General features: G+C 42.3%; 1 protein-coding gene and 1 pseudogene across 7 annotated transcripts; both read left to right on the top strand.

The window, feature by feature from the left end:
* Positions 1–12,293: 12,293 nt before the first annotated feature.
* Positions 12,294–15,396, top strand: LOC133904836 (MADS-box transcription factor 20-like). 7 transcript variants are annotated; one of them, XM_062346425.1, is made up of 8 exons: positions 12,294–12,543; positions 13,708–13,789; positions 13,895–13,956; positions 14,145–14,244; positions 14,577–14,618; positions 14,720–14,761; positions 14,848–14,939; positions 15,032–15,396. In XM_062346425.1, the coding sequence occupies exons 1-8, from the start codon at positions 12,353–12,355 to the stop codon at positions 15,126–15,128; spliced, it is 708 nt and encodes a 235-aa protein (XP_062202409.1). In that variant the 5' UTR covers positions 12,294–12,352; the 3' UTR covers positions 15,129–15,396. The 7 variants fall into 7 exon arrangements, with proteins under 7 accessions (XP_062202409.1, XP_062202406.1, XP_062202408.1 ...); XM_062346422.1 differs by having other exon boundaries at positions 13,708–13,804; XM_062346424.1 differs by having other exon boundaries at positions 12,295–12,543; positions 13,892–13,956.
* A 14,692-nt stretch (positions 15,397–30,088) lies between these two features.
* On the top strand, positions 30,089–45,093 carry LOC133904538 (MADS-box transcription factor 20-like; annotated as a pseudogene).
* Positions 45,094–72,089: the final 26,996 nt, after the last annotated feature.

Raw genomic sequence — 72,089 nt, 5'->3', positions numbered from 1 at the left:
TCAGTCGGTGGAGGCTTTTTTGGTATTGGACTCAAACTGTTTGGAGATTGACAATAAAAGGACGTTGTCGATAGGTTAACAGGAGAGGGGATCAAACAATAGATGAGGGGGGGGGGGTAGGGTTTCGAGAAACTTTTTGGGATTCTTTGAGAGGCATATTTGTGAACTTATCTATGCAATGAAGACAAATTTTTGTAATATGGTGAGCTGGTAATTCCGTTCCACCTTCGTGCTTTTCGTTTTTTGTGTTTGGTGTTGATTTTCTGTGGATCTTTTGATGTTCGCAATTTGTATTGGTTTGATCGATCCAAAACCATCCTATAGCATTAAGGTAAGTTTTGAAAAAATTGGTTGATTAAATTTTCATGATTCTTATATAATCGCAAATTTCGTGTTTAATCTACTTTTATCACCATATATGACAGTCTGCTTGCAAGATTCATATCTTGTGATCCAGATATTTGAATTGACTTGATTCTTATTGAAACGGTTTCATATCATTTTCTAGTTTCTATAGTTAAAATTTGAGGGCAATCAGATTGTTGGATCTTTCTGTACATCATCTTTAATGATGTAATAGCAGTATGTCATGAACTGATTTCGAGATTAAATTGAATATTTTGTTATGGTGAATTAAAATTTGAATTTCGTTCCATAATTGTTCACCCTCTTTTGATTTCATATTTTGCACATAATCGATCTTACAAGTGGTTCACCCTCTTTTAATAGTGTTGATTTTCAGTTCTGGATGGCGAAGATAGAGACTTACATTCAAGCATAAGACTTTACAATTTGGGAGAAGATCTTCAAACCTTTTGAGGTTCCAGAGAATAATGCAATGACGACACAAAAAATGGTAACCGTTGAGACAAACAACAAGGTGAGAAACCTGATCATCTAAGGTTTGTGAAGGAGTGATTTTGACCAAGTTATACATCTCAAGTCATTGTACGAGGTATGGAAAGCACTTTGTGATTACCATAGGATTTATCTATTATAAAAGAGGTACACCAAGATTCATACAAGAAAGATTATATGAAATTTGAGATGAAGCATGGTGAGTCTCTTGATGATTTCTTTGCTCACTTTAATAAAATTCTTAGCAATTTATATGCTGTTAATGTTACATATACGGATGCTAAAAATGCACAAGAATTACTTGGAGATCTGGACATGTCGGTATGGGAGATGAAAGTTACATCTATTATATAATCTACTATCGTGAGTAAACTTATAGATGTTCTTTATTCTAAATTGAAAACTCATGATTTAGATGTTTTTTGCTAGAAAGAATCCTAATAAATCAATTGCTTTGATTTCTCAACGTAACATGTCTGATTTTGAGTCTTCTTCATCAAGCTTTGTTTTATCATTTTTGTCTTCACTAACTGATGATCGACTTGAGGAAATTTATGATGGAGATTTAGCGCTACCCTCTACTCATATTAATAAAGCTTTGCAGAATGAGAATGAGGAAGAGAAGAAGTGAAGGTCCTAAAATATGCTATAAGTGTGGTGAGCTTAACCATATTCATCCCAATTGTCCTAAGCATGCAGGTATAGCATCAAGTGATGAGAAGGAGAAAATGAAGCATCCTTTCAATGACAAGAAGAAGAAAAAGAGCTTTCTAAATTGGAAGGTTGTGCATTGAGTTCTTTTGGCACTTGAGCCAGTCAATTTGAGCATGATACTAACTTGAAGAGCAATAAACATGACACAACATCCAAGGGTAAAACAATACATGATTTGACGGGATTGTGTCTCATGGCAAGCAACAAGGAAAGCTTCACCGAGGATGAATTTGATAGTGACAGTAGCATGGTACTACCTACTTATGATGATTTATCTAATGTTGTTGTTTGTATTGGTCCACTCTTAGAGAAACATAACAAGAAAATTAAGAAATATGATGCTTTGATTGAATCTCTTAAATCTAATATTGCAAGACTTAAAGCTTTGATTCCTGATGATAATGCTTGCAAATCATGTAATTTAATTTATTTTGAGCTTAGTTCTCTTAGGGATCTTCATATTTCAACTGTTAAGAAACTTAAAGATGAAATTAAGAAGAATGAGAAACTTGTGTTGAATAGCAAACAAACTAAAGATACTAGTTGTTCAACTTCTCAGTTGTTTGATTCATCTTCTTGTTCTAATTACTCAATTATTGAATTAATGTTGCATGATGCTAATGCTAAAGTTTTTCAAATAGCTAATGTCATGGATACTTATGAGTTTCTTTCATGCTCTAATTGTCGTAATCATAAGAAATTCATGAATATTGCTTGTGACAAGTGCCCAACTCTTTCTAAACAAATTCATGAATATTGCTTGTGACAAGTGCCCAACTTTAAAATGTTTTTCTAAGGGAAGGAAATATCTAAACTTGATTTTAGATTCATCTAAGGTAAGAACATAGAAAGAAGGTTTAGGTTTTGATCCTTATGCTGATTCTAAGGCAAGTGCACCTAATGTTGTTAGAGCCCTTGGTAGTGGCAAATTTGAAATGCTTGGTGAACCTAAAAAGGTTGTCTTTAAATTATTTTTATCTTCTATAATGAATACAAATGTTGCTTCTTCTCGTAAATATAAACATCATCTTCACTTGCACTCATTGTAGTAGAGATGACCATCTAGTAGATTTTTGTTTTAGCCTACCGAAACAGCAAAGAAAACAAAAGTTTCATGCTAGGTCTAATTTGGGAAACGCATGTTTTTATCCTCTGGGAGGCCTAAAACTGTATTACTCCCTGTGTCCCTAAATCCATCATACGCACACACATCAATTTCTGAAATGCCGTTCACTCACCCGCTGTCCAGCGTACTCCAAAATCATTGTCAGGGACTAACCCTCGATATTTGGTAGGCCAGGTAGGGAGGCGTGTTTTCCTCATTTCATCAAGTTTGAAAAATCTTGATCAGGTTACACATGGCCAAATCCACGGCAACCGCTGAGTCTCATTCTGAGGGCCCCGGTCGCTGTGAGGTATTCGTCATATGGTACCACCTGGATGAACCCGGTGTGCTTTAGGCATGGGACATCGAGACGGAGTCCCGGATCTCCAAAACCCAACGTGTAGTCTGCATGGCGGACAATGTAGCAGGGGGCGCTGGAGGCCCTCACGTCCCAAGTGCCGGTGGCGAACCCCCGGCTATACACCCAGAGGAAAACCAATCCGGCGTCGGACAGGAAGGTTCTTTGAGACAACCCCGGCATCCCCGTCGCCATCTTGAGGAGCCCCTGCACAGGGCACACTCTACGGTGGGTCATCACCTAGGCCATCGCACCGCATAAGCGACGAGGTCTCCCCCCTCGTGACTTATCGCTACTTCGCACCCAGTTTCTCGACTATGCGACCATGATGCCAGCGCAGAACCTATAGACTCTACGAATGCTCCTTAGCCACCCATCAATACTTATACCAGAGGGCTAGCCTATGGCACCGTCACTGCGTGATCTCACCCTCCTGGTCGAGATCGCTCAACATCAGACCGCATAAACATGCACCGCGCCCATCGCAGAGGCCGGTGAGGGTCGCGGTTGCCAAGGATCACGATAGGGACCACGGTGGAATATGTCCTGTGCTCCCTCAACTAGAGGGGATACTCATGGACCACCACCACGTCGGGATAGCCAATCCTTCGACATGCGCGACTCTCTGTGCCAACGTGACCTCCATGGCATGATCCAAAGCCAGGTGGCCACTAGAGAGTAGGAGGACCAGGCTAGTGGGAGCAGGAAGGGGGCAAGCCAACCTACCACACGCCTTCCCCCTGCAGGGAGGCATTGGACGGCTCCACCCTGTCGTTGGGACCCCGAGACTGTCGTCTCTCCCCCAAGGCCCTTGTTGCCGCCCAAAAACGAGTGGTAACGGAACAAAGTGCAATGCCCTATCTACTTTGTTACGGGAGATGTGCTGGCTGAATAAGTTCCGGCCATTCCTAGCCGAGAAGTATGATGACTTGACCAACCTGAAGGAGTTCCTGCAAATATACACCACCATGGTGCAAGCTGCGAGAGGCCATGGAAGGTCATGGCCAACTACTTCACTATCACCTTCACTCCTAGGAGGACCTATGCGACCAGTTTGTCACCAACTTTCAGGGGACCTACGCCCAACTAGGGGTCGAGGATGACCTATATCAAGTCTGAAAGTGACAAGGAGAGTCACTGCGAGACTTCATACGGCGTTTCACCGAACGCCGAAACACCATTCCAAGGATAACGGGAGAGTCTATGATCATAGCGTTCAAGTGGGGTCTCAAAGACTAGAAAATGATCGAAAAGCTGGCCACCTGGGTAATCTGAAGCACAACCAAGCTCTTCGAGCTCGCAAACAAGTGCGCGTAGGCCACCGAGGCCTAAGAGAAGTAGATCGACTCCAGGGCGTGACCTACTTCCGTTCGGCCCGCCTCTTCCAAAGGGGTCAGCCGAAAGGACAAGAAGAGCAAGTGCAAGGCCGAACCTCCTGAGGTCTTGGCGATCGAGCAAACTTGCCTAACACTACGGCACTTTGAGAAGAAAGATGGGAAAAAGGGTTAGGGCTACTGCCCGATCTACCGTACAGACGTCCATGACCTGATCGAGTGCAAGGTCGCTCGAGGCATCATCGACTTGGAGCTCGGGGAGTGCAAGCACAAGCATGACAAGGACGATGAGGACGGGGTCGCCCCCCTCCAGTTGACACTACAATACCAGCAGGCTGATCACAAGGTCCACCACATCTTTGGAGGTGCCATGACATATTACTCTGATAGGGAATATAAGTCGATGGTTTGGGAGGTGTGGCCGACCGCATCAGACCTAATCCCGCGCCTAAAGTGGTTGGAGGTCCCGCTCACTTTCAGTCAGGCCGATCACCCCGCATGCGTTAGACGCCCTGGTCGCTACCCCATCGTGGTCGAACCCACGGTGCAGAACATCCGGCTGGGCCACGTACTCATCGATGAGGGGAGCTTGATCAACCTCCTCTTTGCTGATGCACTAGATGCCTTGCAGATTCTGATGAGCTCATTAAGGCCGTCTCCACCCTTCTCCGAGATCACCCCGGGCTCCTTGGCTAAGCCGCTAGGGAAAATCAAGTTGTCTATCACCTTCAGCTCGCTAGATAACTTCAGAACTGAAAGGGTCCTGTTCAATGTGGCCAACTTCAGGACCGCGTATAACGCCACCCTCGGACGACCAGTGATGGCCCAGTTCATGACCATTGTGCACTACGCATACCAAGCGATCAAAATCCCTGTGCCAACAGGGGCTATCACCATTGTTAGCAATGCCAAAATGGCTCTGCACTACGATAAGAGGAGTCTCAACATGGTCGAGCTAACTCTTGGATCATAGTCCGTGATCGCTAAATTCAGCGGGCGACCGGTAAAGGTCCATGTCATCGCCATCCTAGATAATCAACTCAAGGCAATGAGTCTGGATGACACCAACCCGACCAAGTCAGTCCAGATAGGGGCCGCACTGGACCCCAAATAGGAACTCACGCTCATCACCTTCCTTAGGGTGAACGCAGACGTCTTTTCATGGAGTCCGTCTAATATGCCCGGAGTACCTAGGGATGTGATCGAGCACAAGTTGTCTGTGCAACTAGATACGCGACCAGTAAAGCAAAAAGCGCATTGATTCATAGCCAAGTAGAAGGAAGCACTTCGTAAGGATATCGATAAGCTCCTGGAAGTAGGCTTCATCCGAGAGGTGCAGTACCCAGAATGGATGGTTAACCTAGTCATGGTCCAGAAGCACAATAGCAGGTGGAGAATGTCCGTCGACTTTACCAACCTTAACAAGATGTGCCCAAAAGACCTTTGCCCTCTTCCTTGAATCGACTAGCTAGTTGACTCAACGACCAACAGCGATCTGTTATGTTTCTTATATGTTCGATCAGGGTACCATCAGATTAGTATTTTTAGGGAAGATGAGGAAAAGACTATTTTTGTTACACCCTTTGGGTCTTTTGTTATGTAAAAATGCCTTTTGGCTTAAAAAGCGTCGGTGCCACTTACTGGTGGTGTATTCAACTCATTCTCCGACCACAGCTCAAAAGAAACATCGAGGTATACGTGGAAGATGTGGTCGTCAAAAGCAGGACTAAGATAGACTTGGTCGCAGACCTTCAAGAAACGTTCGACAATCTCCAGAAGTACCGCATGAAGCTGAACTCAAAGAAGTGTACGTTCAGGGTTTTGTCAGGGAAGTTGCTCAGATTCCTTATGTCTCATTGAGTGATAGAGGTGAACCCTGACAAGATTAGGGCCTTCAACTAGATGAGATCCCCGACCATGTTAAAGGAGGTTCAAAGACTAACAGGATGCATTGCTACTTTGAGCAGGTTCATCTCAAGGTTAGGAGAGAAGGGATTGCTGCTCTTCAAACTCCTGAAGAAAAATGACCACTTCTAGTGGACGCCAGAGACAGAGACGACATTCCAATAGCTCAAAAGGTACCTCTCCTCCCCTCCCGTACTGACCGTGCCTCGACCCGATGAGGAGCTTTTGTTCTATGTTGCCTCAACACCACAGGTCGCAAGCACGGTCTTGGTTGTCAAGCGGGGAGGTCTCCAGCGACCAGTGTATTACATCAGTGAGGTCCTGCACAACGTGAAGGCTTGGTACCCACATGCTCTGACACTGCTATACGCCATCCTAATAGCCTCTTGCAAGCTCAGACACTACTTTCAGGCTCATAGAATCAAGGTGATTTACTCGTTCCCAATTAGAGAAATTCTCCAAAATAGAGATGCGATATGAAGAACAGAAAAGTGGGTAGTAGAGCTCGGGGGATTCAATCTCCAGTTCATCCCTCGAACGTCTATCAAGTCCCAGGCTTTGGCCGATTTTGTAGCCAAGTGGTTGTCCTTCGAGCTTGAGCAGGTGCAGCGACTAGAGGTAGACGAACACTGGACCATGCACTTCGACAGATCATTCACACTAAAGGGAGCTAGGGATAGAGTGTTCTAACCTCACCTACCGGCGACATCCTCAGGTATGTAGTTCAATTATATTTTCTAGCCAGTAATAACACTACTGAATATGAGGGTCTCTTGTCCGGACTGCGCAGCCTCCACACTTGGGATTAAACGACTATTGGCAATAGGGGACTCGCTACTAGTCGTGAACTAGGTGCAAAAGGAGTTTCAGTGCTCTAACCTGACAATAGCGGCATACCTTGCCAAAGTGAGAAGACTAGAGCGACGCTTCGTCAGTTTTGAGGTCAATCATGTCCCTCGCAAGGACAACTTCCTAGCCGATAGGCTGGCCAGTCTAGCTTCTTCTTGTGAACGTGTTCTGGTTGGAGTCTTTGAAGAAAGACTCTCATGACGATCCACCATGGTCTTAGGCCAAGGTGAAGGGGATTCTCCGCTTAGAAACAGAGCACCTGAGGCAATACTTTTGGAGGCAATGCCTCCTTCGGTGTCGTCAACCTCGGGCGGTCATCATATGGTTGCCCTGCTCGATTCGAGTACAACCTAGATATATTAGATCTTGGACTACCTTTAGAATCGAGCAGTCCTTGATGATGATGCGTCAGCAGAAAAAGGTCTCACAGTAAGCCCAAAGATACTCCCTGGTAGAGGGACGCCTCTACCGTCGAGGGAGCAACGACCTTTTACTGAAATGCATCACTCAGGAATTGGGGAGCACAGTGCTCTCTGATATCCACGGAGGCATATGTGATAGCTACGCTTTATACCACACCCTGATTGGAAAAGCGTTTCGACAATGATTCCAATGGCCCACTGCCCTCTAAGATGCCTACGAGCTGTTGAAACGGTGCGAGTCGTATCAGTACCACAGCCGAAACACCAACCTATCAACCTAGGCACTACAAGCCATACTATTCTCTTGGCCTTTCGCTGTCTGGGGGCTCGATATCGTGGGACCATTCCCTAATGCCTCTGGTAGTTTTGAGTTCCTATTTGTGGCAATCGACAAATTGACTAAGTGGATCGAGGTCGAGCCCGCCAGGAAAATCACTGCCACAACAGCGATTAAGTTCATACGAGGGCTAGTAGTGCGGTTTGAAAGTCCAAACCACATAATCACAAAAAAACGGAACTCATTTCACCAGTAGTGCTTTCCGAGACTACTGTGAAGAGATCAAAACCAAGGTTTGCTATGCGTCTGTGGCTCACCCCCAAAGCAACAGACTTGTCAAAAGGGTGAATGGGATGATACCGCAAGGGATCAAAACTCGGGTCTTCGACTGACTTAAAATCTATTCAAGACGCTGGATGGACGAACTCCCCACAATACTCTGGTCGTTGCGAACGACCCCTAGCTGGGTCACAGCCAAAACCCCTTTCTTCCTAGTTTTTGACGCCGAAGCAATGCTCCCTTCTGAAATCGCGCTTCAGTCGCCCCGAGTCAACAATTACTCGAATAACGACCAGGTGGCACGACAGGAGGATGACATAAACCTGATCAAAGAGTTCCGCGATCGTGCTCTAATTCGAGCTGTCCGTTATCAGCAGAGCCTCAGACGCTACCACGATCGAAAGGTGTGGAAGTGAACACTGGTCGTAGGCAACCTTATCCTTAGGAAAATCTAGAATATGGCCGGTCGAAATAAACTCTCCCCAAATGGGAGGGACCCTACAAAGTGGCCACCATCATCTGACCTGGCGTGGTCAAGCATGCCATGGAGGACTGCCGTGAATTACATAACTCCTGGAACATCGCCTTGTTGTGCAGGTTCTATGTGCAGGGTCGCTCGAAGACAGGCTTGTCTTTCTATTTTGTAGGACCTTCCGGACGAGTGTGGATACAGCTTATAAGTTCTTAAATTTCAAAAAAAAAAAAAACCTAGACTCTCTGTTTTGTAGGACTTCACAACCAAACCACAGGCTCTCAACATATTGATTCTCCGACCACAGCACGCGACCACGCTCGATGGCCACTATGGAACTTAGTGACCAAGACGCCAAACGACCAGGAGACCAGAGACAATGACCACAAGGCCATAAGTCCTCGCTAGGGCCAAGTGCTACTCGCCCCCAACGGACTTTTCGAGCCGTGTCTTGTTCCGCGCACCAAGAACCTGACTACCGTGCAGAATAGAACAAGAACCGATGTTTAACCCCGACACTTTTTCATTCATGGAAGTATTAGGTTACAGGCCAACTAGTTACATCCGATCAAACTAAATATCCTATTACATGCCAGCCCTATCCTCCCTGACACAAGCGGCTAGCGCAAAGTTGACAGAAAGGGTTCGCCGAACTCTAACCTCTGTTTGCCCTTGAATGAGTCAAGAACCTCTTATACTCCTCCTTGGAGTGGCAGCTAACCACTACAGGGATCAGACGATGACCGGCATAAGGTCCAGGGAAGGTGGCTGACGCAAAGACCCTACTGGGGCTGCTGATCGGCGTCGACGCACCCTGCAGACCTCCCTTCCACTTCATCTCTAACTCTTCCTCTTCATCGGTCTCCTTCTCCAGAAGGTCCCAGTCGACCTCCTCCACATCATCGGAGTTATCGATGACCTCGGTCGAGGGATCAGCCTGGGCGGGAGATCAAGATGGACCAGTAGGGGGCGACCTTCTTTGGAAGGGCATGAGCTTGATAGTCGTCGGCTTCAACCTCACAAGCATATCCGCGACAACCGCTGCATCTGGAAGCACCACGGCGAGCGGATCTAGAGCCGGAGGTGACTCTGCCCCTGTCAAGCCATCCGAGATCACCAACCTCTCCGGTGATGAAGGAGGGGAGTATGCCATGGCCTCAGGGCCTGCAGACACTATGGAGTAGAACACGGGATGAGATGGATGTGAATGGACTCTGGGCAATAAAGGCTTGAGAGTGAGAAGGAAGGCTACGGGGTGGTTCGAAAGGCCATCAAGAACTCCTCTTTTAAACCATAGAGACACCCTAACCAGCACATATGTTAAAATAGTTATAGTTTTTTTACAACATATGTTAAAATAGTTATAGTTTTTTAAATTTTACTCATATTTTATTACTAACCCCAATACCAAGGCCTTGATATTTTCTAATGCTAGGTAGGTTTTTGTAATAGGGGATGGAGATATGGATGATTTTTCATACCCGTGTGATGGCCTTCAAGAGGCTTGTTGGACACGATAGCATCTTCACCAACCTTGTGAGTTAATTCTATTCACTCATGCTTTTTTATATTCATATATTTCTATTTATGGTATGAGTGAGATGCTCCTTCATATCTCATTTGTATATCCACGTATATTTCGATCATGTTATATGTCGTATCATGGCTTTTCAAATTTAGGATGTGCTTATCATGATTTATACTTGTGCTTAAAAAGAACATACAATGATATATCGAACACATATCCCCTTGTTTCCATTGATTTGATTGATTATTCTGTTGAGAAGGAGCAATTTTTGAAAATTTCTTTCTTTTGCTTAGATGGAAGATTTTTCTTTCGCTTAACTATTTTGAAAAGTAAGTTTATGAGATGATTGGTTTAAAGGGGAGTTCTTGAATTTTGTAAAACAAGAAATTGAAACAATAAAAAGGGTAATGCGCATAATATTTATACATATATCACATTTGAAGCCATGTTAATGCTTCAAGGTTTCTGCATCTTCATATATATGCATGTGTTGTGTAGTTTTTATCATGACTTTTTAATTGAAATGAAAAACTATATTAAATCTTGTCATGGTTGAACTTTCGTGACTGCTTTGATCTTTTCTAAAAGTGTTAAATATGGAATATTAAAGTTATGTGCTACATGTTGAGTAATAGTTGATAGGTATAAGATTAAGGAAATATGTATTATCACACTTCTTTTTTACAAAACTGATTATCATTGTATTTTGATATGAACTTGAAAGAAATTGTGTATAACTGAAACCATTGATTTTAAGCTTTTGATTGTCCTTTTGACTTAGGCTTGGCTTGGTCGGAAAGTAAGGCTGATGGTGCATATAATTTTTTACAAATAAAATTTATCTATTATGCTTTCAAGCAATCAATCAATCAGTTTTTCAAGCACAATAAAATTATAAAGTTTTAATATTTTCTGAGTTTGAAGTAATTGAGATTAAGAGACCATACATTATAAATAAATTATTAATTATACTTGATGAGTTATGCTTACACTATATTTTTGCACATGTAGACAGTTGGTTCAATTATTTGATAGCGTGGCTTGAGTATTTGTTACATATGTGGATGATTTATGATCTCATTATGAAAAAATGATAAAAACAAAAACAACAAAAAAATTATTCTCTCTTTTGTATTCTTAATTAATACATTGTCAAAGGGTGGATATTTGGTATTTTTGTTTTCTTCTTTTTGGTCAAAGGAAGAGATTTTTTTTCTTTTCTTCTTTTTATTTTTCTTCGGGTGGAGAATTTTTATTTTGAAGAAAAATGGAGAAAATTCTTGATCTTTTGATTTATATTTTGGTTTTTCACTTTGCTTTTTGATTTTCGGAAAAAAAATCTAGAAAGGTGTTACCAATATTCATATGACGTGTTGCTAATGTTTTCATCAAAGGAAAGAATATGAGATCATGTGTCTGTACACCATTTTTAGTTATGTGATAACAGTCTATCTTAAATTGATTTTGAGATCAAATTGAATATTTTGTTATGATAGATTAAAATTTGAATTTAGCTTTCGTAATCATTCAAACCCCCCTCCGATTACATATTTTACGTGTAATCGATCCTATATTCCTACGAAGAGTTTCGAAACTGTCTGTATAAATATTTTTACAGTACTTAACACTTTTCACTTACCATACGAGCAATTCATTTGCACTTTTGACTTACCTAGAAAAAGAAGCTAAACTTGACATCTACGAGCTCCCTATCTTAACACCCCGGCCGCAACATACGTACACTTGATAATCTTTTAGCATTCGCGGCGAATTTGATCCACCAACAAGTACAAATTTGGAACAGAACCTTTGCCATCCATCCATCCATCCCACATACCGTGAACTTTTGGCCAGACCGGAAAAAGAAAGGAGCCCGTCCCTTAAACATCTGCTGACAGATTCTCTATCCGACGTGGATACCGCACCGCCACGCATTCATGAATGTGAACCGCTGCATCTGCTCCCCAGCCACACAATCGGCCTGGGAGGGAGGAATCTGCCTGTTCCTCTGCCTGCCCCGCGGGCCCCGCCACCCGTCTACCTCGTTGGCGCCGCCCCGTACGCGCGGTAGGGAGCCGCGGCCAACCAGGCGTCGACAGCGCCCCGCACACAGGGCGCGTACTCCACCGCGCACAGGGCGCGTACTCCACAGCCAGGCCACCACTACTATAAATTGCAAGGGTAGCCAGCTTCCTTGCCCGTCCGTCGATTTCGCCAGCCTCGCTCGGCTGCCGGAGGCGTACGGCGAAGGATGGGGAGGGGGCGGGGGAGGGTGGAGGTTCGGCGGATCGAGAACAGCGTGAGCCGGCAGGTAACGTTCTCGAAGCGGCGGCGCGGCCTGGCGAAGAAGGCGCACGAGCTCGCCGTGCTCTGCGATGCCGACGTCGCGCTGCTCATCTTCTCCGAAAAGGGCAGGCTCCACGACTACGCCACCAACGACAGGTACGTACGCCGTACATTCTCTTTTTTTTTTCCAATTCTGAGCGCATGCACTGATGAGAATCACACATCTCTTCCAAATGGGCACATTTGCCATTTTACATCCATGCAGCTAGCTAGCACGCACGTACATTTTTAGCACTCCCTTATTTTCCATTTTTGAGCTGTGAAATCAGTACTTTTTTCCTACTAGAATATATCTAGTGGTACATGCCAATAATTTGGAGGCTGCCAATAATGGGCACCTTTAGCTTTTTCTTCCCTGGAATGGAGCTGTTCTCCTTTACCTTGGCAAAACCATTTTTGGTGCATGCATGCCAATGGAGGACGCCCCTAGTAACTATTTATGGACCTATAGTACCCACCTGTTCCTGCTCTTGTACGGCTCTGTGCAGCACGCATGGTAATACTTGTACTACTGTCTCTGCACTGGTCACACTCACTCTCACACACAAAAAGCTTACCTCCTGACCTCCTGTGCTTAAAGAAAAGCTTATTAGCATTTTCAGTTTTAAGGTGGTCAAGCATTTAGTTTTAGATAACGCGATAAAGATATTTTAGTCTCTACATCAAAAGATGTACACAACCGCATTAATCAGTTAGTTAATTAGTAGGGATGTAGCAAAAACACATGCCTTTTTTTTCAGACATGATTATACTAATTAACTGTTTCTTTGCCTAGCCACTTATACAAATGACCGGTGTCAACTCTCTATGTCTAACACAAACTAAATCTACTTTTGGAGTCCAAAAGAAAAAGGGCACCTGCAAATTTAAATTTTTGATGAGCAGGACATCACTGGACATATAGGGCAGCCACTGTCTCTGAACTTTTGCTGGGTTTAGTAGTCAACCGCGTTCTGCCTTCTTCTACCTGCTACTGAATGATGAATAACATGTACTAACATGGAAAAAAAATTCTGAAAGGAAATACATATATGGATCACTGATGTGATTGTCTTGGGCGCTTACATGTAATCTCATCCATGTTCTTGTCTCTATGATATGTGGACCGGTGGTCCTTGTGCATGCAGATGATATAGGTAGTTTTTATGCTATATATACTAGTTTTTGTCAAGCCTTTTTCGAAATGAATTAATTTTATGTAACTCAATTTGCACATACATCTTATCTTGTTAACTACTTTCCTGCCATTTCTTTTAACAGCATGGATCGAATCCTCGACCGATATGAGAGGTATTTACTATGTGAAGGTGGATATGTGATGGAAGAACACTCTGAACTGCAGGTTGGAAGGGGAAATGTAATATTGGATGGATATTTCTCTGAAACTAGAATTGCTATACATCTGAAATAGTAATTACTGATGACTTTTAGTTATAATTTACAGCAGGACATGAGCTATGATGACATCAAGTTGAGGTCCAGGATTGAAGCTCTACAGAAGAGCCAAAGGTAACAAAATAAAATAACTATTTATTGAAACAAAATGCAAACAATTATGTACTAAAATATTATTAAGGAGAAACTTTATCTGCTCTTTAAAATTAACCTGACAACCTCGTGCATTTGCCGGATAAAACTCATGTTTACTTGAGAGGGCCCTCGTGCTCATACAGTCATACTTGCCATCCATGGCTCAGGAATCTTATGGGGGAGCAACTGGACGCCCTGACACTGCGAGAGGTACAGCTGCTTGAGCACCAGATAGACAGCGCTCTCAGGAACGTCAGATCCAGGAAGGTACACAATCACATGCATGCTAAATGTACATGACTATTACCCACTCAGTTTTTTTTTTTTTGACATCATTGAATTCTGGGTTCTTCGGGAGTATGTAACATTGATCACTACCTTTTTCAAAATATCAGTATATACTTTTCATAAGCATTTTAAAAGAAAATTCTAGTTATATATATAATTTTTATATTAATGGTGAGACCTTAAAAAGATTTGACGGCATGGATTCTAGCATGTCAAATAAAAAAAAAAGATAGGTGGCAGTAATGAGTAGCAACCATGCTTTCTTGATGACTATTTCAGTATTCTCAGTGCTTTATTAATACCAATTTCAGGACCACGTCTTGCTCAATTTGATCGGGGATCTACGAAAGAAGGCAAATGCTATTTTTTTTTTTAAAAGGAAATGTTAAAACATTTTGATTCTGGTAAGGTTCTCATCTCTTAGTGGGAGTAATCAAGGTTCACCTTCTTGCAGGAAACGTTCCTGATGGAACAGAACAGAATTCTGGAGGAGAAGGTAAATCTTGTTAATTACCTATGCAGTAACCCCCCCCCCCCCCCTTGGAGTTGGCCTGACCCGGCGTGCTGCTGTATTCATGTGAGAAGGAGAAGGCTGAACTGGAGGCACCCCTGCACACCAAGAACAGCACAGCGTCCACTGCTGCAGCAACCGCCCTTCCCAACCTGAACATCTGGTGAGCAATTGAGCATCGGTCGTCCGATGCTTGACATGTTCTTTGTTCAGTTCCTTCGACTGAACCTCACAAAGCTGGTTGGCAAACCGCAGCGCCGGTGCCTCCGACAAGTCTGGGCCGGCGACGGTGCCACCCGGAGCGGCGAGCGCCTTGCCGTGGTGGATACTCCGGCCGTCAGCCAACGGCTAGAGGTCGGAATAGCAGGTGTTCAGATGGTGCATGCTGTGGTCTCACTCATGGTCCGAGATCGTAGAATTTAATTCAGATGGGAGGGGGATTAGTGATCTACTGATCCCCTTTTCTTGGTTGCTATATTTTAATCTTGCCCATGTATTTTTGAACTTCTGGCCTGTAGTGTAGTGGTGGCAAGGTCCAGTTTGTGGTGCTAGTTTGATGTAGTTTTCTGTAACACATGCTGCTGGTTGAGATTAATCTATCTAGGATGCTGTTTTATTAATGGACTTATTGTCTTCCATGTCATTTCAGTTAAGGCTCCTTTGAAACAAAGGATTTTTTTGAGGAATTTCGTAGGATTGAAATCCTATAAGATCTATATGGCCCTTAAGAACAAAGGATTAATTAAGAATCACTATGTGAAAAAAGGACATAAGTGATGGGCGATAACCGTTATGGATGACGGGACCCGCACCTGTCACCCCGAACGCGTCACTAATGACTAGTCATAAGTGGCGGATAAGAATCTGTCACTAATGAGGTCATTGGTGATACGGTCATAACTTGATCCGTCACTAATGAAGATCATAAGTGACGAGTCACTATAAAAAGTTATAAGTAATGGATCACAATGTGACCCATCGCTTATGACTGATGAACGTTTTTTGTATTTTTTGGATATGAAAAAAGTCAAAAAAAAAATTCACCCGAATCATCCTAACTCAAGGGCCATCACCACTCACCACGTGTCACTTGCTATTTTTCACACTATTTTTATAATCTGCGTTCCTTAGAAATTGAACTCGTGACCTCCGCACCCTCAACCTCACATACGTTCTGAAGGAAGCTGGATATTTTATCATTTTAATATTTTTTACCAAAGATCATAAGTGATGGGTTATAACCGTGACCCGTCACTTATGATAAGTCATAAGTGATGGGTCACATATCAATTTTTTTTGCCGAATTGTAATTCGATAGGTGACCTAGAGTGGCATTTAGTAAAATAGTCATAACTTTTGCATACAAACTCCGATTCATAATTTTTTACTCTACAAACATATATAGAAAAAGTTACATAAGATTCTCCCCAACTTTGTAGGGTATGGTGATATTTTCGAGTCCAAACATGGCCTTAAATATTGAGTTCTCGCCCTCTGAAGTTTTTGCACCATTTTTGAAATGCGTGTTTGTATCCATAGCCATCACCTCTTACATTAAAATTGAGCAGAAATGTACAATAGTTCTTATTCTAGTGCTGCCGAGGTGAGAAAAATAAGAGAAAAATAAAATAAAAAAAATTAGCATCATATACATATATTCCCAAGGCTATATACCCCTGATGATTAGAGAAAAATAACATAGAATAACTGGAATATATGGATATACCACTATATATGTGTATACATATATATATATATATACGAGTATATGTTTGTACTACTACTGCACACACACACACATATATATATACAGACACATGGCATAAACTAGGAGTACATGCACTTTTGCACCACATGAAATGATAGCTCTATATATCGATTATGTACATCTATAGAAACAACCATAAATGGTGTGTATATATATCTACATAAAACTAAGTATATGAATACCTAGGGTATATATATATACAATACAACCTCAAGAATATATATATATATATATATGTGTGTGTGTGTGTGTTTAATTATAGCATCATATACTGAGACAAGTATTGACGAATACCGTCATTAGTGACGGGTCATAACTTGACCCGTCACCAATAATGACTGCTTAGGATAACCCGTCACTGATGAGTTAGTCATTGGTGACGGATCACAACTTGACCTGCCACTAATAACTGATTAGAATGACCCGTCACTGATGAGTTGTTATAGGTGACGGGTCATAATTTTGACCCGTCACCTATGATTAATCTAGAATGATCCGTCACTGATGAGTCATCATTAGTGGTGGGTCACAACTACGACCCATCACTATTATCATTAGTGACGGGTCATAACATTCATTTCGTGTCTTATTTGTTAGTTTTTCATGTAGTGCATGTTAGAATTCCTGTGGATCAATAGGGACATTGGAGGAAATCTAGCATTAGCTCCAACCTCATGGAAAGTTTTATTTGTGTTTTATCTCCCCTAAATTCTTATGCTTTTCTATACTCCGTCTAAACAACCATTCATGTAGTTTTTCTGTGTTTTTTTTTTCATTTCGAAGGATTCGAGAAGCTAGGCCACTCTAATTCTACAATTTTTCTCTTCCTGCATTTTGATAATCTCTAGTTCCAAAAAGACTATGCCTTCCAGGATTTCAGCCCAAGGCCTTGAAACATAGCACGGATACCCCCTATGTATAATTTTAGATTTATATATATTTTTATTTTTAAAATTAGCATAAATATGCATCCACTTTTAAAAATAATATAAATGTACTATGCTTGTCGTCCGTTGAACGGGTGATAAATACTTATCTCCCTTTCAACGGGCCATAGGTCCACGTGGCCTACTAGCGTGAATAGGGAGCAAACTTATCTCGTGTCCAATGGGAGATAGTACTTATCTCCCACCGGAAGGGATATAAGTAGAGACAACTTATGTCCTTTTCAGTGGGCCATCCACATTTGTCCAACTGCAGTTCTATGATGATTGCATATTTTATGAGAAATAAAACTACTTCGATAAATTCAAGTTCTATAAAGAGAAAAGTAGAAGCTAGGATTTTTATTCATACAGGCAAATGTTTATTGTTGTTACAAAGTTCGTTGTACATGGTTTTGAATATTAGAATACCAGGGGTAGAACAAGGATTCTACTATCTGGAGCGGGGATATTTCCCCCTCCTCTCATCCACTGCTTCACATTCCTCATCTCCTTTGTGATGCACGAGAGTCTAATGCCTCTGAAGTAGTTCATCATGCCTCTAAAATTTTGCCTCCTACCTATTTAATTTCTCCTCCTGGAGGCGTTGTTCCTCCACTACTACAGAGCACCACATATGTAGTGCCCTATCAGTGTTGGTTCAACAGTAATCGGCATTGAAGACGTATCAATGCTGGTTATTAAACTTCCGCGCGTGAACAACGACTGAGAAGCAAAGAACCATCAATGATAATGACTATATCAGTGCCAGTTCTAGAAACGAACTGACACTGATACATCAGTGCCAATTCTAGCCACGAACCGGCACTCATAATCAGTATCAGTGCCGATTGTAGCTACGAACCGGCACTAAAGATTGCTACTGTTACAGCTCATTTTAAAAAGTTCATAAATTTTTCACACGAAGTTGGATGGGGAAAAACTTTATATGAAAATTATAGCTCTCTATGAGATCTACAACTTTGTAGTTGAAAACTTTTTAATTTGAGGTCTTTTAAATGCCAAAATAATTATAATAAAGTTGCAGCAGTGGTCGATGACAGCTCACATTAAATTCATAATTTTTTCAACGAAGTCGGATGAGGAAAAACTTTATCTAAAAATTGTAGAACTCGACGAGATGTATAACTATGTAGTTGACAACTTTTTTATTTGAGGTCATTTAGATGTCCAAATAGCCATTCAAACGTTCAGTCAGAAGATGTCAAAAAGATTTATTATGCTACTATACTCTTGAACGGACGATAGCTGAGATGGTTAGAGGAGTCACGTGCACGCACAGGCTATGAGGTCTTGAGTTTGAGTCTACCATATACGAGTGAATATCGCGTGACTTGCAAATGTTGGGTGCATTCGGGTGGGCACCCTCTGGTCGAGTGCGCCTAGTCGCGAATTTTTTTTAAGCTTTTCAGATATATGATTTTCCATGCTTGTTCCATACTCGACACTGATAGTCAGTGACTATCAGTGCCAAGTAATCAGTGTCGATTTAAAACCCGCCACTGATGGTGATATTGAATCGACACTAATGAGAGTTTTTGTAGTAGTGCTCCTCCATCCGCCCTACACTAGCATGCTTCCTCCATCCTGAGTCTGCACTCACTAGATAAGAAACTAGCAAAAGAGACACCACATTAGTGATGGCTGCTCAATACGCGTCACTAATATTCTATTAGTGATGGGTCCAATAAGGACGAGTCACTAATGTGTCTTCAGATCGAAACCAGATATATACCGAGTGATCATTAGTGACGGGTCGTAACATGACACCCGTCACTGATGATAATAGTGACAGATCATCCTAGGCCAGTCATTAGTGACGGATCAAGTTGTAACCCATCACTGATGATAAGGTCATCAGTGACGGGTCGTCCTAGACCAGTCATTAGTGACGGGTCAAGTTGTGATCCGTCACTAATGATTAGGTCATCAGTGATGGGTCGTCCTAGGCCAGTCATTAGTGATGGATCATAACTTGACCCGTCACTAATGATCCACTCATCAGTGACGGGTCGTCATATGCTAGTCATTAGTGATAGGTCAACATATAATTTATCACTAATAATCAACTTCAGTTACTAATGATATTCGCAAATATTTTTTATTTTTATTTTATTTTCTCTTTTTTTTTCTCACCTTAGCAGCACTAGAATACAAAATTTGGAAAAATTAGTCATTAGTAATGGGTCATGGTTATGACGCATAACTAATAACCTTTGGCAAAGAAGGTTAAAAGGATAAAATATCCTGTTTCTATCACAACTACGTGATAGTAGAGATGGTAAGGTGGCTACGCGCGTGAGGAGGTCACGAGTTCGATTCCCATGGAACGTAAACTTGAAAACATTGTGAAAAAGTGTGGCTTGTGAGGCATATGGGATGGGCCTGCGTTAGGATGGCTCAGGTAAAAAAATATTTTTTTGACCTTTTTTGTGTCCAAAAAATACAAAAATTGTTCATCGATATTAGTGACGGGTCAAGATTACAACACGTCACTAATATTCAATCAATAGTGATAGGTCATGGTTACGACCTGTCACTAATGACCTCAATAGTGATGGGTCATCACCCGTCACTAATGACCTATCATTAGTGACGCGATATGAGTGACAGGTACAGGACCCGTCACTAATGACCTTTTTTCATGTAGTGAGTCCCCTTTGGTTTTGGCCTCTTTGATCCATCCCACATCGTAGGGCGGCCTAACCATGGCGATCTATTGCTTTAGCGACAAGGCTATCATTGATAAGCGTGTTGTGAGGAATGTAGTTCATAATATGGAATTGGAAGGCGCCAAAGATTGGGGAAGGGGAACACATCATGAAATCAAGATCTATTCTTGGACACTGGAAGAACCTTTGACCAAAGGTCTCTGCATCGAAGGATGTCGCCATCCGGGCTTGGCGGCCACACAAGCACAACGGATGCTCATGCCAATGTGACACTCTAAGGGGGTGGTTTCTCCAAGAATCCATGACACTTTGGTACGATGTGATAACCCAATGTGACATTAGTAAATTAAAAGTCAGTAAATTGATTAACTAAAATATTATTCTATCAGTCACACAAAAGTAGGTAAATAAGACTTAGAATTAATTTAAGGTCATCCTAAGTAAATAGAAAACTAAGAAGGTAGTTTCCTTTTTTGTTATTGTGTAGTTATTTTGAATGACTATTTGGATAGGATATTTTCTTGGACTCCTCTCCCTCGATGCTGATAGAGGACTGAAGATGTAAATTGGAATCAGATGAACTATACAAACAAAGTAGAATAAGATGTCGATAGTATATGATATAAACTATTCCTAAAATCCGTCCCTGCTTTGGAATGACCCCCCTATACGACCCAGACTTCTGCGACTTGCAGCCCTAGGCTCATTCTCACATGGTGCGTTGAGTATGATGAGAGGGTTTGGCGGGGCCACTGTCCGCATAGGGCGGCCACTGGGAGCAGGCATCACATACTCATTATGCAACCGTTGTGTTAGTTTCGGAGGTGCGCCTCCTAATTGGATGGCTCCATCACCTCGTACATAGGACCTGAGCTGACGATGGCATCCATGTCTTCCATCTCGTGTGTAGAACACATGTTGATGAAGTGCTCGAGGTATGCCACTGCATCATCTACCACCTCAAAATCATTGAAACTTGCATGTTCATTATAGAGCAATACATGTTAGCACCAACTGTGATTGTGAACTTTATGAAGTACATAATTTATTCTTGATAGAGATGCATGTGCCTAGGAGAGGGGCGTGTGATGAGGACCCACCGATACCTGTGTAAAATGGCTTGGAGGAATCACCGCCGAATTGTTGAACATATGCCAGATGTGAGGGGTGGGAGAGGCTGAGCCGTGAATGTCATGGAGGGGTGAGGAGTCACAGCAGTGGGCATTGATGTCGAGGAGGGGTGAGGAGGCTGACTAGTGGATGTCGAGGAGGGGTGAGGAGTCTGAATAGTGGGCGTTGAGAAGTGGTGAGCTGGCCGAATAGTGGGGGTGGAGGAACAATGCTAGTAATGGAGCTATAATAGAGCATCTTCTTGATCTTGGTCGCACTCTCGTAGATCCTCCAGAAAGAGGAATGCACTTCATGCAGAGGGACCTGTATCCCATGGCTTAGCTGCTAACAACTTGTAGTGGCTTCCACTTGTATCTGTTGCGCAAGGTCCATATGTGAACAAACATTACATAGCTTAACACAAGTGATTTGGAAGTTAGTTTTAGGGTACAACAATAGTTGGTGTCAATGAAATGTACCTTCAATGATCGTGCCTAGTCCCTATGCACTGGGTATGCATATTGCACACGTGGTGCATGAGTTGGCAACTCAGATGGTGTGAACATGACCCGGGTCTACGTCCAACAAAGGAACAAACCCAAGTACTATGCTAAGTCCTCATCAGAGTGCAGTTGTTCCTTTTGGACGACGTCCTCCAGAGCCTCATCCTAGAGCACTGCGTACGGCTCCACACGATGTGGCCACAATCTAGTTATTGATGTACCTTGTCGTGTCATCCTGTAAGATGATACATTTTATTAGATGAGTTATGGTGCATGAATGACTATTGCAAAAACCAATTCATTATAATTACCTGTGCAAGTGGCCAGGTACGATCTGAACGGTGGGTAGGGGAACTTCTTATATAGACTGAACTGGTGCATGACCCGATGCGGCACATAATCCTTGATGAAGATGTCAAACACCATGGGCTTCTTCGTCAGCTAGTACTCACTATCCCAGAAGCACAATGAAGATAGGCCCAAGGGGGCATGACTAAGAACTTCCTCCTCAATATACGATGTCCACCACATGTTATCGACCAAGATGTCGTCAAACTAGCCTATGAAGTCGAGGTACACCCTGTGCGTCTAGGCATTGGCCCATGTTGACTGCATAGGAAAGAACAGTTAGAAACATTAAATAATAGGATGAAATTATGGAATATGTGAGACAAATGGATCACAAGAGATCTTACCCTTCGTCAGTACCACAACGAACCCATGGTGGGTCTATCCTCACCATGAGGCACATAGTCATATGGGGCGTGGATAAGCAATCACCCAATGGATAATTAGGGAGTAGCCACAAAAGATGGTGCTCGAATCCACCTTTGTGTAGGCCTTGTACAGACCCCTATTGGTCATGGCCAGAACATCGGAAGCCCAACTGTATTAGAAGACCTCATCCAGTGCAGCGTCAGCTATCGCCCTGGCATACAGAATCACGGCCTTCTACTCCGAGCTGTCGTGGTTGCCAGTGAACATGATCCAATCGAACAACCGCAATAGGCATACCACCAAGTGTATATAAATAGTATCGCCATCTTCCTTCGGGTGGATGTAATCTGCCTGTTAATTACAAACAAATAACATTAAGCACATAAAGCCAAAATGTAAGAAGGAATCACAGAGCAAGAAGTAACATATCATGAACTGGAGGATCCACCTCTTCAAAGTTCCATTTGTCTCGAACACCAGAAATGGCCTGTACTCGGGGGGTCCCTCTACACAATAGCATCGAACCATGCCAGGATGCAGTCACGCCATGTGGGCCCAATGTCCACCGCACCTACCGCTTGCTTCGCTCAAGACAAGCCATGCAGGAGTGAGACATCCTAAAGTGTAGGCACCATCTCCCCACATTAATGATGGAACTTTTGTGTCTTAGGCCTCCACCTGTCCACAAGTGTTATGATTAGGGACCTGTCATAAGAAAACCATCACATGGCCTCTACTTGGCCTACCCCTCCTGCGCCTCCACATGTTTGCAGAGCAAGAGAAGCCCCACCGCACGCAACCTGCAACCAAAATATGCTATAAGCATGGGAGTTCACTAACAACAGACCATAGGCACATGACGGGAATGTGTTGCAAACCTAGGGATTCAACACTCATTCAACCTCATGAGCTTGTTTGTAGCCTGTGGTCGGAGTATCGGGAGCTCAGCCCCCTAAACAATGGTCAGGTAGAAATGGTGCTTGACATCCACATGTGGGTCATGCAGCTACGGGGGCATGTTAGCCATACCTGCAAAATCATATGGCAATTATGATTGAAACAAGAGGAATTTAATAGTACAATATTTTACAATAACTCAATAATAAGTTTTCATAACACAATCTTATAGAACACAATTTTACATAACATGGTTTCTAACAACATAGTTTGTTACAACATAATTCCTTACATGACAACAATAAGTCTCAGCACAAGACAACTTTTTTCATGAAATACTCGGAGACATACCTCCGAGGTATCAATTGAGTCTCAGCACAAACAGCAATCACATGTGAGTATGACTTGTGTAGCAGCTTTGGCTTGTAGCAGGTACATATGCAGACTTCACTCCTAAGGACATACATATGGATAATCCTTTCACAATTGTCCACCTGCGACCTTTGTCCCTACATTGGTTTTATCCCCCAAAAACCGCTCCAATCGATCATCTGTTGCCTTCATCTTCCCCTAGGGGTCAAGGACCAATTTGCTAGATGATTTGTTCCCTATCACCGGGAAAAGCCCAGTCTCTTCGTAGATCTAACCAGTGGTCTAAGCCTTTTGAGTGGAAGTTTGGCTAGAGAGAGTTCTAAATTTGAGGAGAGAAAGGTTGAAAAGGGGTACAGAGCTTTCCCCTCATCTCTATTTATAGGCAAAAGTTCCCGACGAGTGCCCTAATTTTATTGTTATAAAGTATAATCTATGTCTACTGGCTAGTTTTCATCCAAATTAATTCAACTTTTATGGAAATTGCTAGATTCCAATAGAGGTTTCCAAATCTAATTTTATTTTAGGTTAGTTGGGATTTTCTTTATCCAATCACAACCAAAATTACACTTTCTCGGCCAGTTACCTTCGATCGAAGATTTTGATTACACAGCTCCTACATGTGATCTACTGGCCTAAATGACTATTTGCAAACTCATCTTCCTTCATACCGATCAAGCAAGCATTTTTTGCTTATAATTGGGGGGGGGGGCTGTTGATGAGCATCCTACTCCAGAATATGGGGTCAATCCAAAACCATGCTCAGGATTAGCTAAGACTAGCCAAAATGTATATCAATCGAGAGTGTACGACTGGTAGTCAACCAAGTGTGCGCACTGATGTAACAAACATTGCTTGACACATCTAACTGACCAGCCTTGTGTAGAAGATCAATAAACAATACCTAGGACACACCATAGAGGGCTAAAGAGACCAGTAACCGCTAGGAAATATTCAACAACTGCCTCTCTACTCCCCAAAAGTTATCCTAACTGCCCAGTTCTGGCGCACATGGGTTCCCTCCCAACATAAGCACTAATAACAACCGCCTTTGGGGCAAAGAGACATTCTTAACCACCATCAAATCCTTCCTAACAGTGACAACCACCCCTCCATAGCGTATATAAGCTAGCCAACAGAATGGCGCGAAAGAGATTCGCATTCATAGACATCGTTGGACACCAGACTTAGGGTTTGTACACCCAGAAGCAATAGAATTCTAGGCTTAGTATAGAGAACCATTGCTGGAGAAATGTTAGACTAGTTCTCTCAGCTTCTTCATTGTAAGAAATTTTGATCATAGTGGAAGAACATGACGTAGGGCTATTACTCTAATCTATTAGGGGGCTGAACCTGTATAAAAATCCTTGTGTCATTGTGTATGATTGGTTTCTTGAGGCCTGAGTGTTTCCCCTTACATGTACAAATTATTGTGTTGGCCTAGATCGGTCGACAAAATATGCATGCTCCGTGTGCTATATGATTTAATGGTCATTGGTTTTTTGGGCTGTTCATTGATGTTTGGCCAGTTTCCTCTATGGTAGATGAAATTTCATAAATCACCAACAGTTATAGGTACAAGAACCTTTCTTGCTATATGGTATTTTTGCAAATAAATGTAACAATTGTATACTAAGAACAGTATTTATTATGATCACAGTTTGCTTGATGCCATGAATTCCTATGATACCACTAATGTTAGTGAGGACCATCTCTGTTTCCTGTTGGTATGTGTTAAGAATTGGTATGTAATTAATAAAGAGTTAACTTCCGGGGTTATTGGAGCTTGCATTAATTCAGTAGTTTCAAATTTCTTTACATGTAAATGTTAATGTCTCATGCCTCTGCAATTTGCAATAATTAAGACATCTATTGAATTGTCCATCCTTTCAATAATTCAGATGGATATTCCCTTCAAATTTCAACACTTGACAGAAATAGATGATGAAATACCTTGTTTATTTGATAACCAGCATCAGAGAAATCATTATAAGCATTTAGCCTTTTAGTCCAAACAAGACCATGCTTCAACCAAAGTCCAAACTGCTCCAGGCAGTAGCTCTCCACTCGACTATCTTTTCAACGGCAGGAAATATGGCAAGTGATGCTCACGTGTGTGTGCCTTTGTGTGTTCTTATATGTGTGTTTATTGATCAGCAGCTACTGGTGCTAATGGCTGACTTCTATCCCCACATTGTGGTGTTGTGTCTGTTATTGGAGTTGGTAGCAATTATGACTATGCTGACATATTGTTGGTGACAGTGTGTGTCTTTGATGTATAAAACTGTTTGAGTTGTGATGTATCAGATATGTTTTTTGCTAAATGCTTATTGTTGTAGTGAAAATATTTTTGCTGCCTAGGGACGCAACATCTGTCCGCCCCACATTCTCATTATCCACTAGTAAAATGTGGCTGCCCGTAGACGGGCAAGTAGTCTAATAGCAAAATCTCCAAAGTGAGAGTGAGCCGACAGGGTTCAAGCTCCCGTCCCGCACACCTTCGTTGAGGCGTCCAACGAATGTCGAGTAAAGCGAACCCTGGTCAAAAAAAAGTGGTAGCCCACAAGTGATGTCTGCTTAATATAGATAGCTACAACAACAAATACTGGCTATTGAGCACGAACCGCTGCACGTGTGCAGAATTCTAGGCACTAAACTAGCCCAGCAGCTCCCAAGACGGTGAACTAGCCTAGCAGCTCCCTTGCCTCCATCTGAAATCATGGGCTCATGGTCATGGCTAGCAGCGGAAGATGGAGAAGATGGAGCTAAAGGAGAGATTAGGTTCTGCTACTACTTAATTAAGAACAACAAGCTCAGCACAGGCCACCGCGAAGGTCATTGGCTCATTACTCCTTCTGGGTCACCACAGTCTAGCTAGCACATATCTGATGCAAGGTTCATTTGGAAGCTCACCGGTTTGGAGTTTTCGTGTAGTCCTGTCTTCAGATTTGGGTTCAATCCGATTAGAGGGCTGTTCAAGTTGTATTGTATTGGACATGTTTTTTTGCTTAAAGCTCATTATTGTAGTAAAATTGTCCCTGGTGTCATTGGCTATAGGTTTAATGTATTCCCACTGTACGGCCCAAAGTTCTGTTTGGCTTTTCAAGTTGGTCTTTCTTTCTGTGTTGCTGAAGTGATAGATAAGTTACTTAATTTGCAAATATTGAAGCATTAGATGATTTTTCTCTATGTTGTCTAACCTCACCACAATGCCCAACGAAGCCTGAACAAACTAAGGGTAAGTGATAATATTTTCCTAACCAATACTAATTAACCTAATGATTCTCTTGATTTGACTTAGATCATTGATCAAATCACATGATTGTCTCTACTGTATTGTGTGTGTTGTTTCCGTGATTATAAAATAATTCACTATGTAATGACACTACTACAACAACACCAATAAATAACCATGTATCACTATTGGTACACCAAAAACCGACAGTGATATTGTATCATTATCAGTTTTGTAACATCAAATAGCCACAAATGATTTAGCTAGAAAGAACCAATAGTGATCATAACTTATCACCGTCGGTTTTAAAAACAAACCATTAGTGATACTATCGTTGTTGGTTTATAACACAAACTGATAGTAATTTGGAATATATCACTATTGGTTCGTTTAACGAACCGACAATATTGTATTATTGTTGGTTTATAACAAAAATTGATAATATTGACCAATTATCATTGCTAGTTTTTATTATAAACCGACAGTGATTAATCTGCATTATATTTTTGATCATTACATTATTAATCATTATAATTGATAACTAAAATCAGTTTTTAATTAAGATTATTCATATGAATTTAGAATAGATTAGTTACCTAGGTCTTTTAAATGCATTGCCCCTTATTATAACTTTAGCAAGGTATGAGCATATATTAATTTTAATTCATACTTTTAATTTCTATGTGTGGATTAAGTTTTTTCTTAATGACAATGCATGGGCATCCCATCAAGAAGAATACTACCCTAGGAACTCAAGTGTACTATACTTGGACTCCTCCGGTTGTAATCATTTCAAATTTTTTATCTCATGGATATCTAGTAAACTCTTTCTGAATAGGGGATAGCTTCCTTATTCGTTACAATTACCTTCTTTGCATTTTATCTCTATACCTTTCTTCGTGGTGGTCATAATATACATCGGATCAAGTAAGATATGTAGAATCATCATATACCCCTTATATATATATAGTATTTATAGAATATATATAAGAATTATATGTCCTCGCACTACCACAGAAAGGGTCATCCACACCCACTCTTCACTACCAGTTCAAAAATAACTGTAAGCTTCAGTTGTACATAAAAAGACGAGCTAGCAAGAAACGAAAGAGATAGTGATTAACTCTACCAGTTAGTAACACGAATTACAAGTGATGTCCCGGTTAATGTTAAGAACCAGCAGTAAAATTCAAATTATCACTGCTAGTTCTAGCTAAGAACCGGCAGCGATGTATCACTACTGGTTCATAATAAAAACCTGCAATGATATTACCTCATCAAATGACGTGCCTTTTATAACCAACAGTGATGTCACTACCGATTGTGTTAATAAATCAGCAGTGATACTTAAAATTTGTACGTCTTTCACGCGCAACTGCTCAGCTTCACGTGTTCGGCTCCCTGCCGACTTTAAATCTCTCTCTCTCTCTCCCCCCCCCCCCCACTGCTGCCTCCACCGCCTCCACCACCACCTCCACTGCCTTCTCCAAGGATGCCTCCCACACCGACGTCCTCATCTAGGGAGGAGGAGGCCCCGTTGGGCGGGTTGTGGGACGAGGCACCCACGGCCTCCGATTCTGGCATTTTGCTAGGATCCCTCTCGTCAGATGATGAAGTGTGGGATGAATTCATCAATGAGCTACCGAGGACAAAGAAGGCTTGGACAAGCTCGAAGGAGGAGGAGGATGCCGACGCTGAGGACAACAACGACGATGACAATGACGACTAGGATGACAACAGCGACGACGACGATGATGGCAACGACAAGGATGATGATGAGGTCGTGGACTTCCATTCGTGGGTCGAGATTCATCACGACCACGAGACCACGACTAGTTAGCTAGCTTAGGGTTGGTTGATGCATGTGTTAGGGTTTTTGCGCACGTTAGGGTTTTGAGCTATCGTCTGTATGATGTCAGCTTTTTGCTGTAATTAGTATAAACTCTATTAATTTGATCATTAGTAATTCTAATCTCATTTAAATTAATGCATGAATGTTTAATTTTATTTTTTTGTCCTCGCTTGAGTATCACTGTTGGTTCGTAGCTGGAACCGACAGTGAAAAGTATATAAATCGAGAAAAATAAGATCAAAAACTAATAGTGACGGATTATCACTGCCGCTTATTCACTACCAGTTCAAAAACTAGCAGTGATGTCAATTTTAATCGATAGTGATGTAGGTTTTATGGTAGATGACTCGAACCTTCACGTCTTATCATAGGAAACTTGTCGTTTTTAATTGCAATCTTATGTGGATGAAGTGTTCTTATATTACGATATATTCGTGTGTGAATCAATTGTGAATTGTGATGTATCTATTATGAATGGTTGCTATTTCAGAGGACATGGCTAGCAATTTCTAAGGCTAGCTAGAAATGCAGGTATTGCATATGGGGGTCTGTATTATCACTGTCAGTTAAAAAAACTAACACTATCAGTTTATGTTATAACTTGATAATGATACTACTAATATCATTATCGGTTAATATAACAAACCGATAGTGATATGATCATTATTTGTTTTGGAATAGACAGTGATGATCCTAGATTACTAGTGTCACTTGATTATTATCGATTCTAAAACTGGCAGTGATGACAGTTTAGAACCTACAGTGATAAGAGTTCCTGTAGTAGCATGACCCATCATATTTATCAACCTTTCATGCTAATAAGAATTTCATTTATACAACTTCCATTTTTTGTGGAATGAGGTGAGGCTGTTGTTGGAATCTACGTATAGCTGGAGATTAGGACAAGCTTCGTCAACAAAATGGTTTGCCTAATGCGTTAGCTCATGTAAAACTGAGAAGCCATATTGAGATGTGTCATGGCTTAGCATTTGTGTGAGTAATTGACATTGTATGGTTGTAGTTTGAGTTGAAATATGGGAGTTTAGGATTGCATGAGCATGTCTATTTGTTTCAATGCATGATTATTATTTGTGACTAATAAGAATTAGTGAAGGTAATGGACATTGTTAGAGAAGAAGGACATGTGGTTTCTTGTCTTATGATATGTAGGCAAATGGAGTCAACTTGGCGGTCAGCGGCGAGATAATCAGGACTAAGCGGGAGGCTTAAAGCTGGATGATCGAGATGTTGCGTGAAGTCAAGGATGATCCACACCATACACATGGAGAGATAAAGAAGCACATGAAGGTTGATGAACACGGTGTGTTGACCAAGTCAAAGCAAATAGGATGGCAGTGCAAGTGACAAGACGCCCTAGTATCAGGAGCGAGAGTGACTTGTTGATGGTCAAGATCGCGGGACAAGGTGGCGCACATCAATATTGAAAGACTTGCTTAGGATGTAAGTAAGCGGTAGGGAGTCATGCTTTGAGAAGTTTTCAAGCCGGTTTCGATGTTTGGCATCAAAATCGTTGTAAGGATGGATGTACACGTGGCACCATTGTGAAGCTTACATCAAGGAAAAGCAAAGTGATAAAGACGATGGAAGTGTTGGATCGAAGGAGAAATATTTGGACTAAAATATTCCTAGTGGTTGGTAGGGTGTATTGGAAGAGAAGGGGATTTTACGGAAGACGTCCCAAAATGGCCAATAAATAGAGAGAGTTGGTGCTATGACCTCCTTGAGTCTCTAGAGAGTCGGTTACTAAAGTTTTGGAATAGAGTTGAGAGGAGAGGATGAGAGAAGAGGGAAGGGTGATTAGGCTAGGTGCTTAGTCACTTTTTGGTGTTCATGATGAATATTTGAGTAGATCCAACCTATGTAATCATACATCTTGATCTACCTTGAAGTAATGGAAGAGCAAATTCATGAAAGTGCTTGTCTTAATCTCTTGTGTCACCTTTTCTAGTTTAATCTCTCTATTGGCTCCTTTGCAAGTTTTTGCAAGTTTTCTTGAATTTCTTTGGACTTTAAATTTGAGTGAGTTTTTTTGTGTGTGCAAGGATGGGGATATTGATCTAGCTATGATCTGAGTGCAAACCTCCTAGCACAAGTGAAGGTTTTGGGGCTTTTACCCAGTTTACCAGGTTTAGGCCTTTTCATGGTGAAAACTTGATTCTCTTGCTCTCTTTGTTTTTAGGATGTTATTGTCGAGTTCTTGGGAACTATGGCCGGTGGGAAGCATCTCCATAACACCTTGGTTTGATAAGGTTTTGAATTTTTGGTAGAAGTTTTAGGCTACTTTTGTGTTTTCTATGTCTGCATGATGTCCCAATGGTCAGACCACCAGGTTAGACCATGATGAGATTGTTTTATTGTCTGCAAGAAGCCCCATCGTTAAGACTATGGAATTTTACGGTTAGACCACCAGGATTTTACGATCAGACTAATAAGTTTTCGCGGTTATATCGCTGGGACACAGTATGTCTGGTTTTGATTATTTTTGTTGCGTTCTTGCTTCCACTATGCATCATGGGTTTTCTACCTTGGTTCTTAGGCTAAGTTGTTTCTCAGTAACTATATGATATTGTCCAAGTTAGAAGAGAGATACCTTAGGTGATAATTAAAAAATAACATCAAACATTTGGTGAGACTCATATTCCTAGGTTAGCGGATGATTCACATACCGCAAAAACCTCAATTCCCTTTTCGTGCTTCAAGATCACTTGTCCTTCCAAAATATTTAGAAGATGAAGAAGGTTGTCATACATCAGATGGTTCACATGATGAAAGATGTGACAACATCAAAATTGAGAATTTGCCATGTAATAATTGGAATTTAGCTACATGTTTTTAGGGACGGAGCTAGAAAAAATATAGAGTAGGCAACTAAGTAGTACCTTTACATTAGAGCGAGATAAATATAACTTTGCTACTATTTTGAAAGACAAATATACATGTGCAAGAGGATGTACTTGACTGCGTGAGGGAGGCTAGATCTGCCCCTAGCACCCTCACCTCTATCACTGTTTTATTTTCATTTAAGTTTACACGTGCTTTAAATCGTAACGTATAGTCCTACATTGTCAACAAAATTACATCATTTTAGAGAATTTTAATGCATGAAAAGCATAGTTAATATAAAGTGAACGATAAATAATTCTTCAGTTCGTAAACCGATCAGGTTGATATGATATCTTCAATTGACGTAAATTAGAACAAAACCCATCCCATCCCATCCCATCCTTATCCGATCCTATCACATCCCATCACATGCAGTTTCGAACAAAGAAAGCCCATCCTATCGGCTCACGGATTCCTCCTATCGAACGCCGTTACTGCATTGCTGCGCTCTGCATCTGCCCCCCTGCAGCGAGGCAACCGGCCGGGGCATTGGGAGGCAGAGAGAATCTGCCTGTTCCACTGCCCGACCCGCGGGCTCCGCCTCCCCGTACGTCGTACTACCTCGTTACGGCCGCCGGCCACTCGCCGCGCGCCAACCAGCTCTCGGCAGCACCACCGCACAGGAGGACGCGCCACTAGCCACTGGTCACCGGCAGGTGACGTTCTAGAAGCGACGCCGCGGGCTGGCGAAGAAGGCGCACGAGTTCCACGTGCTCTGCGATGCCGACGTCGCGCTGCTCGTCTTCTCCGACAACGGCAGGCCCCACGACTATGCAGGTACGTACGTCGTACATTCTCCTTTTTTTTTTCATTTCTGAGCGCATGCACTGAGAATCACACATCTCTTCCGATAATGGGCACATTTTCTATTTTTCCATCCATGCAGCTAGCACGAACGTACATTTTTTAGCACGCCCTTATTTTCCGTTTTTGTGCTGTGGAATCAGTACTTTTTTCCTACTTGTATATATCTAGTGACTAGTGGTACATGCCAATAATGGGCACCTGTTTCCCCTTTTTTTCCCTAAAATGGAGCTGTTCTGCTCTACCTTTGTATAACAATTTTTGGTGCATGCCTGCCAATGGAGGACGCCTTTAGTATTGACTATTTATGGAACTACAGTACATTCTGTTCCTGCTCTTGTACGTGCACCATGCATGGTTAATACTAGTACTAGTATTATTGTCTCTGCACTGGTCACACTCACTCTCACACACAAAAGCTTACCTCCTGACCTCATGTGCTTCAAAAAAAACTTATTAGCATTTTTAGTTTTTAAAGTGGCCAAGCATTTAGTTTTAGATAACGCAATAACATCTTAGTTTCTACATCTAAATATGCACACAGCCTCATTAATCAGTTAGTTAATTAGTAAGGATGTAGCAAAAGTGCATGCCTTTTTTCAGGCGTGATTATACTAACTGCTTTGATATATATAAAGAGAAAACCGTGGGACTGACACACGATCGACAAAAACGATAAAAATGCATTCTATAAATAGTGTGTTGGTATCCTCAAACTTCTTCTCCTAGTAAGAGGTAAGAGTTCGTTCAGATTTATCAGATGCAACACAATAGATATTCGTAGCCATAAGCCACAGAATGACATTGACATGTCATGCTTTAAAGTGTGCATCAGTAAATTTGTTCGGCCTCAGTGCCTCAACAATACTAACCATCATTAAATCAAAGTGTCTAAAATAAGATTTTTAGATTATTGGATAAAAGCGTACTTTTGGATTTAATTTAATTCTTATATAAATTATAAACAGTAACTGATATACATGCATTATTATGCAACAAGAGTATAAACTAGATACGTATGTAACAAAACTACACATCTCTAATATACTCAATAATAGGAACAACAGAGTATCACTCAGCTTGACAAACATGATTGAAAGAAGATTAATCCTAGCAAATGTACTAATAAGCAGCAAGAGACGTAGAAGATTCGTGATGATGATACAAGGAAGCAGATCATGACCAGCTGATGACGATGAGGAAGCAGATCACAAGCAGTCACGTAGAGCCCTCTTCTGGTACAGGATCTCATTGTCCTGATCGTCAGTGCACACCGGCACAGCGGGATGAAGTAGTCTACCTGTGACGGGGCAGCAGAGAGGAAGCAAAATCATAAATTGTATGTATCTTTTGTGGCGGCGGATGATAGATATATAGATGGCACCCACCTGCATGTGTCCATGCCCCAGTCTTGGCCTCGGCCGACGCAAGGCGAGCAAGCATGTGTATGGTCTTCTAGTCCTCTCATCCACATGTGCTAAGGTGGTGGAGGATACACCTCCTTTTAAGTAGGTCTCTCTTCACCTCCACTAGCAATATGAGACTAAATCCTACTATGCCAGAATAACATCTTAGTGATGAGTAATGACTGTCATTAGTGATGAGTGATAACTGTCATTAGTGATGAGTGATACATACCCGTCGTTTGAACGCGTCACTAATGATAGTCACCAGCGGCGGGTCACAGTTAAGACCCGTCACTAAGGTGTGTCTCCTATGGCCTGAATAGACCTTTTGTCTATCACTAATGATTCTCATCAGTGACGAGTGTATTTACCACCTGTCACTAATGAAGGGTTGGAACCTCATGTGTCACTGATGACTCGGTCCTTAGTGACGGGTGGTAAATGAACCTGTCATAGTGACTCGATTATTAGTGACGGATGGTAAATGCACTTGTCACTAATGAACAAGTTATCAATGACGCATAATAAATGCAACCGTCACTAATGTAGTAACGGGGTGCAATTACAACATGTCACTAATGACCTCTTTAGTGACGCATGACATTTTCACCCGTTACTAATGTGCTCATCCCCCGAAGGGATTTACCTATTTCCTGGCTGCATCCTGAAGTAAAGTCAGGATTTGGCAACTGTCTTCTCCTGTAAACATATCACAACAGGAATATATGCACCATGTTGACCAAATCGATATCAGGTAACATATCAAACATATTACAATAGTACATCCATCATATCAACATTAGGTGACACATTGAGATCACTCAAGTTTAAATAATAATATACATAAGTCACAAGTGTACATCGAGATAACGAGAAACTACATAAGTTAAAATTGCAACCACAAATTAGACAAGTCAGTGTAGTGCCTCCCTACAATGGAACTTGCATTTCGAAGAGATGACTTCTATCATTATGAATGAGGTGATCCATCCTCAAATATTGAAGAGTGCAGACACCTCGATGTTGCTATCCAGTATGCTGAATTCCTGCTAATGAAAATAGTAATGCAAAAAGTATGCAATTAGCTTGAGCAAAATCATTATAGTATCGAATATTAAATGAATAAAAATAGTTATGAAAAGACTATACACAATTATCTTACATATAGAGATTTCATATTCTTTGCTGCCATGAGTAGCAGCATGTGACACGCAACGTAGAAGCCGCAAGTATTGCCTAGTATGGCATTGGAGAGAAAATAAACCATCGGTTTGAAAGAAAAAGATGTAGTAGTAGAGTATTTACAAATATGTCTGCTGGCACTTACTGTGAAGGCGGTCTTATGTGTCAGTATGCAGGGCTCATTGTAACGTACTTTGGATCATAGCGCATATACATGTCAAAAGCCCTACATGCAAAGAGGGATCCATTAGTCAAGATTTGAAAAAAAGTTTGAAAAGTTCAATATGTAACCTAAGTCATGAAGAACTTACTCGTCAAGGATTTGTTTGACCAAAGTATAGTCATGTACTCCCCGTTCGTTGTTACGTCCTACTACTGGTCTTACTGAATCGAGGTACCAGACCAAGTTTCACTTGGAGGAAATGACTAGTAAGATTCAATGGCCACCCATGTGGTGGGCGGCCATCATGTAGTCCTTCTTCGAAAAGTGGCTTATTACCCTAGCCACATATCCCACAACGGATTCTCTATCTTGTTCCATCATAGAAATAATCATAATTTGAGGGTCAAGGAATTTGAAGGGCTCCTTCTTCCTCGTTTCTTGCACCAAGTGTCTACCGATAAGAAGTTAGTTAGATTGGAGAATTAGTGGTAATAATTAATGAATGTCTTGTTTGAAAGGGCCTACAATGTAAAGCATTGCAATGACCCCATATTCAAGCTATCAAGGTTGAAGAGGTCATATAAGTCATTGAAGCCCATGAGGAAGTAGTCATCCCCATTCAAGAAGTGGCGATTTTTGTACTGGATGACAACAAAACTCTTCTTCACTTTACAGCCTTGCAGGTAGTAATTATGCATCTCGACACAATGTTGTTCTACCCTCTATAGTGAATCTGTCGTCAGTAAGGGCTTCCCAAGCTAGAATTTTAGGCAATCCTTAGTCCAACCTGCTCATATCTTGCGCTTCCTGGCGCTTGAGTCCTTACCAGAGGACTTGAACTTCTTCGGCAGTTGCTTCTTGGATCATGGCTTAGACTTCTTCTTCTACTACTCTAGACTGCCCTCAGGTTTCCTAGCTGAAGATGGCGGAGTGGGCAAAGGCGATGAAGTTGGCTCATCTCGAGGTTGAGGTTAGGGTAGGGAACTCGGTGCACTTGAATGTCCAGGCGAATTGGTCCTAGATGGTTCGTTGTGCATCATGATGTCCCCCCTCTTACATTGGATCCTTTGAAGAAGAGCTTGATCGAGTTTTCAGATCTCTTCATTGGGGGGTACGAGCAAACCTGTGTCTACGACATTGGCATGTATAAAATCCACGAATACCACAACATAACTAGGATGTATCAGTACCGTATGTAACATCTGGACCTCTGGATGCACCTGGCCTTCTACAATCTCAATTTGGTAGCCACCAGGTCTTGTGACCAATGAGCATGGTGTGGGCCCATCAAGAACGTCTATAGTATCTAGCTCCATAGATGGAGAGAAGACAAGTTGTTCAACCTCTCTGAAGGCTTGACTACTCCTGCGTCCAGCAATGGGGCTATCACCCGCTGGTGCACTAGGAATTATGACTCCCTGTGACGTAAACATTTGCAGGAGGTTTTGATAATGCTCTTTGTGATTGACTGGGTCTATGCTTGCACATCGATTGGACCTGACCTCTTCCTCTTCTTGTACATCCTGACGTGTTCAAGGAAGCCTAACTTCCAGCTCTAGGAACTAGACACGTCTCACATGCGACCTGGGTGCTTAGGGTCGCCTAGCGTAGTGGAGAGCTCATCATGTTCTCTTACCCCTGAAAATGAACCTTTGATGGATTGGGATGCTATTTATTTCATCTTTATAATGACTGCCTTGGTTTCGCTGGATTTGAAGGTGGTTTCTCCATTATCTGATCGCTTACCCCTCGCTCGCAAATACAATTAGGATCTTCCTGGGAATTGCAACCAAGGATTCTTGTAGCCTTCGTTTACTAACTTTTCATCCCCACCTAGCATTTCTCCCTATTCCCCATGTACCTGCTTGTGCCTAGGTTGTGGTTCTACTTGTTCTTTACCCGAAGCTACTTCTTTGCTAAACTCTCCGTTTGGAACACCTCTAAGCTCTTTAACCCCACAAAAGCTTTTCAGTCCTCCATTTTCATATATGGGTACTTGCTAAAGGGCTTCAACCCTTTTGCCATATGCTCATTCACAAGCTTGTGCTTGTGGTTTCTCCAAAGTTTAACTATCATTTTCATAGAAGCCATGCAACCCTTCGCCTTCATGTTCTCTGGGAACTCCAGAAACGTATTAACGTCGTCATTGAATAATGCGTTCTTTTGAGCCATAATGAGGTCACTAAACTTAAGAATGGTCAATGGAATCGAACCCTCTCCCGAGCATTAAGGTATGTAATCTTCTGCAACCTCTATAGGGCCTTTTTCTCTGTAGGCACATCGTCATCATCGATTTTTGTGACAGTAATCTTGTCAATCAGCCACTTTGCTTGTGCCATTGGACTTCGTACTGTTGCTCCACTGGGACTTGGTTGTGCAGACGTTTGATTGCAAGTTTGTCCTTCATTAGAGGATCCCGATGAAGACTCGTTGGCAGACATCTAATAGATACAAATATGCAGATTTAATTGTATAAGTATTAGTAACTATATTCACTTTTATATGAATTTATGAAAATATGATGTATTTCTTATCTAAAACGATGGATTCTAGCTGATTTCTAATAGGTAAAGATAAGTCATAATCCCATTCGAGGATATGTGATCCGAGTAGGTTTCCATACTCTTGTACGGTTCTAGAGAAAATTCCAGCAGCACCTCCCCATTGTTTTCCAAATGCATGTCTTGATAATGAGCCGAGAGGGTGTGTATCCGGAGAACAATAGGGAGACACCAATGAAATTCTCTCTACAACTATACAAGAGCACAAAACCTACTACATGAGCCATATATCCTCAAACTGTCCAAAGTACGTGGATAATACGAGAGCATCTTCTTATAAATATAGTGAGTTGCTAAGTCATATTTATAATCAAACACCTCAGAATAGGAGACGTAGGTGATGCAAACTAAATTCACTTTTAGTATTTTTTTACAAAGTTAGTTTTAATTTCCTAAATATCATCATTAAAGAAAAAATGGATAACTTAGCAGATAAGCAGGACCTTACAATGATTTAATAATATTTTGCACATATAAGCATTGAATATCATGTGTAAAGAAATAACTGAACAAATATGCGAATAGGATTTCTGTATTGTTGTAAAACATGTGACAATATGAGCAAAAATGATATTCCAACAATAACAGTAGGACAAATACACAAGTAGTCAATAAACATGATCTTACACTCATTGAATGGAAGCATATTATGAATAATCGAGCTACAAATGTATAATATCATCTAAACAGTGAGATTATGCATAACTATTGCTATCTGATTATCAATTCAGTTGGCCCTAGGGCTTATAATGTCCCTGCTCCCTAACTGTCTAAAAGTTCTTCACCAATTAGGCAAGACAACGATACAACTAGTTACTAATCCTGAAAAATTGATGCTGCTCAAAATATAGCCACCATTTTTTAGAGAACAAACTGCTAGTACAACACAAAACCAACTAGCATTCAGGAAAATGTAAAGCTCGTGCTAAACTGTACTTAAATGACTCTATGAACAATTGACCAAACAAGAGTTTACCAGGCTGATAGCATAACAGAGATATCACCAAACCAATTAATAGGTGCTAGCAACAGCAGTAATCCAACCAGAGTAACACAGCAACATGCAAAGGATATAAAGTAGAGTACTATAAGAATTGCCTAATCTCAGAATTTAACAATCATCATCGAGCTAAGCACATCCTAGGCAAAAACACTACCCAGCATGATAGCATAGCAGGGTTACCTGGATAGTAGAGCAATCGAGCATCGGCAGGAGGGGCGGCTAGCGTCGGTGAGGAGGGGACATCGGGAGGCCTACCTCTATGGATGAGGACGATGGCGGTGCAGAGAATGGTAGCGTAGGCACCTCAGCGTCGGGGAGGAGGCGGCAAGCTCCTCAGCGTCGGGGTGATGGTCCTCGGCGATAGCAATGTGGGCTCCTCGGTGTCGGGGTAGTCGGGGACTAGGGTGCAAGGGAAGACAGAGTCGTGGAAGGGGATGAGGATGGCGGAGAGGTAGTGGCGACCTCGAGGATGACCGGGAGAAGGAGGGGGGTGGCCTCGGTGACGAGGGTGCAGGGGCCTCAGCATGAAGGTGTTGATTGAGGAGGAGGGGCCGGAGCACACGGCGATGAGGACGAGGGTTGCAGGCATCGAGGAGGCAAACCTTCAAAGGCCAAGGGAGAATCTCAGCTTCAAATCACCAAGATTTGATTGGTCCTCAACAGAATCACCAAAAAATCGCTCCTTTGCTAAGAAGCTGGTGGACAAACATTGTCTGGTCATGTTGCTCAATGCAGAAAATAACAGTAAACATCACTCATTAGTAACGGGTAATAAGGACACCTGTCACTAATGACTTTCACATTAGTGACTGGTGATAAGGAACCCGTCAATAATGATGCTAGTCGGGAGGTCATCTCGACCAGTGCAATAACAGCACATTAGTGTTGGTTGACAACTTCAACCCATCACTAATGACTTTCACATTAGTGATAGGTCTCATCACAACCCATCACTAATGATGAGGCCATATTTAGGAACGTGTGACCTATCTACCTATCACTAATGACTACATTATTAGTGACAGGTTTTGAGGTGACTCGTCACTACTAATCTCCCCCAGACAATTGGAATTTCCATAAGAGATCAACTTTTAGAACAGATGCATACAAACAGACAATACTTCAACATATCGCATTCAATAGAACTGAACTTTGATCCCATTGAACATATCGCATTTAACAAACTAGAGTACTTATCAAATTAAATTAGAGTACTTAACCCTAACTATACAACAAAATAACCCTATCTACTTCCAACTTCTCGCCGCACGCGCGCAAAATACTTCTCTTCGTGGAATCACAAAAGAACATCCCAAAAGAACGTCCTACACCCTAACTAAAGTCATGTTGTCTTCGTCACCAGCCGCGCCTACATCATTGACGTCTAGAAGTCATCGTCAAGGACCATGTCGTCGTCCTCGTTCTTGAAGTCTTCTCACACATCCCACTTGTCGTTGTCATTCTCCTCTAGCTCCTCCTCCTCCTGCTCCTCCTCATCCTCCTCCTCCGTCGCCTCCTCCTCCTCCAAGCGCCACCTCTTCAGAGCCAGCTCGTCAAGGAAGTCTCTCAGTCAAGATCAAAGACCTCTGATCTGCCAGAGCTGGCAGAAAACCATCCCATCGTCTGACAACTTCAGCACCACCTCTACCTCTTCGTCGAACGAAGGCGGCATGGGAGGGGTAAGCGGAGGTTGTGGTGGTGATGGAGACCCTGTAGTGGCCGTAGATGGTGATGGCATCGGAGTTGTCCATGGCTAGGGCGAGAGTGAGCAGAGTAAAGTGGTTAAGGGCACGTGAGAGTGAGTAGTGAGCCATTAATTAGTGATCAGTGTCCTCAGCACATTAGTGACGGGTCTTCGAACAACCTGTCACTAATAAAGAGGCTACATTTTAGTGACGTATGTTGTCTCTATCCATCACTAATGACTACATTATTAGTAACGGGTTTTGAGGTAACTCATTACTAATATCTTTAGTGATAGATCGTTCCCTCGTTGTTACTAATGACTTCTCGTTAGGGACGGGTCTTGGCCAGGTCCCAACCCGGACCACGCGTTAGCGACGGGTCATTACTGGACTCGTCACTAATAGTGTATCAGTGACGCGTACTGAGGAGTCGTCACTAATAACGTGTCTTCTTTGATGATTTCTTACGTAGTGGTCACCGCCATTATTTTCTTAATAAGTTCTTAAGAATTATTAAGAATTTTTCTTAAAATAAAATAGGTCAAAACTCATATATCTAACAGGTACATAGACCATGGAGGATGCCCCTAGTATGAACTATATATGGAACTTTATAGTACACTCCTGTTCCTGCTATAGCACGGTACTGTACACCATGCATGGTACTGCTAGTGTTGCTGTCTCTGCAGTGGTCACAATACTACAAAGAGGTCTGTCAAAAAACCTACTGGAACCAAACGACTGATTATCACAGCCCACTGTGATACTCATGTAAACCAAGCGACTCGTCACTTCAAACCTATTGGAAAAGTGTTTTTATAGTGTTAGCAGTGTGCACAGTGGAGGCACGTACGTATGAACCAACCGACACAGAGAATCCTTTCCTCGGAGAAAAATGTGTCCCGTGAGGCTGTCACAGTGTTGCCCAGTAGTGGTGGTAGATGTACTTTCTTCTATTTTTGAGGAAAGTAGATGAACTTTCTTCTATTTTTGAGGAAGTAGATGAAGTTTCTTGACTTCCAGTGGTCGTGCATGGATTACTGGATCCTTTCTGCTTCTTCTTCAGTGCTTCTACAAGAACTTTTCATGTGTTTGTACGAGGTAGCAAGTTATTTGAATTTTGAAGCAGTGATTTGTACAAGTTCTCGAAGTACCTACATGGTGGCATTTTGGATTGTAAGGTGTTTGTATTTTCGAAGCAGAGAAATGTTTTGCTTTTCAGGTGACAAGACGAACTTTATTTCTATGCTTGCTCACTGCTTGGTCTAAATGAACGGTGAGTCGGTGACAACTGACAACACTGTGTTTGTAACAAAAATCAAGTTAACTATTTTTGTTGTAGAAAAGCAAATAACAAGGGCACGGACTGCGTTAAATTCTTGAGTTGGACATCTCTTTAATTTGGAACTGGAAGGACATCCCACATGAATTTCAATTCTGTTTTATAACCTTTTTCATTCATAGGCGAAAAGATAAAAATTTTGGTTTTTTTTCATTATCTACTTTGTGGGTCTTACATATAAGTGAAAGAAAATTTAGAAATTAAATATTCCATTCTCCTCCAAAACGCACGAAATTTTGCTGAAATTTTAATCCATGCATCCCACTACTGCTTCAGAACTGCTTATCGTGCTTAATGATCTACATTGAATGAACAAGATGTACTAAATTGAAAAATAAAAACTGTCTAAAACGAAATACATATATAGATGGATCATTCAACGATTCCTTGGAGTTGTGATTGACTTGTACCCTTACGTTCAATCGCATCCATGTTCTTCTCTGTATGGATATATGGGCCAGTGGTATTGAAGCATGCAGATGATATGATATATATTGTTTGAGTAAATTTAAAAAATCTACAACTATTTCAACACATGTTGAAAAAAACTATAATTTCTAGTGCTCATTTTAAAAACTTATAACTATTTTGATACATATTAAAAAAAAGGGAAAACTGCAAAAACCCCCCCAAAAGTCACTTGGATTTTGACTTTCCCCCCCAAAAGTTGTTTTGTTGCAAAAAGCCCCCCAAAAGTTTGACTTTGTTGAAAAAACCCCCTAAAAATTCAAAAAAATAAAAAAATCATTAAAAAAATTCTAAAAAAAACTAGAGACAATTCTAAGACCTTCTGTGAAATTTGTTTTCAAAAATAATATCCTTTGCATCATATTTCATGGAGAGGAAGTTTGGAAAAAAAAGAAAAATGTGCAGCTCATTTATTAACTCATGTTATTTTAACTTTGTCATGTCTACCATTATTTTTCCTACACAAATAATTGTTTAAGTAAACTAATAAAAGTGGTTTCACTAATTTTGGGGGTGTTATGGATTAGTTATGAATTAATCTATCTGCAACCCATTTACTGAATCCTGCACGTTACAATAACTATTTCAAGATTTCATGTATTTTTACAAGATAGAGGATCATGTAAGAAGACTAAAAAATTTTGTTTCATGATTTTTGGATTAGTAAATAATTAACTATGCATTTAACTCGAATTAATAAATGAGTTGCACGTTTTTCTTTTTTTTCAAACTTACTCTCTATGAAATATGATGCAAAGGATATTATTTTTGAAAACAAATTTCACAAAAGGTCTTATAATTGTCTCTAGTTTTTTTTAGAATTTTTTGTGATTTGTTTTAAAAAAATTTGAATTTTTAGGGGTGTTTTTGCAACAAAATCAAACCTTTGGGGGTTTTTTGCAACAAAACAACTTTTGGGGGGGAAAGTCAAAATCCAAGTGACTTTTGGGGGGGTTTTTGCATTTATCCCTAAAAAAAACTATAACTTTCTCACTATGGATCCACTTGTTATAGAGGATGACAGTTGGTCTCACAGTAATCTTCTATTATATGTCATAGAGGATGATAGGTAGATTCACAATAAGAAAGCTATAGTTTTACAACGTATGTTAAAATAGTTGTAGGCTTTTTAAATGGGTACTAGAGATTGTAGTTTTCTATAGTATATGTCAAAATAGTTGTATGTTTTCGTAATTTACTCATATTGCTTTCATGCCTTTTTCACATATTCAATTTAATTTGCAGATATATATGTTCTTGTAAAAATTTATTTTTCTGTTATTTTTTAACAGCATGGAGCGAATCCTTGACCAATATGAGGGGTATTTGTTATGTGAAGGTTGAGGTGTGTGCTGGGAGAACAAACTGAACTGCAGGTAAGAAGGGAGAATATATTGGAAGAATAATTCTCTGATACCACAATCACTATAGATCTCAAATAATAATACCGTTCGTGTGCTCTTGATCTTACTGATGACTCTGAGTTAGTATAATTTACATGGGAACATGAGCTACGACATCATCAAGTTGAGGTCAGGATTGAAGCTCTACAGAAGAGCCAAAGGTAACAAAATTAAAAAATTATTAACCAAAAAGTATTTCATCGAAACTTTGGCATCTATGTGCTTCAAAGTTCAAACCAAACACCCTTTAAAAAGTATATGTGCATTTTCCAAAAGAAGAGTAAATTTTAAAAACCTACAACTATTTTGATATATGTTACAGAAAACTACAATTTCTTATGCATATTTCAAAAATATACAATTATTTTGACACATGTTAAAAAAACTATAATTTTCTTACCATGAGCTCATCTATCATCTTATATGATATGTTGCAAAAAAAACTGTAACTTTCTCACCGTAGACCACAACATGCGTTAAAATAGTTGCAGATTTTTAAAATAAGCACCAGAAGTTATAGTTTTTTACAACATGTTTTAAAATAGTTATAGATTTTTAAATTTTACTTCCAAAAGAATCTTCTGTTTACTTGAGATGACCCATAGCTGATAGATAGTGCCCTCATACTCATATTTTTCATATCCATGGCTCAGGAATCTTATGGGGGAGCAACTGGACTCCCTGACACTGAGACAGGTGCAGTAACTTGAGCACCAGATAGACAGCGCTCTGAGGAACATCAGATCCTGGAAGGTACAATCATATGACTACTACTGGATCCATCCGATTTTTTTACTTACATTACTTAATTTTTGCGGCTTTTGAGACTAACTTTGATCACTATCATTGTGTACTAATAAAATTATACTTCTATGTAACTATTAATTTTTCAAAGACAATCTAATTATATAATTTCCATAGAGACAATCTTGACAGTTTTAATCATATTAATGGTCAGACCTTTGAAATTTTGACAGTAGATGGCAAATAAAGAAAATGGTGGGCGTAATAAGCAGCAACAATGTTTTCTTGATGATCATTTCAGTGTTCTCAATGCCTCTTTGATCTCACTTTCAGGACCATGTCTTGCTCAATTCATCGGGGAGTTCCGAAAGAAGGCAAATGCTATAACATGTTTTTTTAAATGAAATGTTAAACCACTTTGATTCTTCAAATTCTGTTATGCTTAGAACATCTCTAACTCACTTCCTAAATTTGTCTCTCTATTTCCACATAAGGAGCTCCGTATCATGATTCTCTCCCTATTTCTCAATGTGCTCCAACCCACTCCCTAAATTTAGCACTCTATTCTCCACTCACCTATATTTTATTAATATTTTATAACTACCAAATAGATCTAACCATTTTATATTCAACAGCTGGATTTCCAACAACTATTTTTTCAATAGCTAAATTTTACGGTTCTATATAAGTATCTGCTCATTGTTTTGAACTAGAGAACGAAACAAAAATAAGTTTCATTCTAGGTGACTGAAATTTCACAGCACAGATAAAAATGTTCAATTCTAGTTATACATAATTCTAATTATGCATAACTCTATAGACACTCACTCTCATTCACAGTAATGCTACACTAGAAGCTGTGGACAAGGCTTTGCTAGAAATCTACACTAGCAGTGCTGCACAAAGCCACAAACTGAATGACCACAACACACCAGACATACACATTGCATTCAACCATTTACTTTACATTTGTACAATCAGCTTCTTTTCTCTTGCGTCCCAAAGCAACCTGACAATAGGGTATCCAGCCAATCTGCCAATTCAATTGAGAGAAACAATATAATGACGAAGGCTGAAGCAGCTCACGGTGGTTGCTTACCACAGAAAAGACCAAGGAACCACTTGAATTGATTCAGTTATGCGAATATGGCCTTCACATCTTCAAAAAACTGCATCAGCAAATTTGGCACCATCAACCTGTAGAGGCACAACCAGATATTTATTCATTTCACAAAGAAAAAGTATTTTACCTCGACAATACCTAACAAATCACAAGAACAAAAATCCGGAGATATGATCACTGTGAGCTGCTTCTTCCCCTATCTCTAAGTAAATCAAAACCAAACCCCCATTTTATCTCTATACGAATCAATCCCCAACCAATCCTATCTCTATTTGGTTTCGATTTCGATCAAAAAAGAGGGGGTCTCGATCAGTTGAGGGAGACGCAAATTGGGAAGGGGCTGATGCCCTGCTGCCCTCCTATGCCGCCGCCGTCATGGATGGACACTACGTGAAAAATAGATAAAGGAGACACGAAATTAGTGACGAGTCGTAATATAACCCGTCACTTATAATAATAGTGACAGATCGTAACATGACATGTCACCTATATCAGGTCATAAGTGACGGGTCATAATTTGACCCGTCACTTATGAGTGGTACAAGGTGACCCGTTACTGATGACAAATAATAAGTGACGAGTCACAATTTGACTCGTCATTTATGACTGGCATAAGGTGATCCATCACTTATGATAAATAATAAGTGACGGTCACCTTGGGCACTCATAAGTGACGGGTCAAATTGTGAACTGTCACTTATGACCTGACATCAGTGACGGGTCATATTGTGATCCGTCACTAATGATAATAGTCATAGATACTTAGTTCACTAATATTTTTTATTTTTCATGCGATCGTTTGCATGAGATATTCAGAAATTCATAAAATATTAATACAATTTTATAGGTAAATTATAACCAGTTACCTATCAAATTTTATATGTAAATATTTTATATGTAAATATTAATACAAATTTTATATGTAAAATAAAAAAAATCAGTCATTAGTGACGCGTCAAAATTACGACTCGTCACTTATGACCTTCGGCAAAGAAGGTAAAAGGATAAAGTATCCGATGTTCATCACAAACACGCAATAGCTGAGGTGGTAACACGTGTGCGCGAGGGGAGGTGGCGTGTTCGATTCCCGCTTGACGCAAAGACTGAAAATAGTGCTAAAAAATAGAAGTGACCCGTGGCCAGTGGTGATAGGCATGTGTTGAGATGGCTCAGGTGAAAAAAATATTTTTTTGACCTTTTTTTAATCAAAAAACGCGAAAAACGTAAATCAATCATAAGTGACGGGTCGTAACTCTGACCTGTCACTTATGACTTATAATAAGTGATGGGTCACAATTATGACCCGTCATTTATGACCTTAATAAGTGACGGATCAAGTTTCGACCCGTCACCAATGATCTTATTGGTGACGGATCTTTACCCGTCACTTATGACTAGTCATCAGTGACGTATTCGGAGTGACGAGTGCGACACCCATCACCCATGACGATTATGACCTGTCACTTTTGAGCTTTTTTCACGTAACTGGGGGCGCAAGGGGGAGCAGTGGGCAGGAGCTTGCTGCCGCAGACAGTGGAGGCGCATAGAGAGATGAAAGGACTGGAGGCCCTGCCATGGTCACGCCGCCCCTCGAGGCTGTGCAGAGGAGGTCCGAAGCAGGAGAGGAGAAGCGGGCGAGGCGGATCTTGGTGGGAGGAACAAATCCTTCTATCAATCTCGGACGTTGGCCGATGAATCAAGGGCTAAGGGTGGCAGAGCTCGGTGGGATGCACAGCACGGCTTGGTGGGATGGCAGCATGGTTCGGCGTGGCAAGGCCTTCGGCCGGCTTCCTGCTCCTTCCTCCCTATCCAGAGCGGCGGCCGACATAGAGGTAGGCAGCAGCGAGCGTCGCCATCCGGCTCCTCTACGCCTCGGGGAGCCGCTAGGGCAATAGGGCCTCCGGCCCCTCTCTCTCCATCTACCCCCCCCCCCTCTCCTCTATCTTCCTCCAAACGGATTTGGGGTCGGATTCGTTGGAGGATAGGATAGCGGCTCCATTTCAAACGGATTTAGGTTCTCTTCAAATCCCTTTGTTGCATGAATGGTTGCTGATCGCACTGTCTAGAGTGTCGGACACATATGTTAGAATTCAATTCGAATTCAGATGTCCGCTTCTATAAAGAAAAATTGGACACACGAAATACAACTTAGAATCTAACATAGTTGTCGAAATCCGACTCGGATTTATGGTGTCCGATTTGATAAAAAAAAAATATGAGTGTTCAGGTAACACCTGACTCTGAAGAAGGTAAATCTTCTCAATTACCTATGCAACAAAAAGTAAGCTTATATTCTGGTAGCGCAATGATGCATTTGGGCAACTACGGTGCGCACAGTTTTCCGTAGTCTATTATGAACTGCAATCCCCACATGTACTTCTGAAAGTGAAGTGATGCATTTTAATTTCTGTCGCGTTTACGCGGCATGTTTGAAGTAGTCCATCGCACGACATTTCCCTACTTGGATCGAGTTGGAGCTGATGATTCTCAGTTACCTCACAATGTATGACTCATGGAGTTGAGCTCATTGTAACTTAACTGGTGTTCTGCCGTGTTCATGTGAGAAGGAGTAGGCTGAACTGGAGGCATCCCCCTGCACAGCTTCATCTACTGCAGAAGCCTCCATTCCAAACCTGAACATCCGGTGAGCATCCATCCATCCACCCACTCTCTCAATTGCTTGGCACGTTATTTGTTCGTTCAGTTCCCTCAACTGAAACTCTGAGAGCTGGCCGGTAAACCGCAGTGCCCCTGACTCCAACGAGGTAGGACTGGCGAGCGGCGAGCGGCGGCTTGCCGTGGTGGATGCTCCGGCCGTCAGCCAACGGTTAGAGGAGGACTGAACCTGAATACGTGTGGCCTCAGATGTCGTGTGGTTGTCTCACTCTGACACATGGTTGCTTAATAATGAATGAATGTCACCAGCTAAAGGGAATGGATCCCCTGACTTCAGGTGACTTTAAATTGATGTGAACCGTTGAATTTAAGATGGACTGATCTGGTTTGATGCTACAATGATGCTACAGTATTTTCTGCTACAGTACCATGCATGAAGTCACGGTACTGCCCATCCCTCACATTTCACTCTTCATCTATGACTTTTCCGTGCTAAAATCAGAGAATTTCGATCCCAACTAAAGATGCTGGAACCTAATTCAATTCGTTTTGATCTCCCTCATGTGGTGTCTGTGACATAGAATTTTTTTAATCTTCTAAATAAAAAATTGTCCAAATTTAAAATTTTACAGGTCTAGACTCATATTGTCTTTCTAACGGGCAACATGTTTAAAAATATAAAAATATTGTGTTCCAATATTATCAAAATTTAAAACACTATTAAAATAGTTATAAAAAATTCTGAAAAAATTATGTAGTATAGAGAATGTTATCATCTAGCTCTTCAATAAATTTCAACTCAAATAATTACTTCGATAGTGTTTTTTTTAGAATCCTAAATTTTGTTTTTTCTCATTGTACAAGCCATATTTTGTTTGAAAAATTTTAGAGAGCTAGATGATAACATTCTCTATAGCACATAATGTTTTTAGAATTTTTTATAACAATTTAGATAGTGTTTTAAATTTGAGAGCATTAGAAAGTAGTATTTTTTATTTTAAAACCTATCACCCGTTCAAAGGGTGACAGGATTTAGATCTATAATTTTTTAAAACGGAGACATATATTTACAATTTTTTATTTAAAAATATAAAAATAAAAAACATACTACATATGCTGCTGATTGGGGGCAAAAATCCAAAAGTGGACAACATATACAATCGTATTTGCCAAAATAGACAACATATCATCGCATTTACAATTCTAGCATGCATATTAGGCACCTCATTTACCGAAAGCCGTTTTACGGTAAATGATGTGCCGAATATAGGTCGGCTCCACCGTATTTAGCACACGAGGTGCCGAATATAGCACTATAGACCATATTTATTACTTCATGTGCCGAAAATCAAGTGTATTTAGTGCTATAAACGGCACCTCACTTGTCGAAAATGGCCTGGATTCTATGTGGTCGCATTGTGTTGCCTCATTGTCACGTTACGTCACGTCGATCGGTTGTTTTGGCATGGCTGGTTTGGGTGGTGCTGGATTTTGTGCTAATTGTGTCGCGTGCTACCCGCTATAAAGTGAGGAGTGAGGAGGAACAGCAGAGGAAAACAGTGGAGCTCTGGCGAGGAGCAGAGGCGAGGAGCAGCAGAGGTGAGCAGCAGAGCTCAGGAGAGGGGGAGCAACACCGCGGGGAGAGGAGGAGCAGCAGCATGAGATTAGTTATAGTAAGTATTTAGATTATGTAGGTAATTAGTACTTAGATTAGTAGTAGTAATTAGAGTAAGTAGATTATTTAATCCATTCGATACATTTGATAAATTATATTAAATGTAATCGAATGGATGGTGTACTTGTACTCCTACTCAATTTATCTAATTATGGATCCTGATTCGTAGTTCAGGTTATTCATAATTTAGGCATACATCACATTGGTGACAAAGGATGAGGTTATGTTCCTATGGCTGGGCTCAAGTTCGTCCATCATGCAAATGTGCTCGACCACAATCAACATCTCCCAATAGTCAGCCCACTTCCTCTTGAAGCTATGCACTCATCACGGGTAACTCTCATTCGCACACTTGACATCATAGTCATAGCTTGCTTGACTTGACAATATAAAACTGTCGTCAAAGAGGTAAAAAAATCCTAGATAGGAAGTGGGTTGGTCTTAAAATAATCAAGTCGCAACATACTTCATGACCTGACTGGTAGGATACCTAGCACCTTGAGTCACCTCATTCAGCGTATACTCCTAGGCCACTTGATTTCCTTCATTCACCACAAGGTTGTTAAAGTTAGGATTATCCCAGTCCGTGGGAACTGAAGCATCGTTCTCATCATCCGAGATGTCATACTCAGGTGATTTTTCAAGCTCATGATCATCCTGGTCCATCTATTTAATTAGAGAAGGGATTCATTCCCCATCGTCTGCCTCAATGGTAGATTCATTTGAATAATCGGGTGAATGTGCACTATCTGGATCGACATCCTCCTCATACTCTTCCTCGACACCCTCCTCCTACGTGTACCCCCACCCTATATCTCCTTAACTGTCTCCTTATTCTACCATTACACAAGCAACATAGGAGGTCAACCTTTGTGCACAATATCATGCAGGTACTTCTTCCACATTTCATCTTCATAGAGAGGGAACACTTCCCAGTACACACCTTCTTTGTAATGGTTGTCAACAATGTTAATGGTCATCTCTTGAATCTCGAGGTCTATTTTGAAACCCCGCATCAATCAGGCATATAAGTATTTGACACTTTCGTGCATAGGTCTAGAGATACTCTTGTCCATTGACTGAAATACAAATAATACTACCCCTTTCGGACCATATAATATTTCCTGTCCCTATAAAAAAAATCCTAAACTACCACATATCCGACATACCTGGCAACCATTGACAAAAACTCTAATATTATTGCAACAGAAAATAAATAATTATTTAAAACTACATCTGCAATAGAAAATTGATTACAAATATAGCTCAACATGTAATCTATACTGCAACAAAATATTCTCGAACCGTACATCAAACAGCTCTAAATCCTACATCTACCACTTCAGTTATGACTATACTATATCTAAAACATACATATAATACCTAACATATGTCTAAATACTACATCTAATTACTAGAATATACATATAAATATGATCTAATTGCTAAACTATATCAAACCCTAATTCTAAAACTAGATCTACATTCTAACCTATGACTAGTAGCTATCCTACTATATTTGTAAAAAACTTCTAGATCTCACATCAAACCTATGTCAAAACCTAGCACTACTGATTATCCTACCGGGTTTATAAATAAATCGAAGAAAAAAACATACCTTTTTTCTCTGGCAAGGCTTCACCGCACAATTTCCCCCTCTCCCCTCCCCTCCCCTCCTCTCATCTCATCTCCTCTCGACTTAGTGGGAACAAATGAGGTGTGATGCAAGCAGGACCGGCCACACTGGTTTAAATACCCAAAAGGTCTTGCCCCTGCGGGACCTTTTGGGTGGGCCCGCACGATGGAGATGTCATAAAGATCTTGCTCGTTCAGCGGACGAGAACTTGATCTCATCTAATGAACAGGCGAGATCTTTCTCTCTCTGGTTATTTAATTCAGTGACTCTCGGGGCCCACAAAATCCCGTCCGTTCAACGAGCGAGATCTTATTCTCGCATGTTGAACGGACGACGGTATGTTAGACCTGCGATTTTTTGAAATGGACGTGTATTCTTGAAAATATCAAAGAAATAAAATATATAAAAAATCTATATTTCAAGGCCATGAGCTGAAGTCTGGACAGCTTGGGCCTGCTTCTGCCCTTGGATAATGCATGACTAGCAGAACTTAGTGGTTGTGCTGGGGTCTTAGGGAAGCGGTTCTCCATTCGTTCCGGTCGATCTTAGGATTTCTTACCTTCCCGCCTAGGCTAGCTCCCACGCCAATCCAGAAGCATATGTTACAGAAACTACAGCAAACTAAATGGGCTGGACTAAAATATAGCAATACATTGTGAGCCCAATCATCGGCAAAAATTCAAAAATAAACAACATATACAATTGTATTTACCAAAATAGATAATATATCATCATATTTACAATTCTAGGATACATATTGGACACCTCATTTACCGAAAACCATTTTTCGGTACGAGGTGCCGAATATAGACCGACCTCACTATATTCGACAGAGGTACCGAATATAGTACTGTGAACCATATTCGGCATCTCATGTCCAAAAATCAAGTGTATTCAGCACATGAGATACCAAATATGATCCACAGTACACAGACTTTCTTTTGTTAGGATGCTGTTCTTTTTATGGAATCCTTGTTTCTGTCATTTCGGTTGTTATTTTCTGAGTTCTGTTTTTTAGGCTTGTTTCCTTTTCGAAGGGTACAACCAGAACGAACACTACCTATGCATCCCACACTCAACCACCCATGTGCATCTCTCAAACATGCTAAGGAAGAGATTGGACGGCCCTTGGCCGTCGGTGCGCAAGAAACGCGTAGTCCAACTAAACACGTACACGTATGTGCACCTGCTCAGGATTAATCATGTGATAACTCACACCTAGTGTGGGAGCTAGCCTAGGCGGGAAGGTAAGAAATCCTAAGATCGACCGGAACGAGTGGAGAACCGCTAGCCTAACACCCCAGCACAACCACTAAGTTCTGCTAGTCATGCATTATCCAGGCGCAGAAGCAATCCCAAGTTGCCCAGACTTTAGCTCATGGCCTTGAAATATAGGATTTTTTTATATATTTTTATTTCTTAATGTTTTCAAAATAAACAGCCGTTTCAAAAAATCACAAGTCTAACCTACCATCGCCCGTTCAACGGGCGAGAACAAGATCTCGCTCGTTGAACGGGTAGGATTTTGTGGGCCCTGGCGGTCAACGAATTAAATAACCAGATAGAGGAACATCTCGCTCGTTCATCAGACGAGATCAAGTTCTCGCCCGTCAGGCGAGATCTTCGTGACGTCTCCACCGCACAAACCCACCCAAAAGGTCTCATCCGTTGAGGGGGCGAGAACTTTTTGGTATTCAAACCGGCGTGGCCGGCCTTGCTGGCATCACACCTCATTTGTTCCCACTGAGTCAAGAAGAGAGGAGATGAGAGGAGGGGAGGGGAGAGGGGAAAATTGTGTGGTGAAGCCCTATCCGAGGGAAAAGGTATGTTTTTTCTCTGATTTATTTATAAACCCGGTAGGATAGTCATTAGTGCTAGGTTTTGACATAGGTTAGATGCTAGATGCTAGATTTTTTTTACAAATCTGATGGGATAGCCACTAGACATAGGTTAGAATGTAGATCTGGTTTTAGAATTAGAGTTTGATATACAGCATTTAGATCATATTTATACGCATATTTTAGCAATTACATGTAGTATTTAGACATATGTTAGGTATTAAATATAAGTTCTAGACATAGTGTAGCCATAACTGATGTGTTAGATGTAGTATTTAGAGGTGTTTGATGTACGGTCCGGGAATATTTTGTTGTAGTATAGATTACATATTAGGTTATGTTTGTAATGAATTTTATATTGTAGATGTAGTTTTACATAATTATTTATATTTTGTTGCAATAATTTTAGGGTTTTTGTTGATGCTTGCCAGGTATGTCGGATATGTGACAGTTTAGGATTTTTTTTATAGGGACAATGAAATATTATATGGTCTAGAAGAGGTAGTATTGTTCAGTCAATGGACAAGAGTATCTCCAGACCTATGCACGAAAGTATCAGACACTTGTATGCCTGGTTGATGCGGGGTTTCAAAATAGACCTCAAGATTCAAGAGATGACCATTAATATTGTGGGCAACCATTACAACGAATGTGTATACTGGGAGGTGTTCCCGCTCTGGGAAGATGAAGTGTGAAAGAGGTACCTGCAGGATGCTGTGCACAGAGGTTGACCTCCTATGTTGCTTATGCAATGGAAGAATAAGGATGCAGTTAAGGAGATACAGGGTGGGGGTACACGGAGGAGGAGGGTGCTGAGGAAGAGTATGAGGAGGATGTCGATCCGGATGGTGCACATTTACCGGATTATTCGAATGAACATACCGGTGAGGTAGACGAGGGGAAACGAATCCCTTCTCTAATTGAATAGGAACATAACCTTGTCCTTTGTCACCAATATGATGTACGCCCAAATTGTGAATAACCTGTACTACAAATCAGGGTCCATAATCAGGCAAATTGAGAAGGAGTACAAGTACACTATTAGCTACAACAAGGCATGGATGGCGAAGAGGAAGGCAATCGAGATGAGGTTCAAGACCTATGAAGCGTCATATGAGAATATGCCACATTTACTGCAGATCATTACTCGAAGGAATTTAGGGACGCATTACGATATTGATAAGTACCCATTGCTGTCCAAACCTAGCAAGTACGTTCTAAAGTAACGTTTCTTCGCATTGGGGCATGTGTCAATGTATCAGGAACCGGGGGTCCCTGAGTCCCGAGGCCAGGCCAGCCGTCCGCCACGTGTCACCATCCCACAAGATCCCTCCTACGGGATGAGGAAAATCTAAGTTCTGGGAGAAGGTGCTCGGGGTCACAGCCTCTGGTCCCCGAGCACCCCAGTTCCCCGATGACCCGCAGAGCCCAAGTACCGGGAAGAAAGTACTCGGGGAGGTGCCCGGTCGCCCCCGAGCACCCTAGTCCCCCGACGATCAGAAGAGTTAAGTTCCGGGAGAGAGCGCTCGGGGCTACGTGCGGCAGCCCCCGAGCGCCCGGTTCCCCGAGGGTCAGTGCAAAAGTGCTCGGGAGAGAGTGCTCGGGTTGCACGTGACAGCCCCCGAGCATTCGGTTCCCCGAAGGTTCGTGCGAGAGTGCTCGGGAGAGAGTGCTCGGGGAGGTAAACAGTGCCCCCGAGCGCCCGGTACCCCGAGCGCAAGGGTATCCATTCTCGGGAGAGGGTGCTCGGGGAGGTGAACAGTAGCCCCGAGCACTCGGTGCCCCGACGACCCAGAAGGGCCCCCGAGAGGCCCGCTAATGAGGTGTCAACCAGTCAGAGGTCCGAGGCCGCATTTAATGGGCGTGCGCGGCCTGACATCCCCAACTGCTCCCACCGCAGTGTCAGTCCCTGCCATGCTTTGGCAGAGAGACGTGGGGCCATTAATTGTGCGGGTCCCGTCCCGTATCATCCGGTGTATCTCGGGATAACGTTGCCAGGATCAAGGCGTTCCGCCTGCCGCTCTGCCGTGGCAGAGGAACAAGACAGGGCGGGCACGCCGGGTGCCTCTGTGGCTGCTCGGTGGGCCCTCTCAACAGCGCCCGTCGCCAGGGCGTCCACAGTGACGAGTGATCGGACGCGCGCCGTATTTTTCCACCGCCCCTGTCACTTCACCCAGAGGAAATGATGACGCCTTTCTCAGTCGTGGCGTCTTGAAACTTGTGCCCCTTCCTTCCCGTTCGGGGTATGTCGCGGCCGGTGAGTGCATAAAAGGATCGGCATACAGAGAGAAAAGACATCGAAACATCGGAGGAGAGAACAATTGGAAAAAAGACAAGCCCAAGCAGTCGACCGTGCCACACTCAGACGAAAAACATCGCAAGCAAGCCTGAGCAGAGCTAGAACAAGGAGCCTCAAGCTCTTAGTTAGATAATATATTCTTGTAACCAGATATATCCCTGAGGGATCTCCCTCAGGGTAAGTTATTGCATCCATACAGGAGTAGGGTATTACGCCCCCGTGCGGCCCGAACCTGTCTAAACTCCGGTGCATTTACTTCCCTTTGCACTAGGTCGATCATCCCCCACCACCGGCCGTTGCATTTACTTCCACTTCCATTTATTTCTCCGACGAACTTATTCAGGATCATCCCCCGGCCGAATCTTTAAAAAGGGGTCTCTCGGGATCCCTGCGACAGGAGTTAATCCTCCGATAGCATGTATCGAAGCTTTCAAGCATTGTCAGCCTATTTTGTGCATCGACGACACTTTCCTTACCGGCAAGTTCACGGGGACAGATCCTAACTGCTATTGGGGTCGATGGGAACAATCAAGTTCTACCGTTGGCCTTCGCATTTGTGGAGGGTGAGAACAACAACAGTTGGTATTTGTTTTTGTATCGTGTGAGGATGATAATTATTAGTGGTCGGTCGAACATATGCATTATACATGACAGGCGTGCTGGGATGCTCAAGGCAATTCTGGATCTGCAAAATGGAACGGACGAGGGCTTGATTGGACCTGTGTAGCCAAATTTGTAGAGTAGGTGGTGCATGAGGCATTTGGGTGCAAAATTCTTCTGCCAATTCAAGAACAAGAACCTCATGAACGTGTTCAAGTGGTTGTGCGATCGGAATCGGTAACGGAAGTTTGATGCTCTTTGGAAGATACTGGATGAACTGACAAAAAGCAAACACATGAGCGTGCAGGGAGGCCCATGAGGGGGCCGGAGGACGAACCAGTACCTCTTAAGTCTCTACCAAAGGACAATGAAGTTGGCATCATGTGGAGGGCCGGGTCATCTACCAGGTCATTTAGCGAGTGGATTGAGAATAAGTCGAAGGAGAAGTGGGTTCTTCTCTACGACATAAATGGGGCTAGGTACGGTATTATGACTACAAATTTAGCAGGGGTTTATAGCTGGGTGATGAAAGGTGTGTGAGGGTTACCACTGGTGGAGATTGTAGAGTTCATACTTCAAGGGACATGCAAGTATTTCAAGGACCGCTATGTAGTAGTGCACACGATGCTAAATAATGCTAGTATAATTTATGGGACGAAGATGACTAAGTACATGGAAGACAAAGCGGAGAAAGCAAAGATGCACTAGGTAAAAATTATGGGAACTATACAGTACATATACGAAATTCTATGTAGAGACAAAGGAAGGAGAGGAGGCGAGCGTGAGAGAGTTATCCACGAGTGCACCATCTTTGATGGCAGATGTGTTTGCACCTACTACAAGCCGATGCTACTGTAGAAGCCATGCTCCCATGTGATTGCCGCGTGTGCTGTGCGGGTATGAGGACTAGGAGGTACATTTCTGACTACTTCAAGAAGGAAGCTTTGTTTAACACTTGGAACCATGAGGTCTACGATTTCGAGATTTATGGTTCTTTCACGAAGGAACCTGAACCCAATTATGTGTTCATTCCTAATCCCGACAAGATGAAGCAGAAGAAAGGACGATGCAGGACTACGAGGCTCCATAATGATATGGATGAAGCAGAAGCTGGATGTCGCGTGAAATTGTGGAGCAAGTGCAACAGAACAGGGCACACTTACAAGAAATGCACCATTGGTATCCCAAGTGTGAACCCTGCCAAAGAAGGTCCTTCCGGGTCTGGTGCAGATGAAAGCGTCCTTGGGGTCATCGGTCGTTGGCTTCGTGGGCTCATTTAGATCAATTAATGTTGTAATTTGTGGTATGATAAATATTCATATGCATAATATTGTACTTTACTGTTTTAGTACTGAGGCTGTCACTATGTGCGAGGTGGTAATGTGTTAGGTTGTGATTTGTTCACATATTTATGTATGATTTAAACAATCTATTATGTCATGTTATATGTTGGATATTTACTTGTTCAGTTCCTATAAATAAAGATCATTTCATAACAATGGAATAATATTTTTCTTCAAGCAGCTCTGATTATTGTTACTGTCATAATATCTTTCTTCAAACTACTCGTACAACAACCATTTCATAATAGTGGCATGAAAAACATGTCAATCGAACGTACGATGGCGTATACGATACCCCTTGTGGTGTACTGGCGCTTCACCTTACATGTCTTAGGGAATTAAAAATAGTACATGTCAAATACAAAATTAAATCATGTGCCTACCACAAGATCATATCGATATTACTCTCAGTTGTTCTTCTGACCTGCCATGCAAGGCGGGATATAGCTTCTTCTAACGTCTCTGGCTCTCTCTTGGCGCAATTGGTCTTGTAGTTCCTCGATGATGACGTGAAGGTGACGGATATATTCTTGAATGTATGGTTCTATGTGCGGGTCAATCCAGTACTGGAACCCACAATCATTCGTATGGAAAAAATTATAGATGAGATAAGTAAATGGAGTTGCGAAAATAGGAAATAAGGTGAGTATTATTTTTTTTACTCTGAAATGTGGACAATAGAAGAATCGACGTCCTGCGTCACCGAAGTGCTCATAAACTTGGACTACATCATCATCTCCATGTCGACATGGCGGCCAAAACGAGCAAGGAAGAGCATTATAGTTTCCGTAGAAATCTCTATCGTAGACGTCTAAATGGGGGTGTAGAGGTGGTGGATCATTGGGTCATCGAGAGGATGAGGATACACCATTCTCTCTATTCAATTCGATGTCAGGATATGTGTGAGTAGATGCAGCAACATATGTTCTTTCTTTACATTGTTTTGCAAAATAGATGCAATCAGATGTATACTCAAGTTCCTATAAATATCATTTATCATTGACTAAAAAGGCATCGTCGTCACAGGCTCCAAACAAGAACATGGTGCTTTAGACATAAAGTGACCACACGCCTAAGCTTTTAGCATGAAATGACAACATCTTACTGTAGTACAGCATCTCTGTCGTGATTCGCACTTTAGACATGAAGAGACCACATGACTCATCTTTAACCATGAAATGATAACAGCTCTATCATGACTCGGGCTTTACACACGAAGTGACCATACGACAGAGCTTTAAGCATCATATCCTATATCTTGGACACATCCTGACTACATGCAATAAAATGATAAGGAAACAGTCGTCCGTGACCTTATCCCTTCTTCTATAGTACCGCGCATCTTTCTCTCTCCGTCAATAGACACTTTCGATATCCACGCAAAAGGAATCCCTCCAACACACTCAACAGTTCCTGGCAGTATACCCCTGTCGGTGTATCTGGAACCGAGGGTCCCTGAGTCCCGAGGCCAGGCCAGCCGTCCGCCACGTATCACCATCCCGCGAGGTCCCTCCTGTGGGGTGAGGAAAGTCCAAGTTCCGGGAGAAGGTGCTCAGGGCCACAGTCCCTGGTTCCCGAGCACCCCAGTTCCCCGATGATCCACAGAGTCTAAGTACCGGGAAGAAAGTACTCGGGGAGGTGCTCGGTCACCCCCGAGCACCCTAGTCCCCCGACGATCAGAAGAGCTAAGTTCCGGGAAAGAGTGCTCGGGGGCTGCGTGCGGCAGCCCCCGAGCGCCCGGTTCCCCGAGGGTCAGTGTGAAAGTGCTCGGGAGAGAGTGCTCAGGGCTGCGCGTGGCAGCCCCCGGGCTCTCGGTTCCCCGAAAGATCTGTGCAAAAGTGCTCGGGGTTACACGTGGCAGCCCCCGAGCACTCAGTTCCCCGAAGGTTCGTGCAAGAGTGCTCGGGAGAAAGTGCTCGGGGAGGTAAACAGTGCCCCCGAGCACCCGGTACCCCGAGGGCAAGGGTAGGCATTCTCGGGAGAGAGTGCTCGGGGAGGTGAACAGTACCCCCGAGCGCTCGGTGCCCCGACGACCCAGAAGGGCCCCCGAGGGGCCCGCCGATGAGGTGTCAACCAGTCAGAGGTCCGAGGCCGCATTTAATGAGCTTGCGCGGCCTGACATCCCCAACTGCTCCCGCCACAGTATCAGTCCCTGCCATGCTTTGGTAGAGAGGCGTGGGGCCATTAATTGCACGGGTCCCGTCCCGTATCATCCGGTGTGTCTCGGGATAACATCGCCAGGATCAAGGCATTCCGTCCGCCACCCTGCTGTGGCAGAGGAACAAGACAGGGCAGGCACGCCGGGTTGCTCTGTGGCTGCCCGGTGGGCCCTCTCTACAGCGTCCGTTGCCAGGGCGTTTATGGTGATAGGTGACCGGGCGTGCGCCGCGTTTTCCACCCCCGGTCACTTCACCCAGAAGAAATGATGACGCCTTTCCCAGTCATGGCATCTTGGAACTTGTGCCCCCTCCTTCCCGTTCGGGGCATGCCTCAGCCGGCGAGTGCATAAAAGAGTTGGCACACCCAAGAAGGAAGGGGGGCCCGGAGACAGACAAAGAAAGAATCAACCAAGAAGAGACCGCAAGCATCGAACACAGAAGCACCAAGAGCCGAATCATAGTCCCTGCCCAAGAACAAGGAGCCTCAAGCTCTTAGTTAGACACAATATTCTTGTAACCAGCACACCCTTGAGGACTTCCTCAGGGCAGTTAGTACATCCACACAGGAGTAGGGTATTACGCCCCCGTGCGGTCCGAACCTGTCTAAATTTCCGGTGCATTTATTTCTTTCTGCACTAGATCATCATCCCCATCCACTAGCCGTTGCATTTACTCTCATTCATTTCTCCGGCGAACTTATTCAGGATCATCCCCCCGGCCGAATCTCTAAAAAGGGGTCTCTCGGGATCCCTACGACAGGAGTTAATCCTCCGACAACCCCCTTTGTGTATGTAAGGGTAATTGATCCATGGTTACTTCTTCTCCAACACAGTCCAACACAATCCCTTCTATGGATTTCGAGTTCGGCTCTAGGTCCGACAAGGGTAAGGGCAAGATGGGCCCTTACGAGCTATGGTGCGGCATCCTTGATAGATGCAAGCGTGAGAATGAAGAGCGAAGGAGAAATGAAGACCAAGAGCAGAAGAAGAGGGAGCTAGAATTGAAGATAGAAGAGCATGAAGCAACATGCTACGGTGCAACTGCGGTATAATAGCAAGCCTGAAACCGTTCCCGCTTACCACAGTTACTTGGTTCTATTGCAGGGTAAGTGTGCATGACATCCTACCGTGCTATGAATTTCATCTAATTCATCTGCTTCCCTCCAACAGTATGACAAGCCTAGGTGAAAGCACGAATGGTATGCAGATGAAGAAGAGTATGCGAACATCAACTATGGCTACGGTGAGGCTGAGGCAATAAGGCACGTGGCTGTTGAACGGCCGAAGATAAGGCTACAAGAGCGCAATGAAGAGTGGTGGGATAAGTACCTCACTACATGTGGTAACATACAGGTTCCTCCACAATATGTGTGCGGCATACCAGCTGTGCCGGGGCTTGTGGCACACAGAATGTCACAAGGGTACGTGTGCAGCAAGCCCTACCCCCATAGATGTAACTTTTAAGAGATCCGTTGGAAATATCTTGATGAGAAGCCTCCATCTTTTCCACCTACCCAGTAGATATTTCCTTACACCCGGCAATCTGTCTTTCCATAAGACATGCTTCATTTAGCGATGGAGTACTACATGCCATTGTAACTTGTTATAGAATATGTACGAGTCGGTGCATATTGCCTTATGTACTGTACCTACAAACAGACAATTAATACTTACGATAACACTTATTTGTGATGTACTTTACTTTCTTCAATGAAATGACTGGGTTTTATCATTGTACAAATACGTTTTTTCTAATCTCAATACTCTTTTATAGGATTTCATGCCTTCCATGCAGAGGCAATAATAACTCCTTGCTAAACTTTTGCAAAATGAAATGACCAGATCAAGCAATAACTTCCATAGGGAATCTCTGTCAAGCATTAATACCATAACTTTTCTAGTTTTCACAATGAATCCTATGCTTCAACTCCCATGCAAGCCCATGCACTCAGTCCATGCATCACCCCCCAGCCACCATAAATAACCCCACCCTCATCCATTGACACACCACTCATTCCTCAGCTATCTCAACTGCAATGTCTTTCTCAGCTTCACCAAGCCCACCTAAGAAACATTAGAGAATTTTCATCCCCTAGGGGGTCGAATATCCGATGTGCTTCTGTGGTGATCCTTGTAGGCTTTGCGAATCTCAGGACATCTCCTACACATATAGTCTACGCTTCTTCATGTATGCCAACTACTAGTATGATAAGCCTCGATACGGACCGTACGAGTACCCACCGATATAGCAACATAGATCACTCATATGGCACTTTTCAAATGATTTCATGCACTGTCTTACTAATCTTCCATCTTCTTTTATTTGTCCAGTCTCCTCCACCTATCTGTGACTTCATGGAATAGCTCAACATAGAGCAAAATGAGCATCAGAAGCGGTGGGTCGAAATGAGCATGCAGTGGAGGAGGGAAGTGTACGAACACCAGCAGGAGGAACTATGACTAAAGTGTCAGGAGGAGCAGCTCATGAGGAAGACAATGAAGGAGCGTGTCATGGCTGAAGCACGCGAATTAGAGAGGGAAAGAAAATGGGAGAGAGCCCATCGCGGTAAGGCGCATGGCCCTAAAGCCTTGTGAAAGAGCAAATATCCTAGGTGCACTCAGTAGAGAGCATATATTATAACCCGCCATTTTTTCATTCCCTAAGACATGTTAGTATTAGCAGCAGCAAGCTATTAGATTAGTCTTTAGGCGTACCGTACATGTCCATGTTTGTGTTCATCATCTCTTTATTGTTAGGGTACTTTCACGCAGCAACGATAAATCCCATGTTCCATATAATATTTGTCAACGTATGTGTTGGAACTATGTTCAGCTACAGTACCGAAAAGGGGTTTAATCCAGGCAAAGAGAGAGATGAGTGGAGGTGGGAGGAATCTCCCCTACCCACGACCCCTTGGGTCCTTTATATAGGTGTGGGGGAGAGGTGAAATTTCCTCTCCAACCCTTGACGGGGTACAAATATTACAAGGTGGCTCTTGGACCTTTACATGGGCTGCTTTTCTGCACGGGCTTCTTTGTAGGCTAGGGTCTTTTCGCAAACAGTAGCCCCTCAGTTGTAAGCTCCGATGGGACAACGGGGCGAACAGCTTTAACTAGGAAATGGCCCAGGTTTATTGCTGGCATGTACACCTCACTAAACACTCCATACCAAAAACCCAGTGGAAAAAAGGGCATAGAGAAAAAAAGTGCGTACATGCGCATGTTCCTTACAAGGTTGCTAGAGCTAACACTCATAACTACGCTTCATCTTGCTCGGCAAAGGCTGCTGCTATGGCTTCAGGAGGTGCTCCTTCGCGGCGGAAGTCGAAGGTTCTTCTTTGTCCTGGTCAACGAAGGGGGCTTCGGTGAAGTGCTCGGCGAAGGCTGCTGCTGAGGCTTCAACAGAAGCAGCTTCAACGTAGGCGATGAAGCAAAAGTCAAAGGCTACTACCGTGGCTTGAAGATCAAAGGCTACTGCCGTGGCTCACCGAAGTCAACAATGTTCACACGTCTCCGCTCACGTGCGCTGGCCAAACTTTTGGGACCCAGGATGGGATTATAACCCGGGTATCCCCATAGCCCCTCTTGAACGGTGTTCGTGAGTGGTGAAGGATACCACATGGTCGGCGTATTCAAAGTCGATGTAGTTGTAGTCGACGAAGGCGAAGTCAATGTGGCCGAATCCCCTCTGTTCGACAAAGTCAGAGTTCACGAAGGTGAAGCCGTCATGGCCGAAGCGAAGTAGTCATGGCCGAAGCAAAGTAGTCGTGGTCGAATTCCCTATGGTCGACATAGTTGAAGTCAACAAAGGCGAAGCCGTCATGGCGAAGCGAAGTAGTCGCGGTCGAAGCAAAGTAGTCACGGCTAAAACGAAGTAGTCACGGCCGAAGCCCCTTTGGTTGACATAGGTGAAATCGACGAAGGTGAAGCCATCATGGTTGAAGCGAAGTAGTTGCGGCCGAAGCCCCTTTGGTCGACGTAGTAGGAGTCAACGAAGGAGAAGCAGTCATGGCCGAAGCAAAGTAGTCGTGGCCAAATGCCCTTTGGTCAATGTAGTTGGAGTCGACGAAGGCAAAGGCGACAATGACCATCTCTAGGTCTATGCCGAAGCTGAAGGCGAGGAACGACTCCCTCTGAGTTGATGCTGATGCTGAAGGTGACGATGACTCCTTCCTGAGTCGATGTCAAAGGTGAAGACGATGATGACTCCATATGGAGGCTCATCAACGTAGTCAAAGCCGAAGGCGATGACAGCCCCATCTTTGTCGGTGTCAAAGGTGAAGGTGACAACGACCATCTTCAGATCGATGCCGAAGCTAAAGGCAAAGAACAGCTCTGAGTCGATGCTGATGTCGAAGGTGACGATGACTCCTTCCTGAGTCGATGTCGAAGGTTAAGACGATGATGACTCCATCTAGAGTCTCATCGACGTAGTTGAAGCCGAAGGAGATGACGACCCCATCTTGGTCAGCATCGAAGCGAAGGCGACAATGACCATCTTTGGGTCGATGCCGAAGCTGAAGGCGAAGAACGACTCTAAGTCAATGCTAATACCGAAGGTGACGATGACTCCTTCTTGAGTCGATGTAGGAGGTGAAGATGACGATGACTCCATCTGGAGTCTCATCGATGTAGTCGAAGCCGAAGGCGATGACGACCCCATCTTGGTCGGCGTCAAAGGGAAGGTGACAATGACCATCTTCGGGTTGATGCCGAAGCTGAAGGCGAGGAATGACTCTGAGTCGATGCTGATGCCGAAGGTGACGATGACTCCTTCCTGAGTCGATGTCGAAGGTGAAGATGACGATGACTCCATCTAGAGTCTCATGGACGTAGTCGAAGCCGAAGGCGATGATGACCCCATCTTGGTCAGAGTCGAAGGCGAAGGCGACAACGACCATCTTCGGGTCGATGCCGAAGCTAAAGCCAAAGAACGACTCTGAGTCAATGCTGTTACTGAAGGTGGCGATGACTCCTTCCTGAGTTGATGTCGAAGGTGAAGATGATGAAGACTCCATCTGGAGTCTCATTGACATAGTCAAAGCCGAAGGCGATGACGACCCCATCTTGGTCGGTGTCGAAGCGAAGGAGACAACGACCATCTTTGGGTCGATGCCAAAGCTGAAGGTGAGGAATGACTCTGAGTCGATGCTGATGCCAAAGGTGATGATGACTCCTTCCTGAGTCAATGTCGAAGGTGAAGATGACGATGACTCCATCTGGAGTCTCATGGACATAGTCGAAGTCGAAGACGATGACGACCCCATCTTGGTCGGCGTCGAAGGCGAAGGAAACAACGACCATCTTTGGGTCGATGCCAAAGCTAAAGGTGAAGAACGACTCTGAGTTGATGCTGATGTCGAAGCTGCCAATATAGCCGAAGGAGTAGCCATTGTCGACGAAGTTGGTCAGTAGTGGACCGTGTACGAAGGGACCTTCAGCTCCACAGAGCGCAAAGGGATGTGTCTTTTAGACTTACGGTCTGAGGTCCGAGTGGCGTTGTCTTTACTTGAAGCTGAGCAGCAGCTCGGTCCTATTTTGTGAGCCTTTGTCCACCTTTTAAGCCAATTGGTGCACTGCCTTTACCTAAGGACTAGCGGTACTTCGACTTGCTATCCTGCATGACACAATGTGCTTCGCATCTTTCTCGGAAACAAAAAATATGCAATAACCGATGAATGCTTCGACGCATGCACACGTAGAATAAATATTTAAATGCATTGATGTAATCCGAAGACATGGTTTATCTTTGGTGCAGGGCAGGAACTCTTAGCCCCCATCTTTTGTTTCAAGTCAAGAGGTGTGTTGCCTTTGCTTTAAGGACTAGCAGCACTTCGACTTTTTCATCCCGAAGGTCTCTTTTGCCTTAGGTGCGAGGGCAGGCACTCTTAGCCCTCATATTTTGTTTTAAGTTGAGAGGTGCGCTGTCTTTGGTTAAGGTCAAGCAACACTTCAGCTTTTTTGTTCCTGAAGATATTTTTTGCCTTCAGTGCGGGGGCAGGCACTCTTAGCTCTTGTCTTGTGTTTTAAGTCAAGAGGTGTGCTGCCTTTGGCTAAGGTCAAGTGGCACTTCGGCTTTTTGCTCCCGAATGTCTCTTTTTTCTTTGGTGCGGGGGTATACACTCTTAGCCCCCGTCCTTTGTCCATGTGTTAAATAGATGCATGAAAAGTACAATCGAAGAGTAAACGCTTCGGTATAATGATAAATGTAGCATCGAAGGATAAAACCTTCGGTATGAGGGATAAGCCCCATCTGCAAAGATTTAAAATTCATGTATATGAGCAATAAGAGTCTTCTCATGCAAAGGATTAAACCTATGCATGATGAATAAATATTCCCTTGCACGGAGGGTGAGGCACCTATATACACAACGAAGAGGTGCTTCGATGCATGTAAATAACGCAAGCGCCATAAAGATTAGTACCTCGACAACTATACGAAGGTTAAAACCTGTGTATGGGGAATAAATATTCCCCCGAGCGAAAGGTAAGAACCTGCATATGTGAAAAATGAATGTTTTGATGCGTTTATGTATTAAATACACAGAAGGTAATGTTTCATCATTTATGTGAAGAATTGATACTTCATGCAGTAATGCAATGGACGTATGTGAAAATTAAGTGCTTCGGCATGTATACGTTTAAAAGAACACTCTTATGAGTCCTGACAAAGTGCACAACAAGCATAATGCGATCAACATGTAACCACTAAACATGTGCTAAGCTTCAAGTGCACGTGAAGATTAACACTTCGGCAAATAAGTGAAGAGTGAACGTTTTGATGCGATTGATCCTACACAAAATAGAACACTTCGCTTTTCATATGAAGGGTAAATCGCTCAAACTCGTAAGCAAGAATGAAGTTAAATACTTTGGCACCAGGACGTATCGCATATATAGAAACGAGACGCTTCGAAACTCAAGCGAGATCATTCATGCGAAGAGTATAACGACATATATATCACGAAGAACAACGCTTTAGCACGAGGGAATTGTAATCACGAGAGAAAGATCTTCGGCATATGGGTGAAGGATAAAGTAAGGTGCATTTGTAATGAAAATGCATATAATGATTGAAGGCGAAGGATAATTGCCTTTGGCATAAAAAATTCGTTACCTTGAACAAAGGGTAGAAACCCTAGCTGAAGTGTAAAAACGTGCATTCAAGACACAAAGTCCTTCAAGCGAATGGCTAATATGTGATAGTGGAAAAACTTTCACAAGGAGGGATAAAACCTGCATGTTAGCAAGAAAGAGCTTGGGCGTGAACGGAAAATGAGCATGCAAAGCTAGCCCCTTTGGCAACAAGCGAAGAATGAAATTGCATGGTGCATATAAGAGCGATTAAGATTAATGCAAGTGCTCCGGCATACAAGAGTGAATCATTGTATGCGATGGGTTGAAACCTGCAAGGGGTTAGAGCTTGCATGTGGTTCAAAGGGTAAAAGCAAACTCTTCGATGCATTTGCTACCCTACACAAAGGGTAAGAACTTGTAATTGAGGAACAAGATCCTTCAAGCGAAGAGTTAGATGAATGTAATAAGATAGTCTCTTGGACGAAGGGTTAGAAACTGTGAATAATTGAAATACTCGTGAAGAGGGATAAATCCTGCAAAAAGGAGACTCCTTCGACTCACGAGCGAAGGGTGAGTAGTTCGATGTATAAACAATGCAAGTGAGCGCAAACATACGAAAAAAATTCAATTCTCAGTGCATATACCATACGAGTGCACGAAGAGAAAATGCTCTGAGCATTCAGAATATATTATCTTAATCAAAGAGTAAAAATCTGCAATTTGAGAAGTAAACCTGCAAGCGAGGAATGAAGTCCCTCGAGCGAAGAATTAGCATACATATTCAAAAGAGTTAATGCTTTGGCACATGTGCAATACGAGCACATGTGATGCGAGTGTATACATAGTAAATAATTTGGCATGTAATAATGAGCTATATCATACTATGGGTAAATATCTGCATGGGAGAGAGAAATAGCCCTCAAGCGGAGCATAAAAACTTGCATATACTCGTAAATGGTAAAAACATGTACTTCGACTCGTTTATGCTATGCAAACACACAGAAGGTGAATACTTCAATATTCATGTGAAAAATACGTGCTTCAATGCAAATGTAATGTGAACACATGAAAAATAAACGCCTCGACATGCAAACGATAGGTGAATACGATGCACGCATGTAGGGATTTTGGCGTTCACGCGAAGAGTTAGTACTTTGATACCTACGTAACACGTAGAAAAAATAAACACACGTGAACAATAAATACTTCTATGCATGCAGATTTTCGCATTTAAATGCTTCGGCATGCAAGTGAAAAATAAATAATTCGGTGCGTTTATGCAATGCACGCACAAGCAGATGCATCCAATCGTGCCTCGCCAGCGATCTGGCCAGTGAATAAATAATTCCACCAATAATTACATGAGTAAAAATTGCACAATAATTATTTATTCCATCAGAATAAGTAATTGCACATCTGCAAGTTTCAACGCCATGTCACCAGCACGAGTCACCATAATTGGACACCCACGAAGCCGTAGGCTTTGCCCACCCGTCTCGTCCAATTCGACCCGCTGCCCAAAGAGTTTGGCTCTGAGCTACGTCAAGTACGGCCCTCGCGGTTTCCAGCATGGGCACGGAAGCCTGCCTTTGAAACTAAAGTCAAAAGAATAATATGCGCCTATCAAGACACCAAAGCACACGTTACCGACCGGAGCTCGGTAATCGAGCTCCGGCGGTACCCGAAATCTCGTTAAAAATTTAAAAAAATTTAGAGAAAATTCTTTCAGTAAAATTTGAATTTTTACGAAAAAATCGTGTTTTTCCCTCTCAGTAACCGCTCGGTTTTGGTCAGTTACCGAGCGGTTTGGGTCGGTTACCGAGCGATTTTCTCATATATTTTATTTTGTCGGTTACTGAGCAGTTTGGGTCGGTAACCGCTCGATTTTCTCGATTTATCGAGCGGTTTTATCGAATTTCAGCGCAGTTCAACAAAAAACCTAAAAAGGGGCTCAATCTTGTAAAATCAATAACTAATTCATCCGATCTTCAAATCAAGTGAAACAAATTTTGTTGGCTTCCTTGTAACATGATCTACATGATAAAAGTATTTATACTCATAAAAAAGTTCAAAATTTTCTGTGAGAAATTTTATTTGTTAAACCAAGTTAAATGCATAGTTTACTCTTTGCTAATCCAAAAATCATGAAACTAATTTTGTTAGTCTTCTTACATGATCCTATATCTTTTAAAAATACATAAACTCATGAATTAGTTATTGTAACATGCATGATTGTGTAAATATGTTGCGACTAGATTAATTCATAACTGACCCATCACACCTCAAAAATTAGTAAAACCACTTTCATTAGCTTATTTATACTATTATTTACATAGCAAAATAATAGTAGACATGAAAAAGTTAATTACAGTGTTGTTTCTTAACATATTCACTTTATGCTTGTGAACTTTGTAAAAATCATAGAGAATTTAATAAAACTCTAAATAAAGTGAAATCAATTTTAAAGATTCTCTTAAAATACGTTTTATACAAGAAAAATATGTGTTTGCATGTTACACTTTTCCTTAACGTGAGTTAATAACTGAGCCGCACGCTTCAATTTTTTTTCATTTTTTTTCAAACTTTCTCCCTATAGAATATGATGCAAACGATATTATTTTTGAAAAATGTTTTCACAGAAGGTCTTAGAATTGTGTCTAGTTTTTTTAAGATTTTTTTGAATTGTTTTTGAATTTTTTTTTTTTTTTGAATTTTTTGAATTCAAATTTCGGTTACCGTTCGGTTTCTGAAACCGGACCGGACCGAGAAGGTCGGTAACCGCAATTTTTGGGTGGTTACCGACGGTTTTTTGAACCCTGAGCTCTAGCGGTAGGATATCCTGCCTGGTGGAAACTCGGGTTCGACTCCCGGCTGGAGCATACACCTTTTGCAGATTTAGCACAAAATTAGGGATGGTCTTGTGGGATTACCTTATGCGCTAGACCCTTCGCTAGCTGAAGCCCGGACAGGACTCTGCCCACTAAAGGCTCTGTCCTTCGAAGGCTGGATGGGCTCGTCAGCATAAGGCGTCTCCCTTCGCTAGCCGAAGCTCACCTGGTATCAAGGCCCACGCATGGTTCACACGCACGATACGAAGCCCGCCTGCGCCGAAGTCCTAGTCCGTAGGCCCATGCGCGCGGAGCGAAGCTGGCCTTGTCCGAAGGCCGCGCGTGGGGCAAAGCTCGCCTACCCCAAAGGTCTGGTCCGAAGGCACGTGTGCGGCATGAAAGGCCCGCACACTGTGTGAAGTCTGTCGAAGGCCTAGTCCGAAGGCCCATGCACTGCTCAAAGCGCGGTGGGAAGCCCCTCAAGTCCGAAGGTTTCGGCCCCCGCACGCGCGCTTAGTCGTGCGGTGCGAAGCCCACCTAGTTCGAAGGGCCGCGCGCGGTGGCGAAGCCCTCGTGGTCAAAGGCCCATGCACGAGGAGCGAAGTCCTGTGAAGGCCCACAAGCGAGGGTGAAGCCCGGTGAAGGACCATCCGTGGTAACAAAGCCCGGCGAAGCCCAGCGACTGGTGACGAAGCCCGGCGAAGGCCCACTCACTCTCTTCGTAACCGATCCCTACGGACGGCGCCAACAGTTCCCGAACAGAGTTCAATCCAGGCAAAGAGAGAGAGGAGTGGAGGTGCCCTACCTATAACCATTTGGGTCCTTTATATAGGTGTGGGGGAGAGGTGAAATTTCCTCTTCAACCCTTGGTGGGGTACAAATATTACATGGTGACCCTTGGACCTTTACATGGGTTGCTTTTCTACACGGGCTTTTCGTAGGCCTGGATCTTTCCCCCAACAGTATGTAACCCTCGTGCTAGGTTTTATGATAATAATACTTTATAACTACAATTGTTCAAAAAATAAATTTTGTGTCCTCCCAACATAACTTCACTAAAAAATTACTCATACAATTTTACATCAAAGAACTAAACAAATGTCGATAAATTTACATTGAACCAAAATTTTCAAACAATAACCACTGTCGATAACTATTTACATAACTAACATTTCTCGCTGAATGAATATGCACTATTTTTCAAATGAAAAAAGTTAAATTAAAAAAAAATTATATGCATATATTGCTTGTTCAGCAGTCGAGATCAATTCTTGCCCGCTGAACGAGCGATGTGAAGATCTCGCCCATTTAACGGGCGAGAACAAGGTCTCGCCTACTGAACGGGCGAGATCTTCCTCTCTCCGGTTATTTAATTCGTTGACCGTCGAAGCTCATAAGATCTTGCCTGTTCAATAGGCAAGACCTTATTCTCGCCTATTAAACGAGCAGTGTTAGGTTAGATCTATGATTTTTTGAAACGGCTATATATTCTTGATAATATTAAAAAAATAAAATATATAAAAAAATTATTCAAATATATCGGCCAAAAATTGAGTGCATATGGGCCAAATGGGCCAGCCAGCTTTCTTTCCATTTTCCTATTCTTGCAACAGTACTAACGATAGCTTGGCCCAAGCGCTTGTGGACTTGGGAATGTTTTTGGGAAATCGACACTTCGATCTTCAAAGTAATCAAAATCATGGAGCTGTTTGGTTTATAACCCTCTATGCCGAGCCAAATTTTGGCGGTGATAAAATCTGGGGATGACCAAATATGGGCAGTAAGTATGGTGTTTGAACGGTGGCTAAGTTAATTTGTGAGACCAACATGTTATTATTTTTTTAATAAAATATATTCAAGTAAGATCTTATTTTGTAGATTTAATGATAAGGAATATAATGGTTTATACATATCGTAATTTGGATATACGATTTAGTAGATATAGCAATTTAAAACTGGTTAATCTATAATTTTGAAATCCGTGTCACCCTTCAAGCTGCTGACACATGTTCTCGGCCAGCCAAATTTTGGCCAGGAACCAAATGCAGGTCAAATTATTCTAGGCTGCCCAAAATTTTGCTTGACACATATCGGTCACAATCCAAACACGCCCCCATGTGTTTTGTTAGGCAAAAATCTAAAATTAGACAATATATATGAGCGTATTTATCAAAATAGATAATATGCAATCGTATTTATTAATTTAGCATCCGTATTCGGCACACGGTATACCGAAAATCGGTACACCGTGTATCGAAAAAGCTATTTTCGGCACACTGTGTGCCGAATACAGCACTGTTACTCGTATTCGGCACACTGTATACCGAAAATGGACTGTATTTGGCACACGGTGTGCCGAATACAGGCAACAGTGCCGTATTCGGCACA

The sequence above is a fragment of the Phragmites australis genome, chromosome 22 (assembly GCF_958298935.1).
Source record: "Phragmites australis chromosome 22, lpPhrAust1.1, whole genome shotgun sequence".
NCBI classification, from domain to species: domain Eukaryota; kingdom Viridiplantae; phylum Streptophyta; class Magnoliopsida; order Poales; family Poaceae; genus Phragmites; species Phragmites australis.
The sequence above is the reverse complement of the archived record's forward strand: the minus strand, read 5'-3'. Positions and strand labels throughout refer to the sequence as shown.

Coding starts and splice junctions, on each gene's coding strand:
- LOC133904836 (XM_062346419.1), top strand. CDS start 12,353: ATGGGGAGGGGGCGGGGGAGGGTGGAGGTTCGGCGGATCGAGAACAGC. Junction 13,805..13,891: donor TGCAGGTTGGAAGGGGAAAT/GTAATATTGGAT, acceptor TATAATTTACAG/CAGGACATGAGCTATGATGA. Junction 13,957..14,144: donor GCTCTACAGAAGAGCCAAAG/GTAACAAAATAA, acceptor TCCATGGCTCAG/GAATCTTATGGGGGAGCAAC.